This window comes from Salmo salar, chromosome ssa01, assembly GCF_905237065.1.
Source record: "Salmo salar chromosome ssa01, Ssal_v3.1, whole genome shotgun sequence".
NCBI lineage: Eukaryota > Metazoa > Chordata > Actinopteri > Salmoniformes > Salmonidae > Salmo > Salmo salar.
The window spans coordinates 131,315,944-131,384,099 of NC_059442.1; the positions used below are offsets into that span (position 1 = coordinate 131,315,944).

The window sequence follows — 68,156 nt, forward strand, 5'->3', positions numbered from 1 at the left end:
ATGGACAGCTTTGCAACGTTTTTCAGAGACTTTATGAGGAGATCATCATCAATCACTTTTCTTTTTACCTGTACAGTTTTACTTAAATAATGCGGTGGTAATTCTTCATATTAATGGGATTTGGAAATTGAAATAATATAATTTACCTCTTATTGCCAACTCCATCCACACATCTTTCATATTTGGTTTTAGAATTGTTTGTTTGTTTTCCTCTAACTTCCTCTGGTATGTCCCTATTAAGTCCAGATGCAGGGTCTAGAGAAAAGGGATTGATTAGTATGACTTCATTTGACTGCAGTTGAGTTTCTGATGACAGCTTCGCTTAAAGAATGTGGTTGTCAAAAAAGGGAACTGTAATTTGCCCAATATTGTGCGTGATCATACTGTTGGTAAGTTCATACTGCCATCTACATGAGGCTGAGAGAATTGCTATGGAAATGTTTCCACATTTCCAAAGAGGTGTGTGAATAGCATACGGTCTATGGTAAATAGTAAACTTCTTCACTGGTGAAGTAAAGAAATATAGTCAATGAAAGCATTAGCATAGTGCATGTGAATCATAATTCCTGAACTTTGTCAAACTAATTTGAGTTGGACCTCACAATATTGCATTGGCTTCAATGCAATGGCTGGCATAGTGCCTGCATGAAACTGCCTGACTTGTCTAAATATGGGACTGTGGTTGTCCCCAGTCCTAGAAGTTTCCACAAGTTTCATCATTGCATCTCCTAGCAGGAATTGAGCCATTAACCCATTCTAACCAGGAAAAAATATAGAATTTAAAGGTTATAAAGATCTGTTGGCGTGAGTCATGAGAAGTGAACTAGTTTGTTGGCTCTAGGAGAGTCAGTATGTGGCAGAGGTTTATAGTGGTGGCTCTCTGTTCTCTGCCCTAGGGGAATGACAGTGGGCCAGGGGAGGAAACTCTAAAGGGTCGTGCCACCGGGAAGAGGAAAATAAAGTGGATAAATTACCCCGAAATTCAGCTGGCAGGACATCTGAGGCCACGGCACAGCAAGGAAAGTCTGTTGACGTGTGTGTGTCGGGTGCATACCAAAAGGAGCTGTCAGTGTCCTGAGGTCAGTGCAGGCCTGCGGGGAAGTAAAGTGCCCTCTAACCTAGGCCTAGATTCAATCAGATCAAGCGTTAACCGGCGATAGCCCCAACACCCACATACAGTGGGGGAAAAAAGTATTTGATCCCCTGCTGATTTTGTACGTTTGCCCACTAACAAAGAAAGGATCAGTCTATAATTTTAATGGTAGGTTTATTTGAACAGTGAGAGACAGAATAACAACAACAAAATCCAGAAAAACGCATGTCAAAAATGTTATAAATTGATTTGCATTTTAAATGAGGGAAATAAGTATTTGACCCCCTCTCAATCAGAAAGATTTCTGGCTCCCAAGTGTCTTTTATACAGGTAACGAGCTGAGATTAGGAGCACACTCTTAAAGGGAGTGCTCCTAACCGCAGCTTGTTACCTGTAAAAAAGACACCTGTCCACAGAAGCAATCAATCAATCAGATTCCAAACTCTCCACCATGGCCAAGACCAAAGAGCTCTCCAAGGATGTCAGGGACAAGATTGTAGACCTACACAAGGCTGGAATGGGCTACAAGACCATCGCCAAGCAGCTTGGTGAGAATGTGACAACGATTATTCATTTGCGATTATTCGCAAATGGAAGAAACACAAAAGAACTGTCAATATCTCTTGGCCTGGGGCTCCATGCAAGATCTCACCTCGTGGAGTTGCACTGATCATGAGAATGGTGAGGAATCAGCCCAGAACTACACGGGAGGATCTTGTCAATGATGTCAAGGCAGCTGGGACCATAGTCACCAAGAAAACAATTGGTAACACACTACGCCGTGAAGGACTGAAATCCTGCAGCGCCCGCAAGGTCCCCCTGCTCAAGAATACATATACTTGCCCGTCTGAAGTTTGCCAATGAACATCTGAATGACTCAGAGGAAAACTGGTGAAACTGTTGTGGTCAGATGAGACCAAAATGGAGCTCTTTGACATCAACTCAACTCGCCGTGTTTGGAGGAGGAGGAATGCTGCCTATGACCCCAAGAACACCATCTCCACCCTCAAACATGGAGGTGGAAACATTATGCTTTGGGGGGGGGGGTTTCTGCTAAGGGGACACGACAACTTCACCGCATCAAAGGGACGATGGACGGGGCCATGTACCATCAAATCTTGGGTGAGAACCTCCTTCCCTCAGCCAGGGCATTGAAAATGAGTCGTGGATGGGTATTCCAGCATGACAATGACCCAAAACACACGGCCAAGGCAACAAAGGAGTGGCTCAAGAAGAAGCACATTAAGGTCCTGGAGTGGCCTAGCCAGTCTCTAGACCTTAATCCCATAGAAAATCTGTGGAGGGAGCTGAAGGTTCGAGTTGCCAAACATCAGCCTCGAAACCTTAATGACTTGGAGAAGATCTGCAAAGAGGAGTGGGACAAAATCCCTCCTGAGATGTGTGCAAACCTGGTGGCCAACTACAAGAAACGTCTGACCTCTGTGATTGCCAACACGGGTTTTGCCACCAAGTACCAAGTCATGTTTTGCAGAGGGGTCAAATACTTATTTCCCTCATTAAAATGCAAATCATTTTATAACATTTTTGACATGTGTTTTTCTGGACTTTTCAGTTGTTATTCTGTCTCTCACTGTTGAAATAAACCTACTATTAAAATTATAGACTGATAATTTCTTTGTAAGTGGGAAAATGTACAAAATCAGCAGGGGATCAAATACTTTTGCCCCCCACTGTAGCTGATGTTTTGGAGGTGCAACGTAGTCTGGCTGACACATAAAGATAGATAGAGGACATCTTTGTATCTGCACTATTGAGGCTATCTCCATTTTGAAGTAGTACATTTTCTTCTTCATGATTGGCTGATCCCTCCTGATGACCCGGTTGGACTTGACTCCAACAGGGTCACCAGGAGGGATCCACCAATGAAATTGGAAGTCCCACCCAGTTGACTACATTAAAATGTTGGAAGCCCTCAATGGTGCTGCCCATGCTAATATGGCATTTTGGCCACTAGAGGCCTCTATCATTCTCTATGGGCTAACACCAGCTCGCTGTGTACAGTCGTGGCCAAACGTTTTGAGAATGACACAAATATGAATTTTCACAAAGTCTGCTGCCTCAGTTTGTATGATGGCAATTTGCATACACTCTACAATGTTATGAAGAGTGATCAGATGAATTGCAAAGTCCCTCTTTGCCATGCAAATGAACTGAATCCCCAAAAAACATTTCCACTGCATTTCAGCCCTGCCACAAAAGGACCAGCTGACATCATGTCAGTGATTCTCTCGTTAACACAGGTGCGAGTGTTTATGATGACAAGGCTGGAGATCACTCTGTCATGCTGATTGAGTTCGAATAACAGACTGGAAGCCTCAAAAGTAGGGTGGTTCTTGGAATCATTGTTCTTCCTCTGTCAACCATGGTTACCTGCAAGGAAAACCGTGCCGTTATCATTGCTTTGCACAAAAAGGGCTTCACAGGCAAGGATATTACTGCCAGTAAGATTGCACCTAAATCAACCATTTATCGGATCATCAAGAACTTCAAGGAGAGCGGTTCCATTGTTATGAAGAAGGCTTCAGGGCACCCAAGAAAGTCCAGCAAACGCCAGGACCGTGTCCTAAAGTTGATTCAGCTGCGGGATCGGGGCACCACCAGTACAAAGCTTGCTCAGGAATGGCAGCAGGCAGGTGTGAGTGCATCCGCACGCACAGTGAGGCGAAGACTTTTGGAGGATGGCCTGGTGTCAAGAAGGGCAGCAAAGAAGCCACTTCTCTCCCAGAAAAACATCAAGGACAGACTGATATTCTGCAAAAGGAACAGGGATTGGACTTCTGAGGACTGGGGTAAAGTCATTTTCTCTGATGAATCCCCTTTCTGATTGTTTGGGGCATCCGGAAAAAAGCTTGTCCGGAGAAGACAAGGTGAGCGCTACCATCAGTCCTGTGTCATGCCAACAGTAAAGCATCCTGAGACCATTCATGTGTGGGGTTGCTTCTCAGTCAAGGGAGTGGGCTCACTCACAATTTTGCCTAAGAACACAGCATGAATAAAGAATGGTACCAACACATCCTCCGAGAGCAACTTCTCCCAACCATCCAGGAACAGTTTGGTGATAAACAATGCCTTTTCCAGCATGATGGAGCACCTTGCCATAAGACAAAAGTGATAACTAAGTGGCTCGGGGAACAAAACATTGATATTTTGGGTCCATGGCCAGGAAACTCCCCAGACCTTAATCCCATTGAGAACTTATGGTCAATCCTCAAGAGGCAGGTGGACAAACAAAACCCACAAATTGTGACAAACTCCAAGCATTGATTATGCAAGAATGGGCTGCCATCAGTCAGGATGTGGCCCAGAAGTTAATTGACAGCATGCCAGGGCCGATTGCACAGACAATGTAATTGTCAATAAAAGCCTTTGACACTTATGAAATCCTTATAATTATACTTCTGTATTCCATAGTAACATCTGACAAAAATATCTGAAGACACTTTAGCAGCAAACTTTGTGAAAATTAATATTTGTGTCGTTTGGCCACGACTGTAGTCACGTGGGTCGCGTGTCAGCTAGGCAAGGTGGAACTGTGTTGGAACTGCCAAATCAATGAGCAGCTGCTCGATCATTGTTAAGAAGCCATACCAGTCCCACTCCCGTTTAGGCTACAGTATATAGAAATAATTATAGTCAAATTGAAAATCATTAAACAAAATAATGAGCATTTCTATCAGCCTAATTAAGGTGTAGATTACATCTCACATTCCAATGTTTGAACTTATAAACAATGCTCCATGGGATTTCTCTTAATGCGACTCTGTGCAGCCAATGGCAATGTCCGCTTTAGGTATAATTCCAGGAGCCGCATTTGGATTTGACAGCTCTATCGCTGTTCCACCTCCGACACCTCAAAATAATAGCTATGCGGATTTCGCCTAAATCGGATTTGATTGAATAGAGACCCTAGTCCCAAAAAGGGTTGGGTAAGTTACTTTCTAAATGTAATCCGTTACAGTTACCGGTCCAAAATTGTAATCAGTAACATAACTTTTGGATTACCCAAACTCAGTAACTTAATCTGATTACATTCAGTTACTTTTAGATTACTTTCCCTTTAAGAGGCATTAAAAGAAGACAACAATCTCTGTTACCAATTGAACAACATCTATTGCTGGATAAATCAATGTTAAAGTTTACCTAGCTGGCCATACATGGATGTAGAATTTTACTTTATAGGTTGGTTATGTAGGCTTCTTGTAACATTCTTCTAAGTCCAAAATCTATCAAAAGTCTGAGTTTGCTATGGATGTATTTTTTTTATCAGCATGAATTAGACTGAGTAATAAAAGCCCCACTTTATTCCTTAGTCTGGGATCCTCACTATGCAGCTGTTGCAACAGTGCATTTTTCACTGGCTGTCCACTGGTTTCAAAAACAATGACTGATAGGCAGTTTAAACTTCTTGAATTCAATTGGGTTCAAATATACATTTAGATTTGTGAACAGCCATCCAGAACAACCACAATCCGTAAGGAGCAGATAGCTAAATGAGAGAGCAGCAGTGTGATTCACATCAATGCGCTATGTAGATATCAATAATAAGTGATATCCGTATCGCCGTAGACTACACCACTGCTGTCATCCTGACCTCCAAGCGTTTTTCAAGTTGGATAATCTTTGGATGCCGACAGCAGTCGCCCATTGGAAGACATAGTTTGGACTGTAGCCTAGAAAAGCCCATTCTTGCTCTTTTCCCGCGATCCATCAAACACATTTGGTGTGTCATCATTTGGTGGTCTCTGACTTGTGGTCAGACTTGCTCAGGTGGAACAATTACATGTAATTTAACAGATTACATGTAATGGATTACATGTAATCTGTTACTCCCCAACCCTGGTCCCAACCCTTTCTAACTTCACTGAGCCCTTTAACAGAATGCCTTTCCCTTTACTGGGGTATAGCAGTGATGTTAATATGAAGTTCAGGAAAAGTTTGAATGCTATTACTTTCAGGGTAGATTACAATCAAAGAACCACAGATCCCAGTCATGCTCGTCTGCAGGCACAATAATATGCACTTGTGATGGGTGTGTTTGGCAGCAGGAGAACGACAGTGCATACAGTACATGTCTGCAGGGCACAATCACCTTATTTCCACTTCTCTGAAGAAAATTATCAATTGAAATGATCAATAGAATGTCTTCAGGATAAATCTGATACTGATAATCTCAGACTCAATATCTTCCACATGACAACTGAGAATGACTTCCAATAAGTCAAAGCAAGGGCAAAACTGTAAAATATGTGTGCTGCTTGCCGTCAGTGAGGCTACAGCAGCAGTCAGTGTCCTCCTGTTTTTGAAAAGTTGAAGCTTATTAACTGCATTTCTGTACAAATAAAAAACCTTAATGCTATTTAGAGAACAGCAAAAACGAGCAAAAATTACCCCAGCCATTATCACCTTGGCTGCTGTACGTTCATTCACCTCAGTCAATCTACAAACACATAGCCTATTAGCTATTGCAATGTTATTCCCCTGAAAGGGTGGGAAATATGCTACATTTTTCACACTGACATGTAGCATAAGCGACAAAACGTTCCTAACTTGTTTGATAAGATTAGTACTGATTTTCGTAAGGGATCCCACATGGTCCCCAACCCCAAGTTTGGGAACCACTGTACTAACCTTTCTGCTCCTCTCTCTCTGCTTCCTCCTGCATGCATTGCAGCCTGCCTCACCACTAAGCGCCACATCACTGTCTGTCTCAGTAGCCTACTAAAGAAAAGTTATGAAAACTTAGTAGCATATTTTCCGCTCTTGCTGAGGTAGGCTCCGATTAACGTTAGCCAGCTATAAGGAAGTAAGAAGCTAAGTAATACTAGCCAGAGCATTACTGCAATATAAGTTTCTGTCGGAAGCTAGTCACCTGACTGACAGAGATCTATAAGCGACTATTTACAAGTTGTGCACTCTCTCTCAGAGAGTCAGTTTTTGTTTGTTTGGGGGATGTCTGTAGACACCGCAGGAGTTGCGGGATGGTTTTAAACAGTGGTGGAAAAAGTACCCAATTGTCATATTTGAGTAAAAGCATAGACCTTAATAAAAAGTTACTCAAGTAAAAGTGAAAGTCACCAAGTAAAATACTACTTGAGTAAAAGTCTAAAAGCATTTTGTTTTTAAGTATCAAAAGTAAGTAATTTCTAAAATATACTTACAGTTGAAGTCAGAAGTTTACAAACATCTTAGCCAATTACATTTAAACTCAGTTTCTCACAATTCCTGACATTTCATCCTAGTAAAAATTCCCTGTCTTAGGTCAGTTAGGATCACCACTTTATTTTAAGAATGTGAAATGTCATAATAATAGTAGAGAGAATGATTTCTTTCAGGTTTTATTTCTTTCATCACATTCCCAGTGGGTCAGAAGTTTACATACACTCAATTAGTAATTGGTAGCATTGCCTTTAAATTGTTTAACTTGGGTCAAACGTTTTGGGTAGCCTTCCACAAGCTTCCCACAATAAGTTGGGTGAATTTTGGCCCATTCCGCCTGACAGAGCTGGTGTAACTGAGTCAGGTTTGCAGGCCTTCTTGCTCGCACACGCTTTTTTAGTACTGCCCACACATTTTCTATAGGATTGAGGTCAGGGCTTTGTGATGGCCACTCCAATGCCTTGACTTTGTTGTCCTTAAGCCATTTTGCCACAACTTTGGAAGTAGGCTTGGGGTCATTGTCCATTTGGAAAACCCATTTGCGACCAAACATTAACTTCCTGACTGATGTCTTGAGATGTTGCTTCAATATATCCACATAATTTCCCTCCCTCATGATGCCATCTATTTTGTGAAGTGCACCAGTCCCTCCTGCAACAAATCATCCCCACAACATGATGCTGCCACCCCATGCTTCACAATTGGGATGGTGTTCTTTGACTTGCAAGCCTCCCCCTTTTTCCTCCAAACATAACGATGGTCATTATGGCTAAACAGTTCTATTTTTGTTTCATCAGACCAGAGAACATTTCTCCAAAAAGTACAATCTTTGTCCCCATGTGCAGTTGCAAACCGTAGTGTAGCTTTTTTATGGCGGTTTTGGAGCAGTGGCTTCTCCTTGCTGAGCGGCCTTTCAGGTTATGTCGATATCGGACTCATTTTACTGTGGATATAGATACTTTTGTACCGGTTTCCTCCAGCATCTTCACAGGGTCCTTTGCTGTTGTTCTGGGATTGGTTTGCACTTTTCGCACCAAAGTACATTAATCTCAAGGAGACAGAATGTGTCTCCTTCCTGAGCGGTATGACAGCTGCGTGTTTATACTTGCGTATTATTGTTTGTACAGATGAATGTGGTACCTTCAGGCGTTTGGAAATTGCTCCCAGGGATGAAACAGACTTGTGGAGGTCTCCCAAAAAAATTATTGGCTGATTTCCTTTGATTTTCCCATGATGTCAAGCAAAGAGGCACTGAGTTTGAAGGTAGGCCTTGAAATACATCTACAGGCACACCTCCAATTGACTCAAATGATGTCAATTAGCCTATCAGAAGCTTCTAAAGCCATGACATCATTTTCTGGAATTTTTCAAGCTGTTTAAAGGCACAGTCAACTTAGTGTATGTAAACTTCTGACCCAGTGGAATTGTGACACAGTGAATTATAAGTGAAATTATCTGTCTGTAAACAGTTGTTACTTGTGTCATGCACAAAGTAGATGTCCTAACCGATTTGCCAAAACTATAGTTTGTTAACCTCTCTGGGATATGTGGGACGCTAACAGCCAGTGAAATTGCAGGGTGCCAAATTCAAAACAACAACAATCTCATAATTCAAATTCCTCAAACATACAAGTATTATACACCATTTTAAAGCTTAACTTCTTGTTAATCCGGCCACAGTGTCTGATTTAAAAAAGGCTTTACGGCAAAAGGATACCATATGATTATGTTAGGTCAGCGCCTATACACAAAAAAACATACAGCCATTTTCCAGCCAAAGAGAGGAGTCACAAAAAGCAGAAATAGAGATAAAATGAATCACTAACCTTTGATGATCTTCATCAGATGGCACTCATAGGCCTTCATGTTACACAATACATGTATGTTTTGTTCGATAAAAATCATATTTATATCCAAAGATCTCAGTTTACATTGGTGCCTTATGTTCAGTAATGTTTGCCTCTAAAACATCCAGTGATTTTGTAGGGAGCCACATCAATTTACAGAAATACCTCATCATAAACGTTGATATAAGATACAAGTGTTTTACATAGAATTAAAGATACACTTCTCCTTAATGCAACCGCTGTGTCAGATTTCAAAAAAGCTTTACGGCAAAAGCACACCATGCGATAATCTGAGTATAGAGCTCAGACACCAAAACAAGCCATACAGATACCCGCCATGTTGTGGAGTCAACAAAAGTCATAAATAGCATTATAAATATTCAGTTACCTTTGATGATCTTCATCGGAATGCACTCCCAGGAATCACAGTTCCACAATAAATGTTTGTTTTGTTTCGATAAAGTCCATATTTATGTCCAAATAACTCCTTTTTGTCCAGGCGAAAAGTCAAAAAGGTTGCATTACAGTTTGTAGAAACATGTCAAACGATGTATAGAATCAATCTTTAGGATGTTTTTATCATAAATCTTCAATAATATTCCAACCAGACAATTCCTTTGTCTTCAGAAATGAAAAGGAAGTCAGCTTGCTCTCACGGCCCGAGGTCATGCCATTTTTCCAGACACCTGATTCCAATAGCTCTTATTCTCTCCCCATTCACAGTAGAACCTGAAACAATGTTCTAAAGACTGTTGACATCTAGTGGAAGCCTTAGGAAGTGAAATATGACCCCACAGACACTGTATATTGGATAGGCAATCACTTGAAAAACTACAAACCTCAGATTTCCCACTTCCTGGTTGGATTTTTCTCAGGTTTTTGCCTGCCATATGAGTTCTGTTATACTCACAGACATCATTCAAACAAACAGTTTTACAAAACTTCAGAGAGTTTTCAATACAAATCTACTAATAATATGCATATCCTAGCTTCTGGGCCGGAGTAGCAGGCAGTTTACTCTGGGCACCTTATTCATCCAAGCTACTCAATACTGCCCCCAGATCCCAAAGAAGTTAACAAGAAATTTGTGGAGTGGTTGAAAAAACGAGATTTAATGACTCCAACCTAAGTGTATGAAAACTTCCGACTACAACTGTAAGTATCAAAAGTAGAAGAACAAGTATAAAATTCCTTATATTAAGCAACGCTGACAGCACCATTTTCTTGTTTTAAAAATGTACGGATTGACAGGGGCACACTACAACACAGACATTATTTACAAAAGATGCAAGTGTGTTTAGTGAGTCTGCCAGACCATGGGCAGTAGGGACCGCTTGATACTGTAAGTGCATTTCACAATTTTCCTGTCCTGCTAAGCATTCAAAATGTAACCTGCCTCTTTGCGAATGAGTGGAATCATGAACAGTTGTTTGTTCATTATGTTCGCCTGCGTCCTCCGGATTTGCCTCCCGGATAAGCCGTTTTAGCAGCACATTCACCACTCTCTCAAACAGCCGAGGGCCTCAGACAATGGCGCCAACGGAGATGGTCGCCTCCCTTCAGGTCTTTAGAAAACTATTCAGTAATTTGTTTTTTTATGTATTATTTCTTACATTGTTAGCCCAGAAAATCTCAAGTGTTATTACATACAGCCAGGAAGAACTACTGGATATAAAAGTGACGTCAACTTACCAAATTTACGACCTGGAATACGACTTTCCCGAAGCGGTTCCTTTGTTCGGACATCCACCCTGGACATGGGATCTTATCCCAGAGGCCGACCCAAAACAACGCGGCCACCGCAGGAGAGGCAGACGGAGCAGCCTACTGGTCAGATTTAGAAGGCGAGCACACCATCCACCGCTTCCGAGCATATTACTCGCCAATGTCCAATCTCTAGAAAACCACGTGGATGAAATAAGGGCATGAGTTGCCTTCCAGAGAGATCAGAGATTGTAACATTCTGTTTCACAGAAACATGGTTCACTCGGGATACGTTGTCAGAGTCGGTACAGCCACCTGGTTTCTTCACGCATCGCAACGACAGAAACAAACATCTCTCTGGTAAGAAGAAGGGCGTGGGTGTATGCCTTATGATTAATGACTCATGGTGTAATCAACATACAGGAATGCAAGTCCTTTAGTTCACCTGACCTAGAATTCCTTACAATCAAATGCCGACCGCATTATCTACCAAGAGAATTCTCTTCGATTATAGTCACAGCCGTGTATATCCCCCCCCAAGCAGACACCTCGACGGCCCTGAAAGAACTTCACTGGACTCTATGTAAACTGGAAACCATATATCCTGAGGCTGCATTTATTGTAGCTGGGGATTTTAACAAAGCTAATCTGAGAACAAGGCTTCCTAAATTCTGTCAGCATATCGAATGCGCGACACAAGCTGGTAGCATTCTGGACCATCGCTACTCTAACTTACACGATGCATACAAAGCTCTCCCCCGCCCTCCCCTCGGCAAATCTGACCATGACTCCATTTTGTTGCTCCCTGCCTATAGACAGAAACTAAAACAGGAAACGCCCGTGCTCAGGTCTATCCAACGCTGGTCTGACCAATCGAATTCCATGCTTCAAGATTGCTTCGTTCACGTGGACTGGGATATGTTCTAGGTAGCCTCAGAGAACAACATTGACGTATACGCTGACTCGGTGAGCGAGTTTATTAGCAAGTGAATCGGTGATGTTGCACCCACTGACTATTAAACCTTCCCCAACCAGAAACCGTGGATTGATGGCATCATTCACGCAAAACTGAAAGCGCGAACCACCGCTTTTAATCGTGGCAAGGTGACTGGAAACATGATTGAATACAAACAGTGTAGCTATTCCCTCCGCAAGGCAATCAAACAAGCAAAGCATCAGTATAGAGAGTAGTCGCAATTCAACGGCTCAAACACGAGATGTATGTGGCAGGGTCTACAGTCAATCACGTATTACAAAAAGAAAACCAGCCCTGTCGCGGACATTGACGTCTTGCTCCCAGACAAATTAAACAACTTCTATGCACGCTTTGAGGACCATACAGTGGCACTGACACGGCCCGCTACCAAAGCCTGTGGGCTCTCCTTCACCGTGGCCAACGTGAGTAAAACATTTAAACGTGTTAACCCTCACAAGGCTGCCGGCCCAGACGGCATCCCTAGCTGCGTCCTCAGAGCATGCGCATACCAGCTGGCTGGTGTGTTTATGGACATATTTAATCAATCTCTATCCCAGTCTGCTGTCCCCACATGCTTCAAGAGGGCCACCATTGTTCCTGTTCCCAAGAAAGCGAAGGTAACTGAACTAAATGACTATCAGCCCATAGCACTCACTTCTGCCATCATGAAGTGCTTTGAGATTCTAGTTAAGGATCATATCACCTCCACCCTAACTGATACCCTAGACCCACTGCAATTTGCTTACCACCCCAATATGTCCACAAACGACGCAATCGCCATCCCACTGCACACTGCCCTAACCCATCTGGACAAGAGGAATACCTATGTAAGAATGCTATTCATTGACTACAGCTCAGCTTTTAACCATAGTACCTTACAAACTCGTCACTAAGCTCGAGACCCTGGGTCTCGACCCCGCCCTGTGCAACTGGGTCCTGGACTTTGACAGGCCGCCCCCAGGTGGTGAGGATAGGAAACAACATCTCCACCCCGCTGATCCTCAACACTGGGGCCCCACAAGGGTGTGTGCTCAGCCCCCTCCTGTACTCCCTGTTCACCCACGACTGCGTGGCCATGCACGTCTCCAACTCAATCATGAAGTTTGCAAACGACACTACAGTGGTAGGCTTGATTACCAACAACGACGAGACGGCCTGCAGGGAGGAGGTGAGGGCCCTCGGAGTGTGCTGTCAGGAAAATAACCTCGCACTCAACGTCAACAAAACAAAGGAGATAATCGTGGACTTCAGGAAACAGCAGAGGGAGCATCCCTTCATCCACATCGACGGGACAGTAGCGGAGAAGGTGGAAAGTTTTAAGTTCCTCGGCGTACACATCACGGACAAACTGAAATGGTCCACCCACACAGACAGTGTGAACCTCAGGAGGGTGAAGAAATTTGGCTTGTCACCTAAAACACTCAAACTTTTACAGATGCACATCGAGAGCATCCAGTAGGGCTGTATCACCGCCTGGTACGGCAACTGCTCTGCCCACAACCGCAAGGCTCTCCAGAGGTTAGTGCGGTCTGCACAACGCATCAAAGGGGCAAACTACCTGCCCTCCAGGACACCTACAGCACCCAATGTCACAGGAAGGCCAAAAAGATCATCAATGACAACAACCATCCGAGCCACTGCCTGTTCACCCCGTTATCATCCAGAAGGCGAGGTCAGTACAGGTGAATCAAAGCTGGGACCAAGAGACACAAAAACTGCTTCTATCTCAAGGCCATCAGACTGTTAAACAGCCATCACTAACACAGAGTGGCTGCTGCCAATATAGACTCAAATCTCTGGCCACTTTAATAAACGGATTTAAAGGTATCACTAGTCACTTTAAATAACGCCACTTTAATAATGTCTACATATCTCATCTCATATGTATATACTGTATTCTATACCATCTACTGCATTTTGCCTATGCCGCACAGCCATCGCTCATCCATATATTTGTATGTACATATTCTTACTCATCCCTTTACATTTGTGTGTATAAGGTAGTCGCTGTGAATTTGTTAGATTACTTGTTAGATATTACTGCACTGTCGTAACAAGAAGCACAAGCATTTCGCTACATTCGCATTAACATCTGCTAACCATGTGTATGTGACCAATAAAATCTGATTAGATTTGACATGAAACGAACTACCCCAGCTCGCGGTCGGCTCTGCTCATAGTATGTTTGCGAGATGCCAGACAAAAAGGCAATTTTAGACACCGTGGTGTAAAGTACTTAAGTAAAAATAGTTTAAAGTACTACTTAAGTCGTTTTTTGGGGTATCTGTATTTTACTATTTATATTTTTGACAACTTTTACTTCACTATATTCCTAACAAGAATATTGTACTTTTTACTCCATACATTTTCCATGACAACCTAAGTTCTCTAGGTTGTAAGGGGAAATGTATGAAGAAAAATGTAGTTAATTTCATGTCTCAGGCCCTCGGCTGTTTGAGAGCGTGGTGAAAGTGCTGCTAAAAAGGCTTACCCCGGAGGCAAATCCGGAGGACGGAGGAAAACATAATAAAACACAATATAAGTGTTCTGAGCTTTGATCAACACTGGGAGCAAAATTTTCGATGCTGACCCATAATTGATTTTCTTTGTGTACAAAATATATATTTTTATTATTCATTTATTTTTTCAAATTAGTTACGGCCATGGCAGCATTTACCTTGAAAGCGGTCTCCTCGAACATGGGAACATGCCTTTTAATTTCAAATCGCACTATAGTGCAGACCTTCTGCGCTACAGATTGAATCTAGGCCTGAGAGGAACAGACATGAATAATGACCAGAGATAGGGCAGGCAAAAGTCTTTGAAACAGGTCCCTGTATACAAAAGGAGAATGTCATCAGGGCTGTAAATGCAGTCTGCTGTCAGGCTAATAGAGATAAATCCTTATCTAATAGCCATTATACATATAACACAGACATCCATGCCTGGGGAAACCTGAGCCGCTTACCATTTCAACATCCATCTAATGCTCTACAACTTCTAAAAAGAAGTACGTTTTCCAGAGAACAAATTATGTCCACCTGCTTTACGTCACCAAAAGTGGTATGTGTTGAAATCAGAGCTAGTCATTCTTTATTGTTTGGCAGAATCCCCTCGGTCATCCTAATTGATTATTGATTAGGGCCCTTGGGCTCTCTGGCAGGGGTTGAAATAAAAAGCAATCATCCCGACAGCCAATTGGATCAATACACGCCATATTTATGGAAAAGGCAACAGGCGAGGTCTTCACAATTTATTGAATTGGGTGAAAAACAACTGGCAAACAAACATCAAAATCAGTTTCCATTACAAAAACTGTTGTAAAAACAACAGGAGACAAGGGGCATCTCATCCTTATCCCTTTCTAAATTCAAAACATTCAGGCAATGCTTATTAACCTCTGTCACAGAGAGGAGTCTTCTTTTTACCTTATTAACAGGAGTTGTTAGAGAAACTCATCAAGTGACCTGGGATATAAGGACAACTTCACTCCTGTCTTCATCATGTTCTATTATATTCTATTACTCCGCTGTAGTGGATCATCCTAAATAATTTAGGCTGTGTTTACACAGGCAGCCCAATACTGATATGTTGGTCTTTTGACCAATCAGATCAGATAGTTTGCCCATAATTGGGCAAAAGATCAGAAATGGGCTGCCTGTGTAAACACAGTGAGGAGCCCAAAGAGTAGAAATGTATGCTAAAACCACAGAGTACAGCACTGTGGTGGTATGTATAGGTTCGGGTTATGTATATCATCCATAACTGGGGTCATCCTGCATATCACGTCTGATGTAATTGCACATCACTGCGATCACTAAGGGAGTACACTGTGTACGAGACCACTAAGCTAGAAGAACTAGAGAAAGTGTCTAAAATGTCCGACAGTTATTTTAAACGTAATCTACTCACGTTTGCATACGCCGATTCATGGACCATCTATATTTGGGTTGCATCCGGGTTTACTCAGCACAACTCACTAGCACTCAGTGCACACAGGGAGCAGAGCGATTAGCGATGACATCATCATGTCATCCAAAAACATGAGACATTGGATGAATAGAACATTTTTATATGTTCGGCTATGGAAAAATAAATAAAACGAATCTGCCCCAGCGACAATTATTTAAATAATTCAATGGATGTGTGTGCACAAAGGTGATGACTTAAGTGTCTTTTTTTGGACTTTTTAAATGTAATTTCTCTATGGTATCGTCTATGTGAATTGTCTTTCTGGGCCGGGCATCATTTAAGCTGCAGTACCGAAGAAAGACTGTAGGTGCAGTCGAAATCGTGCTTCTAGACCGGAACCCTGGCCTCTTGAACAAGACTAGCTAAGTCTCCACCCAAACAGAAAAAAAAATCAGCCAGTATTGGGCAAGTCTATGGGCTGAATGTCCCCTTCCGAAAAATGAGAGCGCTCAAAATCGTGATTTGTCCAAATGATGAAGAATCTGTTTACCAGAACAAAGTTCCTCGTTAGTAATGCATCCCAGTCTGTCGACAGATGCTATATGTTACATGCATCTGTCCACCAGAGATTATAGCCCTACTTATGAGTAATGAACTTCGTGTTTTATGGTGTTTACTTTTTACTATACTATTCCTACTCTACTGCTCATGTACAGTATGTGGATGAAGTGGATTGAATGAGGCTGAGCAACTTGCTCAACAGTCCAACAGACTCAAATGCCGCCATACCAAGATACAGTATAGCAACACTGAAATAGTTGGTTGTTTCACCCCCCCCCTTCAAAAAAACACAAAATATGAATACCTGCTACAGTTCTTACACTATAATGATATTATAAAACGAGGGAAGAAGATCAAGAATCAAGACAAGTCTGTCAGGCTTCAACACAGAAAGAGCAGGCACATGGGACACAAACTAAGATTTCCCGGATGGGACAGGTAATCTGCTGAGGCATTATAGAGTTTGAATGGGAGTACAGCATGATGAAAGTGCATTAGTCACATGGGTATTTTCTGTCCTCAGAGAGACACTCCCCAGAGATCTGATACCACCTCACCCTTCAAGTACTGGATAATTGCTCAATAAATATCATTGTTGAAGCAATGGGGGGTTACATTACTCAAAAGGTCGATTCTGTTCATTAAGTCATATTGATTTAAAAAGCCTCCAAGGGAATATGGTGTAAATGAGGACAAAACCCCCCAAATTGGGTAAAATTGGCATTCACAGATCACAGACACTGAAAAGGGCCTAGGTTATCACACAAAATACTGAATTCATACAAAACCCCCAAATAGGGTTGTTCAAAAATACAACTACCAAACTTCTTTGTTTTCATTTCATAAATGTATCTAGAAAAATCTTCCATACATTTGAAACTATTCGTTTTCATAAAAGTTTTATGCTATTAGGAAAATATTGACAAAAGTGCCGAAAAAGCATTTTGCATGTGGTTGATTTAGGAAAAATTGCATGCAGAGGTCCCAAAAATTGGATTATATCATTATGTCATGAAAACCAGTGCTACAATTAAAAACTAAGTGACAACAATACAAAACTAACACTGCTAGTTCAAAGATAGGATGCCATTCAAATCTATTGACAAGGAGTCTTCATATTGTAGCTCCCCTCTGAAATAGTTTGTAGACAAATAAAGAATCATTATCTTTGATTTTGACGGACGTGTGTGTTTGATGGACGGATGCGGCACACGTGTGACAGGCCATGTAGGTTAGGAGACCAGCGTGTAAGGATGTTGTTTCCTTGTCTCCTCTCCAGCACTGGCAGTAGATAGATAGGCTGCTCCATCTCAGACACTTCATTTGGCTTCTGTTGGCATCTTGCACATCCTCAGAATCTGCTTCAAGGCTTTCTGAACGTCCTCATCCATCTGACCCTATGAGAAATAAAGCAATGACGTAACACCATTAAAACCACACCTGCGCCATTTAATATGAAATCACAGAGTACCCAGTATGCATAAAAACGTACCTGGACGGCATATAGGAGATGCATCCTGTAGACGGACACTATCTCATGGTGCTGCCTCTTTGACTCCTATAGTAAAGAGATGCAGAAACAGGCTAGCGCGTTAACCAATTAGCTAGTGGAATATCATACATCAGCTATAAAAACCATGATGAAACTGCTCAGAATTATGAAAGATAAGCAATAAACCAAAGACTGCATATTTTAGGCAAGCACTCAGCCGTGACAGAAACAGAAAACATAAACTACAGGAGACGTCCTTCAAAGATCAGCATCTACATGTCAAATGTCCTTCCTCAGAGCCATCTGATTTGCACAGTACATCCAGAGGAACAGGTTGGTCAATGACTAACGCCTTGATCACACCGACAGCGTTAATGCGCAAAAATAGTACGCAGCATCATCTGGATATGTGCGCAACAAAAGTTCAACATTCGCCCTCTGCTACCATTTCTGTCGAGCCGTCTACACATACAGTTTGAGGCATATGTTCGATAAAGCCAACGTATACACCACCCAGAACGCACTGCAACTGCCTCTGCAACTGCCTCTGCAACTGCCTCTGCAACTGCCTCTGCAACTGCCTCTGCAACTGCCTCTGCAACTGCCTCTGCAACGCCATGCTGCAAGGCAAACTCAGCGTTCCATTGGAAAGGAATGGACTTCTGGTGTACCAAAATGCAACGACGCCGTCGTTGTGATCGAGGCGTAAGAAGCCGTGTGCAGCCTGTGATAAGCAGCAGCAGATGGTGAGATACAGGAGGATCCCGTTTGGCCTCCCAGCCCCACACATTCCTGCGTCTCATTATGTCCTGGACCAGAGGAGGATGCCCTGGATCAGTCCATTACATCTCTTGGCTCTAACACGGAGGCTAATCATGACAGTACAGAGATCTTCATTTTAACATTTCAGCACATCATTCATCGCAACTCCGCTTCCAACTGTCTGGCAGTTGTTCCAGGAAAGTCCTTAGCCGAAGGGATTTGTGTAAACAGTGTATCCTGTCTTCTCTGATGCTATCGGAGTGAGGGTGAATGTAGTATACTGATTCATGGTTGAATGAGCCATATTAGCTACAGTGTGAAGGTGTATGACTCACCCCTAGCTGGTACTGCAGCTGCTTAACTTGCTGCTGTAGGCTGTCCAACTGCTGCTGCTGCAGGGTCTGCTGTCTCTTAGCAGAGCCTGCGCTGTAGGACAGCTGGGATAGGCTGTTTAAGGCATCCTTTAACTTCCCCACCTCTCTCGTCAGGTCATCAATCTGAGACACAAACAACGCGGGGGATCGATACAAGGGTTTAGACGAAACTGATTGTCTATCATGGCCATAACAAAACAAAACGTAATGAGGAAGCAAAATAGAGGGATAGCTTTCTAAACTCAAAGTATATCCTTTGCCAAACCAGGGAAATTTGCTATATCATTACTGGAGAACATTGTACTAAACACTCTACCAACAGAAAGCTGTAACTTACAAACCTTCTTATTCTTCTCTCTCTCTGAGCTGACGTGTCCCTCCACCAGCTTCTTCAGCTGAGCTATGGCATCCTGGGCCCCTCTGAGCTTGGTGCTCAGAGTGTGGTTCTCCTTCTCCCTGCTGACTGCCAGCTCCTGCAGGGCCTCCCTCTTGCTCCTCCCCTCCTTCAGCTCCTGCCACGCTGCAGCCGCCTCCAGAGCCACCTCATCCTGCTTCCTCAGGGCCCCCTGGAGGAGCTGCGTCAGGTGGCCCACCTCAGTCTCCAGACCCCCTCTCATCTGCTCGTGCTCCAGCCGTGATATAGAGTCGTCCGGTGTGTGGTCCTTCTCCACGGTCAGTCTGTTCTGTAGGGCGTCCACCTGCAGGGCCCTCTGGGACAGCTGCTGTCTCAGAGCGTCTGCCTGGTCCTCCAGGTCCTTGATGGCGCTGCCCAGAGAGGACACCACCTGGGTGTGGTCAGCTAACGCCACTGACCCCTGGGCCAGAGCATCAGCCTCCTGCTTCAGGAGGGCGATCTCCTCCAGAGAGGCCGAGTACTTGCTCTGTGTGTCGGCTAACGATGCCTGCAGCTCCTCCACTCTGCTCCTCAGCATGTCCTGCTCTTTGACTGGGGAGAATACAGGGCTGCCAGGCTTAGGCTTGACAGCCCGGGTCTCCTCCAGCTGGTTCCTGGTGGAGCTCAGTTCACTCTTGGCCTCGCTGTAGGACTTGGAGAGCTCCAGCAGGCGGCGCTGCAGCCCATCAATCACACTCCCCAGTTCACCCTTCATCTCCTCAAAGTCATTAGCTGCAGCCTCCACAGGGACCGTCCCCCTCAGGGCCTCCTGCAGCATCCTGATTTCCTCCTGTGCCTCCTTGTACCGGTCCACCAGCAAGCTCTTATCGTGATCAGAGCTGTGGTCTGCTGCCTTCAGCCTGGCCTCCAGCTCCCTGATCCGGCCTACATCCCTCTCCCTCTGCTGCCCTGACTGGGCCAGCTGGGACCTCAGGTCTTTCACTTCCTGCTCCAGAGAGCTTCTCAGTCTCTGGAGCTCCTGCTCTGCCAATTCCCTTCCTCCACCACCTCCTCTTTCAATCTGTGCCCTGAGGGCCAGCACCTCCTCTCTGGCCTGCTGGTGTTTCTCCTGTGTCTCCGTCAGCTTGGCCTGGAGCTCTGCTAGACTCTCAAGCAGCACCTTTCCCTTCCTTCCTGTCTCCTCATCCTGCTCAGGTATGAACCTGGCATGGAGCGTGCGGTTCTCCTTCTGCGTCTCCTGTAGTTTGGACTGGATGCTCCCTAGGGTCTCCCTCAGCAGCCTGATCTCCTCCTCGCCTCCCTCCTTCCCCCCCTCCTCACCCTCTTCTTCCTCCTGTCTCAGGGAGGTGCTGCTGAGCTCCAGGGCGGATCCTTCAGACATGTCCTCCTCGGTCCCCTGAGGCTGGAGCAGGGCCTCGCTGGGGGACTCGTGGGTGGTGTGGTAGGAGGCGTTAGAGTTCATACTATCTGGACGGGACGAGTCCTCATGGCCCCCCTCACCTCCCTGGGGAGACGGACGCTTCTAGAGGGAGATGGAGAGATGAGATTGAGGAAAAATAAGTAAACACGGTTTAGTCAATTATTAGGATCTTAATGGATATTTCTTATGTAGAGTGACGAATTATAGTAAACAAAACACTGGTATTACTATTGACAGAGCATTACTATTGACGCTCTTGGAATGACGAGTTGTTTCGTTTGACAGCTTACCTTGAGTATCTGGGCTAACTGCTGGTTCTCCAGAGACAGAGCAGTAATCTTTGCTTGTAGGGCCACTACTAGAGCTGAGTCTACCTTCCCACAGTCCTCTGCCTGTATCAACACAATTATACAGTTAATCTTTGGACTACCAGGGAATATGTTAAGTTCTTGGGGCATCTCATGAGACATCCATAACCTTCCATTAGTACATGTAGTAATATAGTCAACAGTGTGAGGTTTTGAGCTACAGCAGGACAGTGCCCTGGAGCAGACTGGATTCTCTACCTGAACATCCCCAGCCATTAAAAACACAGCTGTATAAATGGGTTCCAGAGAGATAGAAAGGGGACAGAGAATGCTAGAGGCCTGGGATCAAAGCAGCGCAGGCAAGTGATATTAAAGGCCTGCGCTGTAGCTGTAACTCGCCTTGGGCCCCAGCCCTGGCTCCGTCTGGCTCATAGTCACAGTCTGGTCCACAATCTGCTTCAGATCCTCAATGGTCTCCAGCAGCATGCACTTCTCCCCCTGTAGCTTCTCCACCTCCTCCCTCAGAGACACGCTCTGCAACTCCTCCTCCTGGGCGGGGGGGGGGGACGAGAGAGAGCGAGCAGCGAGCAAGACCAACATAAACAAAAATATCGACACAGAACAAAAACATGACGGGCAACAACCAAGATGATACTTTAGAGAAAAGAGCTGTTCTTTTAAATGAGAGCCCTGTAATGACTTCTAAGAAATTCTTGAGTGTAAGTGCATGTACCTTATAATTAAATACTTTCGATCCAAAACTTTTACTGGAGACCGGAGTTTCATTTGGGGTCATGTACGCGGGAGAGTTGGGGCTAGACATCTAGAAAGTTTGGAAACATAAAACATGAATTACATTTCTCAGTGTTTACTCCTGCGTCCGGAACTAGACATTTCAGTTACAGTACTTCAGCAATAGTCAATACATACAATTACACTGAGACAGACAGAATAACAATCCCAATGCACTGAATACAAAGAGGCCTTGAATGAAAGCAGTAGACAAGCAGGGTGAGGGTCCAAAACATTTAAGGACAACACTGGGTATCCAAACAGATACAAAGGTAAACACATATTAGAACTTTTACTGAAGACTGGAGTTTCAATTGGGGTCATGTATGCAAGAGAGTAAGGACTAGGCATCTAGAAAGTTTGAAAACATAAAATATGAATTACATTTCTTAAGTGTTTTGCTCTATAGACACAGTAATTACTACTGGGAATTCAAACAGACACATACGAGGTAAACACATATTATAACATTCAAGAACTTCATTCAGAGTAAAAGTAAAGCGTTACCTGACACAAACAGGGCTAAGGATCAATCAAAAGGGAAGCAGACACATAAATAGCCACACAGGCGGGAAATGAACAGACCGAAAACAGACAGGCAGACTGACTGACAGGCAGACTGACTGATAGAGAGAGACATGCCTTTACCTGCACAGGACTTATGGGAGGTGGAGGTGCTTTTCGTTTTTTGGGAGTTGTGCTTGGATCGCCACATAACCTAGCCACTTGATCATGCTGAGGTGTGAGTGAAGGAGTGGGAAGAAAGAAGAACAAAAACAGAAGAACGATCCCGCAGTGTTTAGTAAGGTTAGCTAGTGAAAAAGAAGAATCAAACATTTGGAGAACTTGTAATCAAAGAGAAGGTATTTATCCAGGAGTAGCAAGGGCTTGGAGATTGCTCCGTTTAGCTAAGGTGTTAGATTCATGCTCATACATGGTCCTGTTTTGGGGCGGCAGGTAGCCTAGTGGTTAGAGCGTTGGGCCAGTAACCGAAAGGTTGCTGGATCGAATCCCCGAGCTGACGAGGTAAAAATCTGTTGTTCTACCCCTGAACAAGGCAGTTAACCCACTGGTCCCCTGGTAGGCCGTCATTGTAAATAAGAATTTGTTCTTAACCGACTTGCCTAGTTAAATAAAGGTTAAATGAAATACAAAAAAATAAAATACATGCTGCTTGAAGTGCATTTCAAAACGAGTTTCATTATGTAAAAAAAACGTAAGGTTTAAAAAGAAAGCCATCAATCTCATTCAAGATTAGATTAGGTTGTTTAATGATGATACTGTGGCAAGAGGTTGGTTTTGACTGTTTAATGTGTATTATTCCTTCTGATTAGACTAATAAGTGTGATTTATCACGTTCATATCAAGTGAATGTGTGTAGGGTCAATGAGCAGGACAACTGGTTGCAGTTGTGAAGTTCGGAAGAAGATAGAAAGATTGCAGAAGCTGAAGTACCGGTAACTTACCTGAGGAGTTTTGGGGGACTTTGGGGATTTCGGGGTGTCTGTGAATGAGGACAGAAGGGGGAAGAAAAATAAAACATTCAAGGGACAGCCTGAAGATGGCGGTATTGGGTCAATTCTGCATAACAGGCAAACTGAAAAGTTGCATTTCAAAGCTTGACCACAAAGAGGTCAGTGATGTATCTGGGTAGATTATGGAGAAAAGGAAAGAAAAGCCCAATGTTCGTCTAGTCAAAACATATTTCTTTCTATAAATTTACGCAATGCTTCACGTTACAACCAACAGCTATTAACATCTGAAATCTTGAATTTAATAACTTCCATACACCTCAAAACAATTAAGCCTTTAGGAGTTTGCTAGAGCAGTGACTCCCAACTCCAGTCCTCCAGTACCCCCAACAGCACACATTTGTGATGTAGCCCCGGACAAAAACATATGATTCAACTCACTGAGGGCTTGATGACTAGTTGGCACGGTGTCCGGGGCTACAACAAAAATGTGTATTGTTGAGGGCATTGGAGGACTGGAGTTGGGAAACGCTCTGCTTGAATTTCATAACTTCCACACACCTCAAATAGATTTGAAGGGAAATTAAGCCTGAAGAAGTCTGCTAGAGTCTCTGGTCAACTGCCTCACACTAGGCACGATCCAGTAATGAAAACAGTATCTATCTCACCTGAGTCGGAGTGGGCCTTGTGCAGCGCCGCAGTGAGGACGGCCTTGACTTCACTGCTGCCAGACATTTTGGCGTAGTGCAGGATGTCGTGACCCAAAGAGTCCACAGCCTGGAGGTCAGCTCCTCTCTGGACCAGAACCTCCAATACAGACACACTGCTGCTCTCACTGGCCAGCATCACCGCTGTCCTGTATCACACAGTCAGAAATACTATCGTCATTGTCGTCCTCGTCATCACAATACTCATCATTAACGTCATCATCCTCCTTCTCACCATCAGCCTCACCAGCATCATCACCCTCACCATCATTCTCACCATCCGTACCATCATCCTCACCATCATCATCTTCACCATCATCATCATCATCCTCACCATCAAGGCATTATAATGTAACGTGCTTGTAGACAACCCTGTAATGATGAGATGAAGTTATGAAGTGGAAGGCACGTGTGATCTGCCAGGTGAGTCCTCCCTACCTGCCGTTCTTATCACACGCGTTGACGTCGGCTCCCCAGTCCAGGAGGCTGCCGCACACCTCCGCCTGGGCGTGTCTGGCGGACAGCAGCAGGGGGCTTAGGCCATCCTGCAGGACCCACACATCATAGTTCACTCACAGTAACAGTATCCTGTGTAGACGGTCTGTTCAGATGCCTTGATCATAGCGAGTGAACACAGAAGCACACCTACTGTACCAAATTGACATACCGACGTTCACATACTGTACTGTTAAAGGATCCACAACCTTGTTTCTCGGGAAAGGAAGAAGTGGGAGAAGTGATTGGAATGTAAGCGCTACAGTACATATTCGGCTGCTGTACACTAGAAGCATTGTTTGGTCTGCTGCAATGAAAACATACCAGACGCATAGCACAGAGAAAAAACAGCTGTTTCGCTCATGTAGTCTATTACCACAATGCAATTCCTAAGACGACAATTGGCGCTTTGATGAGTGGTAACAGGCTGGGCTACATCCTTCAGCATCCCGCTAAAATAAAAGCACGACTTTATAGCTCCAACCTCCACTCAAACAAACCAGAGCATAGGCCTTTTATTATATTATTTTGGCATGCGGAGTTAGCCATTCTCCCCCACAGCTCAGAGAGGGAAAAAGAGAAACTTTACTCTACCCCCTCTCTCTCTCTCTCACATACACACGCACACACAGACCCCTTCGTACACCCCTCCACACACAGCGTTCTCCGTCCCATGCACAGCCAGTCCTCCTTATCAAATAATGTACACAACACAGCCAGCCACCCACATATGTTCCACATATTTTCTAGATTCCTTTCCTTATATCCTTTCTTTCCCAGGGTTTGGCTTGTCTTAATAATAAGGTTTAGGAAACTGACACCTCGTCAAAAGCGGAGGCAGGCAATATCTACATGCGCAGCCTGTCTGCTTCACAGGACATTACACACACTGCACTGGGCGTCGACTCTTAACACAATCAGGAGGATTTACACACTTTCTGTCTCACTGGTAGATGGAACATTTCTCAAAAATCACATATTATCCCTGCAAGCTCTCGGAAAACACATACTGGACCAACCATAAAAAGTGAAATACTGATGGCTGACTCTAAACTTCATACAGATGTGGGACCTTAGATTGAGCCAGTCTCCTACAGCAGGTAAATAATCCTGCAACAAAAGGAAATATGAATTATTATGTGGTTTATAATTCATGGACATTTTTGTAGCGGTTGATACATTTTTCACAAGGGACAATCAAGTCAGAAATTTCCAAGTGGAAATTACAAACTTTAGAAGCCCTTTAAAACCTCGAATTCACAACAAATGTTTTATTTCCTGTGTTGCAGGAAATTCTCCTGCAAATTTCTGACTATGATTTTCCCTTGTGAAAAATGTATCAGCAGGAAATTCTCCTGCAACGCGGTGATCAAATTAAGATACTTTGAAGTTGATTTTGAAGGTACAGATGTAGTAACTTAATTACTTCTAACTTGTACCATACACTAAAACCAGGAGCCAGTTTAAAAAGCATTTCACCATTAGCAACATACAATACACTGTCCCCAGAGATACACGTCACATACAATAACAAGTAGGTTGAGTGATTTCTCTGGTGATATTTACATTTCCAAGACCTTGTCTAGACGCTGACTACTAGCTCTGTCAAGGTGGTGAGGCTCCTGACAGCCAGGTGTGAGAAAACTGACAGTGACAGCTCTTATTCACCAAGAATGAACTTGGATAATTCTCTTGTGTATAAAATGGAACCTTCCGAGCTGTTTAACATTCGAACGTTCAGCCCACACTCTGGACAGTTAGACCATATTATTTGTCACTGGGGTGATTTCTGGTAAATAACATGGGAATCTTTTCAGACCATACTGGACAGTTTTAGTTAGTGTGTGTATGTCTATACAGGTGTAGGATCTTAATTTGATAATCCTGTTGCAGGAGAACTTTCCAGCAATGCATGAAATGTAAAACGTGTAGGCTATTTGAGGTTTAAAAAGGCTTCTGACTTGATTTTGTCTTACAAAAATGTATCAACCGCTACAGAAATGTCAATTTATTATAATCCACATAATAATTCACATTTCCTGTTGCTACAGGATTATTTTCCTGGTGTAGCAAACTGGCTCAAATTAAGAGAGAACAGATCAACCTTGGTAGGAAAGAGGAATGAACACTAGCCATTGAGTGTAGGTGTGACAAATACACCATTTGACACGAGGAATGTAAATGGGGTTCAGAGATGTGTCAGAGTTGACTGGGAATGTGTCAGACTTGCTTAGTGTAAAACGAACACACACCACAAAGGGCAAAGCTATTATGTGGGTTTCTAAGGGCCTTATTTCATGTATTTACCAGCTAAAAGGCCTAACTTTGGTCTTGAAAACAGAACAAGACAAAAGTCCTGCTTTCCTCATCTCTGGCAGACAAAGCCCTGGCAGGCGCAGAGTGTGAATGTTTTCCAGAGTGTGAATGTTTTCATACCACTCACAGTCTGGGGGGAAACAAGGGGATGAGAAATACGTGGACTGATCCTCATGCCTAAATAAAGCTACAGTATGGCATCTGTGGGTTAGGCCAGCAGAGCAGAGGCTGGCTGCCAGGGCCCAGGAGGCTAATGTAACAATCTAACATTAAAACCATGTGTAATCTCAGCACTCAGCACGGTGCACCACAGAAAGCTGTGGCTAAGGCTAGTCTGGCCCGACACAGAGATGGGGAGGGTTAACCATGAAGGAGTGCCCAGGGTCCTAGCAAAGCCACATTGTTACAGCAATAATGTGTCCCACTGGCTACAGTTTCCCTTATTTCTACTCCATTCGCTCCTGCATTTGAGAGGCCTGCGTGACTACAATAAGTACCTCATCACCATCCTGTAATGGTATTGACATAGTTCTGTCTCTGTGTGTTTTATCGGTGTGTTGACATGAACATGGATTACAGCCAACCACACGGTAAACATTCACCCCTCCGCGACTGTGAATGTTCAAAAACCGCCAATCCCAGGAATTCTCTCTTTGTTACATCATTTTGGCAGTATTTACAGTATTTAAAGAAGATATATAGGCATGTGGCACGTCAAGTATTAACAAGTTGGCATGTTTTTCCCAGCCCTTTCTGTTAGAAGAGAAGATGAATTAGATCCAGATGTGAGAGAGACCAGGATCCAGGTTCACCCTTCACTGTGAACCTAGGCGATAGTGGTGTTGACCTACAGTAACACAGAGTAAGAGCAGGCGTTAGCAACAGCTCATCCCACTGAATGTGAAATGCAGCCAAATGAGGTACTTTGGCTTGACGTGTGCGCTGCTGATGACTGTCTCCATCACCTCCTAGTGAGGTCATACTCCGTGAACTTAACAAAACCTCTCAACAAGGATGCATACCGCAGCTGACTGCCTCCCGCGCCCGACTGTTTCTGAACAGCAGGCTCTGCCCACACACAGCTAAAGTACCGCCGTTCAGATGGCATCAAAGCCCATTTGGATCGGATGGATAGCACTCCACCATTACCCGCGATTGTGTCTAAGAGAGACTTTGATTGCCGCAATAGCTCTCTAACAGAAACACAACATAGTTATCTTGTGTGTTTATTATCTGGAGGATACAGACAGGATGACAGGCTCACAGTAATGAAGACGTGTCAACCAGGGTTTGAGTGGGGTGAGAAAGCGACTCCCTCCCTGGCCCTCCAAGGCGCCCAGTTCCTTGGAGTGTATCAGCGTGCTATTTCAGGATGACGGAGGGTTGAGGAGAAGCCACAGCTGGATTGGAGAGGGTTGATATCTAACACTGCAGCACAGCTCTTTTTTCTAATACTTCCCCCATCAAAAGCGAACGTCTTTGATTGTGCCAAATTGATTCATTTGTTAACAAAAAGAGTATCGTAATTCCTATCTTGTTTTATGTATCACTTTCTCTCATGCGGGCCAGCTGATGACAAATGCTCTATGTCAGCATTATAGACTTGGCAAAAGTACAAGGAAATGCAGGATTTGAGAAACGTTTCAAACAATTAAGTGTGAGGACAGCGGATGTAACTCAAACCCTCACTAAAGGAAGAGTATGCTTCTCTACGGCAGAGTTGAATCAGAGGTTCATAGGGATTTCTATATGAGGGTGAGTGTGTGCTGGGAGTGGGTTTGTCAGTGAATCTGGCGGGAGGGAGACATCTTGTACAGCAGGGATGTGGCATCACGCCTCCCAAAGAGGAGGAGGAAAAACAACACTGAGCTGAAAGAAACCACAGACATGTAAAATGTCTCCATTGGAGACCACAAGCCCAGCTACCATGACACAAATACACAATGTATGCCTCTCACACACAGCGAACCCCCAACACACACACACACACACACACACACACACAGTCAGGGGATGTTAATTTGCTTGTCATTGTTTGAGGCTCAGCAGAGCCAGTACAGTGGGACTACTCCATGCAGCATTTATGCAGAACAGCCTTCTCTCAACACACAGGGTAGTAATAATACTTCAGGCCTGGATATTTCTTTAGTTGAAGACGATACAAACAACAACTTGAATGAGAAAACTGCACTGTATCTGATCGAATGGCATACGTACCGTGTCTTTGATGTTTACCGGACACTTGTGCTCACATAAGGTTTGGACAATCCCAACGCTTCCACTGGCAGCTGAGGGAGAAAAATAAGATACATGGATTGATAAGCCCAAAATGCCCTGCCTACCATTGAGTTATAAACGGCACGAATACAAAAACGCCACGGCAGGTTATTGACTAACTTTGAGAGCCGTGTCAAAGCTCTCCCACAGGCCCCCGGCATGACTCCTCCTATAGCAGCTTGCTCCCTGAATAGAACCCTACTGTGTCCAACATGGTGCAATTATCTTGCAGTCACCCATAGATGGACGTTGGAACCCTGGAGAAAAAAAACCTGTCAGTAGAGTCTCTTACTATGCAATTGACATGACTCTTTTTACTGTAGTCTTTGATCCAAGACCCCGGCCCCCAGATAAAAGCATCCTCTGCTGGCCGAAGCCTCTCTAAATGTATATGTTCTTTAGTAAAGTATGGTTCACCCCAGGCACTGAAACATTCCTGTCATATACTGCATAAGAAAACACCCGAGGTATTGTCTGGTCTTATAGCCGCGGCCGCTTCTGTAATCATCAGCAGGACTTTGAGCTGAGGTACAGCATTGAGATGGACGGTGTCATGGATGAGTACAGGACCGTGACTGAAAGAGGGGAATTGAGATCAGGTGCTTAGAGGATAGGCTATCTGCTGCTCTGCACCTAAGAAGAGGAATCATCAAGCCATTTTATCCTCCTAGGTTTGATGGTCTCAAGTAATACAAATAGATCTCAATCAATTTCTGATGAACACCATCATTTCAGTGTGAATCTTCAATGCCTAAGTTACAATTTTCCCAGAGCTGATGCCTAGGGATGTCCTATAGACATAAAGTGTCATACGTTCATGTAGGCATTATAGAGGCCTTCTGCATACAAGTTATTTCCAACCAAGTCTTACCTGCGTGATGAAGGGCTGTCTTCCCTGAGCTGTCCAGAGCATCCAACACACATTTACTCTGTTGGGAAAACACAGGCTTAGGTCAACATCTATATTACTATATTATTTTTCCATCACTGTTATGTTTGTCTTGAAAAATTGGTCTTAGCCTTAAAAAGGGGAACCACGGCAAATTTCAGAAATTTGTCCAAGCGCCTAAAGCTCTCCGGCTTAGTGTTGGACTGTCTGTCAAAGTGTGCACCTCTTTCACTCAGGTAGAGCGAGGTAGAGCTAGAGCGAGAGCTACGTCACAAGGTTATGCGCCCCTCACTGAGCGCTAGGTAGAACTTTATGGAATACAGAAAATATATGGGGATAGAAAATGTACGTTCCGTCACAGCAAACATACTAAATCTGGGAAGACCAATCGATTGTGCGATGCAACATAAACATTGTATATGATACATCTGGGTCACGGGTTCACAATTTGACCTTTTCTGAGATCTCTGCCAAGCAAGCAGCAGCCCATGAGGGCTTACTGCACGTGCAACAACACACGCATGAGAGAACTCCTCATAAAACACAACACTGTCACCGTCAGTTTTCAAAATACATCCGTCTTTACCACATCACCCAACACGCCTTTTATTATAGTCCTATAGTCACAAGCCATTTCTTTCTTTCAATGGCTTTCTCTTTAGCCTAAACCAAGCAGAGTCCCATGAGCAACACAACACACATAAACTTAAGCACTCGAGAAATATATACTGAAGCAAATTTCACCCACGTTTTAGATAAGAAAATATCCGCATACCTTATGGGGTAGCTAATTCTAGCCTAGTTTGGAGACAGAGATACTGAACGTTTATGAAGACAAAAGCCAAGCGGACACGTGGAATGATTTTATTTGAATGGATGGTTGACATGACAAAAAGGTATGAGGATATGTTCTTGTCGAAAAGGTGGGTAAAATGTTGGCTTCAGTATACATTTCTTGCACACTAAAGTTGAGTGTGTTGTTTTGTCGCACACGCATTTTCTGCTTGGTTTAGGCTACAGAGAAAGGGATTGAAAGAGAAATGGTCTGAAAATAGGACTATAATAAAAGGTGTGTTATAAGGAAATCAGTCAATTCAAATACATTCATTAGACCCTAATCTATGGATTTCACATGACTGGGCAGGAGCTCAGCCACTGGGGAGCCAGGCCCAGCCAATCAGAATGAGTTTCCCCCCACAAAAAAGGGGTTTTATTAAAGACAGAAATACTCAGTTTCATCAGCTGTTCTCAGTCAATCCCACTTGTGAAGAAGCCGGATGTGGAGATCCTGGACTGGCGTGGTTACACGTGGTCTGCAGTTCTGAGGCCAGTTGGAGGTACTGCCAAATTTTCTAAAATAAAGTTGGAGGCGGCTTACGGTAGAGAAATTAACATTCAATTCTCTGGCAACAGCTCTGGTGGACATTCCTGCAGTCAGCATGCCAATTGCACACTCCTTCAAAACTTGAGACATCTGTGGTATTGTGTTGTGTGGCAAACATGCACATTTTAGATTGGCCTTTTATTATCCCCAGCAAAAGGTGCACCTGTGTAATGATCATGCTGTTTAATTTAGCTTCTTGATATGCCACACCTGTCAGGTGGATGGATTATCTTGGCAAAGGAGAAATGCTCAGTAACAAATTTGTGCACAAAATTTGAGAGAAATATACTTTTTGTGCGTTTAAACATTTTCTGGGATCTTTTATTTCAGCTCGTGAAACATGGGACCAACACTTTACATGTTGTGTTTATATTTTTGTTCAGTATATTTTGAAAACGGTCAGTGACAGTGTTGTGTTTATGAGAAGTTCCCTCGTGCGTGTGTTGTTGCACGTGCAGTAAGCCCACTGTTGGCTGCTGTTTCCTTCTTGCTTGGCTGAGATCGCCGAAAAAGGTCAAATTGTGAACCTGTGACCACAAAGTTCTACCGAGCGCTCAGTGAGGGGCACATAACCTTGTGACGGAGCTCTCGCTCTAGCTCTACCTCACTCTCCCTGAGTGAAAGAGGTGCACACTTTGACAGACAGTCCCACACTAAACCGGAGAGCATTAGGCACCGTTGTAAGCCATTTTTTAGACACATTTTCATTTGGAATTAATGGGAGTGCCCTTTGCATCAGGTTTCCGACAGTGTGTCAAGACAATCTGTATGGGCAAGTGGCTTAGCTGGCCATTCAAGTGACAGGCATTACCAGAGAGCGGGAAGGATATGTATTAAATCTGACTTCACCTACCCAACTGTTTAGAAAATGGTCTCAATCTCACAGAGACACTTAAAATGAACCCACTGAAAATAGTTCCCTCAGTTGTTGATAGGCTGCGTATCGATCACAAAAACAGCTTTAGTACAGAATTGCTGCACTGAAGCCTTGAATTCAGCTGGTTACAAAACAAATATATAAGAAGGACTGATATTAGCATTAAGTAGATGATGTACATACAGACATATTCACAGCAGAGTTCATTTTGGCAGCTATTTTAGATTTAGTTTTAGTCTTCGTCACATTTTAGTCATTTCATCCATTGTTAGTTTCAGTTATGAGTCGACTAAAACTCTTTTAGTCTAGTTGTAGTCATAGCCATTTTAGTCACATAATAGTCAGTGTATGTTTTTCTTCTATTAAATAATTAATATTTAGGCTACCTCCAACTTCCATCATGTGCACATTCAGATAGTAAGTGTAGTTGGACAAGGCTATCTCCTCATATATCTTAGCTGGCAACATTGATATTGTGGCAGAGTGTAACCAAAGGCAGCCATAATTAATCATACAGTGCATTCGGAAAGTATTCAGACCCCTTGACTCCCCCCCTCCCCCCATTTTGTTACGCTACAGCCTTATTTTAAAATGGATAAAATACAAAATAAATCCCCAATCTACACACAATAAAACAGCTTTTTAGAATTTTTTGCAAATTTATAATAAATTAAAAAAACAGAAATACCTTATTTACATAAGTATTCAGACGCTTTGCTATGAGACTCGAAATTGAGGTCAGGTGCATCCTGTTTCCAAATTGATTGGAGTCGACCTGTGTTAATTTCAATTGCTTGGACATGGTTTGGAAAGGCACACATACCTGTCTATATAAGGTCCCAAAGTTGACAGTGCATGTCAGAGCAGAAACCAAGCCATAAGGTTAAAGGAATTGTATCGAGGAACAGATGTGGGGAAGGGTACCAAAAAGTTCCTGCAGCATTGAAGGTCCCCAAGAACACAGTGGCCTCCATCATTCTTAAATTGAACAAGTTTGGAACCACCAAGACTCTTCCTAGAGCTGGATGCCTGGCCAAAACAGAGCAATCAGGGGAGAAGGGCCTTGGTCAGGGTGGTGACCAAGAACCCAGTGGTCACTCTGACAGAGCTCCGGAGTTCCTCTGTGGAGATGGAAGAACCTTCCAGAAGGACAAGCATCTCTGCAGCACTCCACCAATCAGGCCTTTATGGTAGAGTGGCCAGGCGAAAGCCACTCCTCAGTAAAAGGCACATGACAGCCCGCTTGGAGTTTGCCAAAAGGCAACTAAAGGACTAAGACCCTGAGAAACAAGATTCTCTGGTCTGATGAAACCAAGATTGAACTCTTTGGCCTGAATGCCAAGCTTCACGTCTGGAGGAAACCTGGCACCATCCCCATGGTGAAGCATGGTGGTGGCAGCATCATGCTGTGGGGATGTTTTTCAGCGGCAGGGACTGGGAGACTAGTCAGGATCGAGGGAAAGATGAACGGAGCAAAGTACAGAGAGATCCTTGATGAAAACTTACTCCAGAGCGCTCAGGACCTCAGACTGGGGCGAAGGTTCCCCTTCCAACAGGCCAACGACCCTAAGCACACAGCCAAGGCAACGCAGGAGTGGCTTCATCACAAGTCTCTGAATATCCTTGAGTGCCCCAGCCAGAGCCCGGACTTGAACCCGATCAAACATCCCTAGAGAGACCTGAAAAAAGCTATGCAGTGACGCTCCCCATCCAACCTGACAGAGCTTGAGAGAATCTGCAGAGAAGAATGGGAAAAACTCCACAAATGCAGGTGTGCCAAGCTTGTAGCATCATATCCAAGAAGATTTGAAGCTGTAATCGCTGACGAAGGTGCTTCAACAAAGGGTTGAGTAAAGGGTCTGAATACTTGTGTAAATTTGCAAACATTTCTAAAAACGCTTTGTCATTATGGGGTATTGTATGTAGATTGATGAGGGGAAAAAACGATTTAATCCATTTTAGAATAAGGCTGTAACGTAACAAAATGTTGAAAAAGTCAAGGGGTCTGAATACTTTCCGAATGCCTTGGCTACAGGTTAAACAATTTCCAGCTCAGATTTTCTCCCCATCATGGGCTCCTGAGTGGCGCAGCGGTCTATGGTTTTCCTTGAAAATGGGAGAATTTGAGCTTTACAAAAATGCCAGAAGTATTACTGCACTCCTAATATTCAACAAATATAATTTGTTTTTCACTATAGGAAAAAAGCTAACTCAAATAGCATTTGCGGACCATGGTGTAAGAGCGGCAACACAGATTAGAGAAAAACAGAGCACATGGGAAAATAGAGCTTCTGATGTAATCAAGGCAAAAATAGCCTACATTAAAGTAAGAGAGAGAGAGTAAACATTGTTTCTAGTTGAGGTTAGTTACAAGTCAAGTGTGCTGGCTTTGCATCAGTTCAATAGTGTGACTGAATTGACCGCTTGGGAGCTGTGTGGGAGAGCGGGGCAGACCAGTTCAATCAGACCGCCCAACTGAAAGATGTCAACTCTGCCAATGAGAGGATTGCATGAAATATTCTGCTGCATGCTTAGAATTGGACAAAACAGATGAAAAGTATCTTCATGTCAAATTAAAAATGTCCATTAGTCTGACATGGAATTCTCATCACATTTTTGAAGACTAAAATGAAAAGTAATTTGTAATAGTTATAGCTTCTTCCCAGGGCATCAAGTCTCGTTATTGTCATAGTTTTAGTCAGGAAAAATAGGTTGTTTTGCAGAGTATTTTTCATCATAGTTATTGTTGACGAAATGAACACTGACTCGCAGATCATATTACAGTAAGTCAGCCATTCTGATTAATGGCCAAGTATTATCTTGTATGCACACTGTGGTGTAGGCTTGAGTCGGACAGCTTCATAAAATCACATTTTACATACACAATTATGACATGTTTAAAGATACTGACTAACAACAGTTCATGCACGCAGAAAACCCTGAACTACAACAGGACTTAAACAAGCTATCCACTGTTACTTGTTGATTTCCACAAGCTCCCGCAGATGCATTAACAGACGTTTATTGTGTGGACGTATGCACGGCTGAACTGAGGTCATATCAAAGTTGTGTGAAGGATAGAGAGGTCGTGGGTTAGGTCAGCAGATGCACTAGGACAGACCGAGGAACCTCCAGACAGAACACAACCAGATATGACACACCTCTCACCACAAGACATTACAGTCAGTCAGTGAACCCATCTTCACAATGGTCAGAGAGACCCTTTTTTTAAAATTGGGATTCAACGAAAAGCACAACTGTTTTAGCTCGCTTGCATACAAATGACCCATACATAAGGGTGATAATAACATATCAATGTGTCACGACTTCCACCGATGGTGGTTCCTCTCCTTGTTCGGCGGTGCTCGGCGTCGCCGGCCTACTAGCCATCACCGATCCATTTTTCTTTTTTTCCGTTGGTTTTGTCTTTGGTTCATGCACACCTGGTTTTCATTTGCTTTAATTTCTGTGTGTATATTTACCCGTTTCCCCGCTTAGGTTTGTGCGGGATTATCTTCATGTTGCTCGTGGAGGCTTTCCTCAGTTTATTCACGTGTGTTTGTTATAGTAAGGAGCATTGGTTTATTCTCCTTCTCCTTCCGTGAGTAACTGTTAGTTCTCATTGTCTTGGGCGTTGTTTTTTGGGGTGATTGTGATTGTACCGTTTTTTTGGACTTGCCTGTTAAAAGAAACGCTACATTGACATCTCTGCTCTCCTGCGCTTGACTCCTTACCTACCTTCAGAACGAAGCTATAACACAATGGCTTCATCCGATACAGCCAGTGAGAGAGTTATCGGTCAGCATTTACATTTGCAGTTTCATTCATTCAGTAGCTCCATCTTACCTGTATAAGCTTTTTGGCACACTCCTGATGGTTGTTTTTGGCAGCGAGGTGTAAAGCACTAAAACCTGAGGGGGGGGGGGAAAAATACATCCAGGTGAGATATCTTCCGTTGCAGCTTCAGTTGAATTCAACTCCCTGCTGGTCTCAAGTCTATATCTGTAACCACTAGCAGTAGAATCATACTTGAGAAAAGTTTCTGGGCAGATTAGGTCTATAGGTGAATGTTCACCTACACTATGTTCTGGAGATATTCACATGTTATGTAAGTAGCTCTGCCTTGAATTATTAATCTGGATCTTTGGGCAGGCACAGTACAAAAAGGTATGTCAGGGGTCCCAATTCAGCCGTGTGGGGGGGGGCAAAACATAGTTATAAATAATTTGTAGACTACAAATTGACTGCAAGAATCCAAAACAGATTTAGTATTTAACAAGTAAAGAATCATTTCAAACCTTGATTACGTTGGGATACGATCACATATACCTTTCTATTTATGCGTGGGAATACTTGGGAACATATTTTAAATCACTTTAAAATGATTTCCTGGTGATTTGACAGTCTTATGTCCAACACCGGAAATGATTTACAAAAAAAAACATTGCTCAGAAAACTCATGGTGCCAAATAACAATCACCTATTGGGGAACCCTGAGGAATGCAGTCCACTAACCTGAGGTGTCTATGACTGATGTGTCCACTCCATGGGCCAGGATGACTGCCAGACAATCAGTTTGACCACGGGTGGCAGCCACATGGAGACTGTACGAGGAGAGACAGGACATCGAGATGATCAGTCTAACACAGTGGAATGGTACAGTGGAGATTAAACATGTCATTGGAGGAATAAACAGAAAATACAGCAATCAAATTGTGAAGAAAATAAATACTACAATTCCCTACACAAAAAGCAAACAAAAGGTCAACAACACTACAATTCAATCTTCACCAATGTGATCTGTCAATATGATTATCACTGGCCAGATCTGCTTCTTGAAGTTGGAAACATCAAAAGAAGGTTAAGTGGCAAGGTGACTTTTGAATTCGGTGCTACGGAATGTGGTGTTAGAACAGGGTGAGTGCATTGCTGTGGATCAATGAGCTCTGCTCTAGGCAATCAAGCCGACTCAGAGCTAACACACACACACACACACACACACACACACACACACACACACACACACACACACACGGCCTCTAGCACCATTTAACTCAAGAACATGACAACAGAACAATTACCACTGCTATAGAGGATGTCTTCCTCAAAACGATGAAAACAAAATGTTGAAGAAGGAAAGCGCAGAGCAGGTTCCAGATTCCAAGCATTCTGGTGCACTTCTTCCGAATTACTTTGACTGATCCAAGGATGTGTGAAAGAAATATTGAAGTAGTCAGACTGAGTAATTAATCCAAGTGTGTTTGCACCTGTTTATAAATCAGTTCTGCTGTGAAACGTTGTGATTTTAATTGGAAGAGATAACGAGACCATTTCTTTCACATAGTTTTTTGGAAGAACACAGATTTTTTGTAATGAACATGGATGATCTAATACTGGAACATTTAGATAAGCAAGTGTTTAGATAAGTTAAGTGTCCAGACTATTTAATAGAGCTTACGCAGTGTATCTGCTGAAATGAATTACCCTCAGAATGGAAAGGCATTAATCAAACACACTTGCCTGACTAACATGTTTGATATGCCTGGCACAGCCTGATATGTCTGTTCCATTTCTAATGAATGTTTAATTAAGCATTCTCCAACAGCTTCCACAGTGAGCCCACATTTCAACACCAATTACACTTCCTCGGGACATCAATTGCAAGGTCAATAAATTATTATTCATTTCTGATAACAAGCACAAGTGGAAGGGCACAATTTAACTCCTAGAAAACGATATTATCAATATTAATTTAAGACAATGACTTGCAATTACTCGTCATGTAATGAACTGAATTAGTTGCATTTTCCTAATGAATCAGACTACATAGGACACACACACATAAACAGAGTTATCACGTGATTATCTGTGTGTGTGTTTTGCAATAATAATAATAATAATAATAATAATAATAATAATAATGAGAGATGTCGTGCTTTCAGACACCAGCAGTTTCCACCCATTCCAGTCATTATGCACAAATTAGAAGTCTCCAGTATCTCCATGGCGACACTGGCTGTTTGGGTATGCCATGCCAGTCAGTGTGTGTCCTTCTGGGAAACCTTGGAAGGTCAGATATGTAAACAATGGTGTCTTTGTATGAGTGACATTAAAAACACATATGTAGCCTGATAGTTACATATCGCAATATGATACTATATATATATATATATATATATATATAGTATTATATATATATGGTTTTTGTTTCTGTAGTCGGCTGTACCTGCGCCAAAACTCTGGTAGTTTTCATCCTATAGCTTGTTCTCCATCTTCCTTTTAAATAGTGAGCCAACATGTTTTCAGCCCTTTTATTTCCCGGACTGATCAAAACTCATTCTTTCTCTTGTCTCTCTGCAGCAGATATACAGTGAGCAATATTTTTGGAACATCAAATCGCAATAAAATCACAGTTTCCGATTCGTAATACATATAGAATCGTGAGAATCGCAATACATATCGTATCGGCAACTAAGTATGGTGATAATATCGTATCGTGAGGTCCCTGGCAATTCCCAGCCCTAATTGTGTGGCTGGCTGGTGTGTGCAAATCTCCCTCAAAGTAAATTACTAAATATATTTAGGTCAGTGGTGTCATCTTTCACTGGTCTCTGGAGGTGGTGCTCTGTCTACAACTGTCAGAAAGAGGTCAAACATTAACACTGTCCCTCCGCATTATCTGGTCCAGCTAGGAAGTGGGAGCATGGCTGTCAAGTCCATTCAGAGCCTATAGAAATCAGGACAATATCAGGACACAATCACGCTTTGTGGTATTTGGGAGATTGTTAAACACAAAAGGAGACCATGCCCTACTCTATACAATTGGAATTATATTATGTTCAATAGGCTATCAATGAAAGGCCATAGATTCTCACAGGTTTGTACACATGGAAAGAGAGAAGGGCACAGGAATGGCTTTCCCAAAACAGTGCGTGGGGTGCATTTTATGAATCATTAGCTCACCAATTTAATCATTTCCCCATCATGAGTAACAAAAGATGGCATTTAGACTTTAGCACATATTCATTATGGAATAGGAGGAAGGGCAAAGCTAAACAGGAGGAAGAAAGGAGATATATGATGACAGTGATGCTGGTACAGATATAATTACATCTCTATGGTGCTATAGTTAGCAATTCATTGTCAGGGTGCAGTTCATTCAGAACCAGTGATTTGCATTACTTTCTTTAACTTTCTCTAACCATGATAATACCTCAACCTTATCTGGCTCCACATGACTTATTCCCTCCTTCAACAGGGTATCTAGGGCAGTTCAGTTCAGTAGCATCTCCATTAGTGACAGGGGCTATGGCTTATTGAGTCAAACAGTTGCCTGGGGCCGATTCCATCGTTATCAACTATTGTAGGATGTGTCATCATAGAACTGTGGGGGAATAGCCACGTACTGCAACTTCTATTCTGCACTGAAACAGTATCAGTATTGGAGTTTTAGATGGTCTGGGGAAGATGAGCAAATATGTAATTGATTCAAACAATAAACAGACTATATTCATATTCCAAATTGTCCTTTAATTCAGTTTGCAAAACCCACCTCCTAAATCTCCAAGCTGTCCCAATTCCCTCAACCCTCGATACTCACGCTGACTTTCCCTCATTGTCCAGTTTGACCGCGCTGGCTCCTTTCTTGGTGAGGAGAGAGGCCACCTTCTCCACCTCGCCGTGTTCCACAGCTACCAGGAGGCGCTCATCATTTTTGCTCCATTCGTGGGCCTGAGGAGGGAGAGAACGAAACAACGTCACAGAGGCTAATGCTTCTCATTCACAGAGTAGAATGTACCTACTACCCTCCCACTACTCTTCCAAATCCTGTGTGGCAAAAACCACAGTTCCTTACCCATTGTAGACAATTAGCATAAAAGATAAGAGAAGTCATAGCGGTTGGTTGGTTTTACTCCACAGTGAACCTAGCTAAACACAATTCCGCCTGTGAACGCGGCCAGCCGTGTCTCTCTGGTAACCTCAAATCTAGGTGATAATCCCATTTAGACTTAATCCTTAAATAGGGAACTCCCCATTACATAACCTGATGAACACAGTTCCATTATAGCTTAAAGGCATTAGGGTAGCTTATGGGCATTAGACAAGCTGCACCAGGAGGTTGTTTCAACACCATTAACAGAAGATTGTTTCACTTTTAACACGTTGTTTTGGCCACGATAACGTGATGACCGTGGCTGTATTGCGTGACACTCATTCTGTTCGAAAACCTTAGGCCTATCCCATGTTTTCTTGCCTGAGACCACGTGATCATATTACTGTGAAAACACAATGCCTAGGGGAGCCAGCTTCCCTCTGCTCCTAAACCATGAAATCAATTGCTCAAATAAATGCTTGTCTGCAGAGATTTACAAGGGCATTCATTTTACCAGAGCCCAGGGGCCTCATTTATCAACCGTGCACACGTTCCTAACACAATTCTGGCGTACATGGAGATTCTAGATTTGCGTGCGCAACAAATAATTGAAATTTACCAAACTGTCGCTTTCAACATATACGCATGTTTTCATTGATAAATCAGAGGCATATTATATTTCTGCGTTCGCGTTACAAACCCCGCCTGGGAAAACGCCCTCCATTCGCCTTTTATGGTAACATAAATCCCCTCATTGGCTGTATGATTTGAAAATGTTAGAACTGGGTCATGACAGTTTCTGAAGCGCTTTGTCAAATTTGATCTTTTTTCAAGAAATTAGCGAGTAACATTGATTAGCAGCGACTGCCAAACACTGGCCGTGAATTTTGCGAAATGAACTGTCTATTGAACACTTTAAAAGTAAATGCTACAGTGCACACGTTAAACAAAATATTGAACAACAATTCGCATATCTAAATTTACTAAATAAAATAAAAAACTAAATAAAAAGCCCCCTCAAAAACTATTCAGCAATAAATGATTGTGTTTCTATGTCCTGACTTGGTATAGGTTCTGAGATTAAACAGGATATTATGTTGCGCAGACTCGAGCTCCTATCGCACAGCAATACTGTACCCTAGCCATACTGTCATAGACTCACGGTCTTTACTTTCGAGCATGGTTGACTATTGAATGAGCGATTGATAAATGGTAGCCTACTAATTGTTGTGTATAAACCAGTCATATGAGAAAAGGATACATGCCCTGCAATATGATTATGATTTAGGCCTATATAATAAAAGCAACATAAATAGACTATATTATGCGACATTGCTATGCGATCTTCTTACCAACAGAAAATGCACCCGTTTTATCATTAGGCCTACTCTAATGTTTTATTAGCCTACCATTATTATAATTCCCGTGCATGAAAAACCTCTATTTCCAACTAAATACAAATATTTGCTTGCAATACAATTGATAAACCACTAGAAGTCGTGCGTAAGCATGGTTTGAGAAGTGCGTGGAAATACGCACACTTTCCCGTCAAGTTCAACATTGATAAATACGAATCTTTGCGGGAAAACCAGCGCACGAAAGGTTTAGGGTATGTTTTTGTGCGCATGCACCATTGATAAATGAGGCCACAGGAATGGTTGAAATGTCCCGAAAGTGACTAATGTCCCAAAACAGGGAGGATTGTTTTTCTAACTCAGCCGCAGTCCATTTTCACAACGAATTGCCCTCATTTGTAATCCTGACTGACTGTCAAGACGTACAGGGCTCCAGTCTGACCTCATAGTAGGTCACTGGCTGGCCAGGCCACACTGACTCTGCCCTACCCTGCCTGGCATGCTCATATGCTCGATGATAGCAACTATCCACCCATTCATTTCCATCTTTTTGGAGGGTTAAGGCACTGGCTTAACTGTTAGGATGATGGGAGGCTCAGTCTGGAACGAGTATCCATTCTCTCCGCACTTGTGTGCACACACGCAGAGACAGAGAGAGAAGGAAAAGTAAGGTGACGTGAGTAGAGTGGGAACTCAAAGTTAACTCTACATGCAAGAGGAGGACTATCCATCAGTCTGACAGTCCGCCTCTGTAACAGGGAGAAAAATAACACAGAGAACCCCCCCCAGTCAAGATTCTTTACCACTCCCTCCCACACCAAAAACAAACCGGACCAATGCTTTGTGACTGACTCATGTACTCAGCTTTACGTGCTGCTCTGAAGGAAACTGTCTGGCCTGGTAGGTAGTATTAATTCTGTTTTTATTTGAGGGCCATCCGACAATAGAAGTGTCATCAAAAGTCAAGATGTCTATCAGACATCAGTATGTGGACGGTAGGAGATGATGCTTATTCCATGGTGTCCTTTCCGAAGCCATTTCAAAGCCAGGTTTACGTTGAAGCTATGTTATTAGTTCTTATGGGTTCTACCTGACACCGCCACGTGAGCAGAGGAAGGGGACCTGTTGAAGAGACCTGCGACCTCAGGTATGCATAGATGAGCTGCAGAAAGAGCAGAGGGGTCAGACACTCCTCTACTCCATCACTATTTTGGGAATGTTGTAACAGAAGCCAGCTCACAGACAGTCCGGGAATACCAAACCTTACCCTACCCAACACCGGCAAGATGCACTGTTCTGATCTGGTACACACAGCAGGGTATGACATATTCATCATCTATGAACTCAGCTCACACACACAACTTTCCACATAAAAAAATACTATATATAATTATAAATACTGTAGTGTTTTTGCGGACTTTACTGTAGTATTCACTGTAAACTCTTTGCAGAATCTAAAGTCTACACTTAACTTTAGTCTAAATATGGCATTAAAAGAAAACTGTAGTATATACACTATAGTAATTAATGTAGTGCTTTTGTGGACTGTAGTATACTGTAGTGTTTTTGCAGACATTTCTGTAGTCTTGACTGAAGTGATTTTGTTTTATTATCTTTTACATAGAAGTGGAAGCTTTCTCCTTGAAGAAACCTACTGGAGAACTACTAAAAGAGCAAATGTTCCATAACCTGTAGGTAGGACTGGGGTCTGAACGGATAGTTCAGAGCTTCAGCTCTTCTCTATAACCTGTAGGTAGGACTGGGGTCTGAACGGATAGTTCAGAGCTTCAGCTCTTCTCTATAACCTGTAGGTAGGACTGGGGTCTGGACGGATAGTTCAGAGCTTCAGCTCTTCTCTATAACCTGTAGGTAGGACTGGGGTCTGGACGGATAGTTCAGAGCTTCAGCTCTTCTCTATAACCTGTAGGTAGGACTGGGGTCTGGACGGATAGTTCAGAGCTTCAGCTCTTCTCTATAACCTGTAGGTAGGACTGGGGTCTGAACGGATAGTTCAGAGCTTCAGCTCTTCTCTATAACCTGTAGGTAGGACTGGGGTCTGAACGGATAGTTCAGAGCTTCAGCTCTTCTCTATAACCTGTAGGTAGGACTGGGGTCTGGACGGATAGTTCAGAGCTTCAGCTCTTCTCTATAACCTGTAGGTAGGACTGGGGTCTGGACGGATAGTTCAGAGCTTCAGCTCTTCTCTATAACCTGTAGGTAGGACTGGGGTCTGGACGGATAGTTCAGAGCTTCAGCTCTTCTCTATAACCTGTAGGTAGGACTGGGGTCTGGACGGATAGTTCAGAGCTTCAGCTCTTCTCTATAACCTGTAGGTAGGACTGGGGTCTGGACGGATAGTTCAGAGCTTCAGCTCTTCTCTATAACCTGTAGGTAGGACTGGGGTCTGGACGGATAGTTCAGAGCTTCAGCTCTTCTCTATAACCTGTAGGTAGGACTGGGGTCTGGACGGATAGTTCAGAGCTTCAGCTCTTCTCTATAACCTGTAGGTAGGACTGGGGTCTGAACGGATAGTTCAGAGCTTCAGCTCTTCTCTATAACCTGTAGGTAGGACTGGGGTCTGGACGGATAGTTCAGAGCTTCAGCTCTTCTCTATAACCTGTAGGTAGGACTGGGGTCTGGACGGATAGTTCAGAGCTTCAGCTCTTCTCTATAACCTGTAGGTAGGACTGGGGTCTGGACGGATAGTTCAGAGCTTCAGCTCTTCTCTATAACCTGTAGGTAGGACTGGGGTCTGGACGGATAGTTCAGAGCTTCAGCTCTTCTCTATAACCTGTAGGTAGGACTGGGGTCTGGACGGATAGTTCAGAGCTTCAGCTCTTCTCTATAACCTGTAGGTAGGACTGGGGTCTGAACGGATAGTTCAGAGCTTCAGCTCTTCTCTATAACCTGTAGGTAGGACTGGGGTCTGGACGGATAGTTCAGAGCTTCAGCTCTTCTCTATAACCTGTAGGTAGGACTGGGGTCTGGACGGATAGTTCAGAGCTTCAGCTCTTCTCTATAACCTGTAGGTAGGACTGGGGTCTGGACGGATAGTTCAGAGCTTCAGCTCTTCTCTATAACCTGTAGGTAGGACTGGGGTCTGGACGGATAGTTCAGAGCTTCAGCTCTTCTCTATAACCTGTAGGTAGGACTGGGGTCTGGACGGATAGTTCAGAGCTTCAGCTCTTCTCTATAACCTGTAGGTAGGACTGGGGTCTGGACGGATAGTTCAGAGCTTCAGCTCTTCTCTATAACCTGTAGGTAGGACTGGGGTCTGGACGGATAGTTCAGAGCTTCAGCTCTTCTCTATAACCTGTAGGTAGGACTGGGGTCTGAACGGATAGTTCAGAGCTTCAGCTCTTCTCTATAACCTGTAGGTAGGACTGGGGTCTGGACGGATAGTTCAGAGCTTCAGCTCTTCTCTATAACCTGTAGGTAGGACTGGGGTCTGGACGGATAGTTCAGAGCTTCAGCTCTTCTCTATAACCTGTAGGTAGGACTGGGGTCTGGACGGATAGTTCAGAGCTTCAGCTCTTCTCTATAACCTGTAGGTAGGACTGGGGTCTGGACGGATAGTTCAGAGCTTCAGCTCTTCTCTATAACCTGTAGGTAGGACTGGGGTCTGGACGGATAGTTCAGAGCTTCAGCTCTTCTCTATAACCTGTAGGTAGGACTGGGGTCTGAACGGATAGTTCAGAGCTTCAGCTCTTCTCTATAACCTGTAGGGAACATAATATATGGTCTATACTTGTCATGTACTGTAGGTTTCCCACTTATTGGGTGGCACAAATTGCGATATTGGGGGAGGGGAATGGGAAGGTTATACGCAAATTAATACTGTAGTATTTATTATAGTTTACAAAAGTGTAGTGTTTTTGCGGACTATACTGTTTTTGTGGACATTACTGTACTATTTACTGCAGCGATTTTTTTTTTCTTCGGATAATACTGTAGTATTTACTATAGTATTTTACAACATTCTATATATAGTAAGTACTACACATGATCGAGGGATACTACAGTGTGTAGTATAGTATTCTATAGTCTACAACAGTTTAGTATAGAATTATGTAGTAAGTACTGTAGTATTTTTTCACGTGGGTAAGTGGACAAATATGTAAAACAAATCTGAAAACCTCCATGTAATTGGTTTCCAACTTTCCATACATGGTAATAGAGGGCATTTGGATTCAGCCAACTGGTTTTCTATGAGCAATTCAAACTGAAAGCATATCTTACAGTATTAGATAACACAAGCCTAGTGGTAGCAATTAGTGAACACATGTTTCTTCCCTGTAGAACTCTAGCACCTAAATAGTGAAGGGGTTATACTGTTAGGATGATCTGACGTTAGTGTTGTATGGTAGATTATTCCTCTTATAAACATCAAGCTCAGGACCTGTGCTGGCAGACTACAGTCATCTCATTGGAAGGCCATTGCTGTGATCTATAGATAATGAACTGAAACGTGACATACTGTATACACTCAGTGGCCAGTTTGTTAGGTACACCCATCTACACTAGTACCGGGCCAGACCCCCTTTTCTTCCATAACAGCCAAAATTTTTCGTGCCATGGAAACGTTGCTCAATTGGTATCAAGGGACCTAATGTGTGCCGGGAAAACATTCTCCACACTATTAGACCACTGCCACTAGCCTGTACAGGTGACACCAGGCAGGATGGGTCCATGGACTCATGCTGTTTACGCCAAATCCTGACTCTGCCATCAGCATGACGCAACAGGAAATGGGATTCGTCGAACCAGGCAATGTTTTCCCACTCCTCAATTGTCCAGTGTTGGTGATCGCGTGCCCACTGAAGCCGCTTCTTCTTGTTTTTAGCTGATAGGAGTGGATCCTGGCGTGGTCGTCTGCTGCAATAGCCCATCCGTGACAGGGATCGCCGAGTTGTGCGTACCGAGATGCCGTTCTGCACATCACTGATGTACTGTGCCGTTATTTGGCCCGCCTGTTCGCTTGCACGATTCTTGCCATTCTCCTTCGGGCCTCTCTCCTCAATGAGCTATTTTCGTCCACAGGACTGCCACTGTTTGGATGTTTTGTGTTTGTCGCATCATTCTCGGTAAACCCTAGACTATGACCTGTGTGAAAAGCCCAGGAGGCCAGTCGTCTGAGGTACTGGAACCGGCGCGCCTGGCACAGACGATAATACCCCACTCAAAGTCGCTTAGGTCACTAGTTTTGTCCATTCGAACGTTCAACTGAACAGTAACTGAAAACCTTGATGCCCGTCTGCCTGCTTTATATAACAAGCCACGTGACTGTGTGTATAACGTCTGGGGGAAAAAAATACCCTTTGAAGGCTCCTACAGATGTCAAATATTACATATTGTGCACTGTAGGAATAGAAAAAAGGTACATTGTCAAAACAACATTTCTAGTATTATGTCCTCATGAAAATGACTGTATACTGCATGAATTTGTCCATGGGATATGATTGAACAGTGGTGCTTACTGCTTACAGTGCTTTGTTTATAAATTGATTCATCCCTTTCTGTTGTAGCGCTACCTGAGCCGTGCTGGTGGAGGACTTGGTGACCTGCAGTTTCTACACAGCAGGGGCCAGGGGAAAGTAGAGCAGTGAAGTCAGCCCTGATATATACTGTAGAGGGCCCGGTGTGGCTGCTGGCTGCTAAAGTCTCTGTCACTATTTTTGGTATGCAGCGTAATGAGACACGGCTCTGCAAGAGATTTGGGAATAGCCAGTGTTATTCCAGTCGGCTAGGCTATCTACAGGCAGCTAGCTGAGGGGAAGGAAAAAGTCAAGCTGTAAAATGCAGCAGCTCATCACATGCAATCTCCTGGTCATTGAATCTCTAAAACAGTCAGGGGTGAAAGCAAGGCGCTACAGTCCAGTACGGCGTGCCGGCAAAATAAATAGTGGGGGTACGCCGTACCGGTAAAACCTGGGCCGATCACAATAACTAAAACAAAATATCAAGAAAACTGTAGGCTATTACACGACTTTTTATCATAACCGCATGTCAGAAAAATGTGCGAATGGACTTGAAAATGGGCAGTGGTGGAAAAAGTACTCAATTGTCATACTTGAGTAAAAGTATAGATACCTTAATAAAAAGTTACTCAAGTAAAAGTGAAAGTCACCCAGTAAAATACTACTTGAGTAAAAGTCAAAGTATTTGGTTTTAAATATACTTAAGTATCAAAAGTAAAAGTATGAATCATTTCAAATTCTTTATATTAAGCAAAGCGGACAGCACCATGTTCTTATTTCTTTTTTAAATGTACGGATAGCCAGGGGCACACTCCAACACTCAGACATTATTTACAAAAGATGCATTTCTGTTTACGGAGTCTGCCAGAACATAGGCAGTAGGGATGACCATGTGTTCTCTTGATAAGTGCATGTTCTGCTAAGCATTCAAAATGTAAGGAGTACTTTGGGTTGTCAGGGAAAATGTATGGAGTAAAAAGTACAATATGTTCATTAGTAATGTAGTGAAGTAAAAATAAGAGTTGTCAAAAATATAAATAGTAAAGTAAAGTACAGACACCCAAAAAACGACTTAAGTAAAGTAGTACTTTAAAGTATTTTTACACCACTGAAAATGGGTGGTACAGCCTACGCTCTAAAATGCGATGTGGTTCCACGAGAACTGACATTTTGCCAAGGCAGGGATGAGTGGCCGACACTGAGCCATGTGCAGACAACAGTGGACGCATTAATTCTGGCCTAATGACAATCGCCAAATGTCATGACACTTTTTGGTGTTGTGTGTAACGGGTTGTGTTCAAGACACAATAAAAAGTAATACATTTTAAAGTTAAAATTACAAATCTTTACGACTAGGCCCACAGAGATCCTCGTGAATTAATAGGGATTCTATATGTAATTCTATAATTAGGCTTATAAATTGTTTCTGGTGCAAGCATTGCACACCTGTATTTGGGAAGTTTCTCCCATTCTTCTCTGCAGATCCTCTCAATCTCTGTCAGGTTGGATGGGGAGCGTCGCTGCACAGCTATTTTCAGGTCTCTCCAGAGATGTTTGATCGAGTTCATGTCCGGGCTCTGGCCGGGCCACTCAAGGACATTCAGAGACTTGTCCCGAAGTCACTCCTGCGTTGTATTTCACTGTGTGCTAAAGGTCGTTGTCCTATTGGAAGGTGAACCTTCGCCCCAGTCTGAGGTCCTGAGCGCTCTGGAGCAGGTTTTCATCAAGGATTTCTCTGTACTTTGCTCCATTCATCTTTGCCTTGATCCTGACCCGATTGCTCAGTTTGGCCGGGCGGCCAGCTCTAGGAAGAGTCTTGGTGGTTCCAAACTTCTTCCATTTAAGAATGATGGAGGCCACTGTGTTCTTGGGGACCTTCAAAGCTCCAGACATGTTTTTTGGTACCCTTCCCCAGATCTGTGCCTCAACACAATCTTGTCTCGGAGCTCTATGGACAATTCCTTCGACCTCATGGTTTGGTTTTTGCTCTGACATGCACTGTCAATTGTGGGACCTTATAGACAGGTGTGTGCCTTTCCAAATCATGTCCAATCAATTGAATTTACCACAGGTGGACTCCAATAAAGTGATAGAAACATCTCAAGGATGGTCAGTGGAAACAGGATACACCTGAGCTTTATTCCAAGTCTCATAGCAAAGGGTCTGAATACTTATGTAAATAAGGTATCCGTTTTTATTTTTAATATATTTGCACAAAAAAAATCAAAATACCTGGTTTAGCTTTGTCATTGTGGAGTATTGTGTGTAGATTGCTGAGGATTATAATTTTTTTTAAATCCATTTTAGAATAAGGCTGTAACGTAACAGAATGTGGAAAAAGTCAAGGGGTCAGAATACTTTCCAATGGCACTGTATTTGTTTTATTTTTTTTAATTTTTTTTACGAGGTTAGAATTTTTCTTCCACTTTGACATTCGAATATTTTGTGTAGATCTTTGAAAGAAATATACAATTAAATCAATTTTAATCCCACTTTGTAACAACAAAATGTGGAAAAGGTCAAGGGGTGTGAATACTAGCTTCATTTTTTATTAATTTCCAAACATTTAAAAAAAACATAATTCCACCTTGACACTATGGGGTATTGTATGTAGGCCAGTGACAAAACATCTCAATTTAATCCATTTTAAATTCAGGCTGTAACACAACAAAACGTGGAAAAAGTCAAGTGGTGTGAATACTTTCTGAAGGCACTGTACATATATATTTATATTCTGGACTCTGACATTGCTCATTCTGATATTTCTTAATTTTTATTTTTTGGATTTGTGTATTGTTTTGTATTGTCAGGTATTACTGCACTGTTGAAGCAAGAAATATCAGCATTTCGCTGCACCTGCGGTAACATCTGCGAAATATGTGTACGCGACCAAAAAAAAAGTGATTTGAAGTTACAGACAGTCAGTAACAAACACCTTGGTAGTGCAGTAAGGGAGTGAGCCAGACAAAGATAGTCAGTAAAAGTCAGTCAGTGTATAGTACAGTAAGGGAGTGAGCCAGCCAGCCAGATAGAGAGACCATAGCGGCTACAGCAAGAATGTGCAGGAGGGTAAACAGGGATTACAGATTAATACAGAGACATAGTGCAGCTACTTTAAAATGGTGGCAGTCCTGCTCTGGTCTGTTCTGTTCTCCAACACCATTAAAAACCACTCACTCTGCACTTCTGACAGACTGGGGTCAAAGTCCACATTACTTTCCTGACTATTAGGCCTACACTCCAGCTGGATTTCACATGTCGACTAGCCTTATTCACATTTAGTAAATAAGTCTATCATAAAGTTGTTGATTGGAGCCTGCAAAAACATTTCACGGTTTCAAAGAGAAGTTTCACTGCAGTTCCAAACCACATCCACAGTTCCCAGTTCTCTTTCATTTGAACCCAGATGATGTCTGTGGAACTGTGGTTGCACCAGCATTACTTCAACTGCAGTAGAACGGAGAAGATAACAAAACATGGAAATACTGCCGTGCTCTAGAAGAACTAACCAAACAGAACACTGAACAATATCGCGTGACTGTACGGTGTAGTGCGATAGATGAAACAGACACACAGGAGGCGGGATATTGCTGCAGTGGACTGTGAATGCCTTACCATTGCATTTGACAGATCTACAGTAGTGGACTAAGTGGAGCGGAATGCAATGCTCAAATTTCAAAGGGAGTGACATTCCATGGAATGGATCAAATTCAAAACCACTGTAATATGGGCGTGGCTGGATGCTGTGCCTCTGATAAAACTGCCATAAAACACACAACAGTAATCCCCCCCCCCCCTCCCCATCAAGGAAATGTGATAATAGTGCTTGCAAATGCTAGATAATAGTAATACACGCTTACTTATATAATACACCCACTCACCACACTAAAATGTGTATGTATCAGCCCTTGCACATAAGTCATGCGAGGCACGAGACTCCTCCCTGCTGCAGATTTTCACTCAAAAACTAAATGTAGAGCAATAGCTAAGTCGGCATACTGTATCCGGGCTGAATCAGCCCCCTCCCAAAGCATGGAAACACTAGCTACAGATTAGGCCACTGTCCATCAGTAGAAGTACATGGATCACATTAGTGAAGACATGGACCGGCTTGGGCTGGAATATGCTCTTTTGTCAAACGTGGAGACAGATGATCAGATTGAGTGAGGGGTTGGAGGAAGTTGCGATGTACTCAAACTAATGCAAAAGTGAAAGAGTAAACAATTGAACAGATTTCCACTTGGATTTGGATGCGTATAAAACTAAACCATGACTTGCTACATCCCTTCATAAACCCAGAGCTGAAAGAAATATTGTGTAAAATAGCCCAGTGGCTACCGGCTGGTCTGGGGTCTCTCGAGTCAGGGCCAGGCCCTGTAAAAACAGGAAACACTTAAAATGACCTGGAGGGGCTTGTGCAGCTAAATGACCATCAGGGTAAAGAAAGACATGGGACAAACATAACCACCCTCTTCGAAGAGTAAACATTCAGCCCTTATCTCTAACAGGTCTTCCTCAGGGGAACGAGAGGGGCGGGAACAGTTGTCCTCTGAGTAGTGTTCCGAAAATCTGAGTAATGTTCCAAAATCAACTAATGAAACCTTTTCACAAAACTGTATCAATATTGTTCGGTTTGATCTAATGCAGGATAGGTGGGCCTCATTTGGAAGTTTGTACTGTATCAAGCTACACACCTGCAATATTTCTAATTTGGGATTTTCAACAAATTTGATTGTTTCATCTGCCTATGAAACTAGCACCATGATAGTCTCCCAAGCTAAACCCCAGGGTACAGACAGCGTGTAACAGTATGGTGTCAGCCCATAGGCAGGTTAAACATGTACCATCTCCTATACAATAGGCCAGTCAAACCTGTGAAAAGCATGAACTCTGCTCCCTAAATCGCTACACAATGGTCTCTGTTCATAGCCTGGCAGCAGGATAGCACACTGATAGAGAAACTACTCCCTTATGGGCACATTACATGCAAAATAGACCGTCTTTGCCATGAATTACCTTGACAGTATTTTTTTTTTAAAGGTTATTATTGTAATGTTCCTGAGCAAGTTTTCCTCCGAACACCCCTATCCCCGATGAGTCCGGTTACAGTATGGTGTACAGGGGGACTACTTTATGTAAGGGCTGTGAACCTCACCAGACCTGCCGGTCAAAAAACCCAACAGGTGAACCCCCTGTCAATACTCTCTCTGAGACATATCTCAACAAAGAAGGCTTGTTGTCAAACCGGATAGTATCACTTTAAATACTAATCCCCATGGCGAATATCAAAACGAGTTTTGAATGGAACAGATATGGACAATTGCATCATAACTGAGCAAAAGCATTTTTCTAACCAGCATGGAGAATTCAAAGAAAATAGACATGAATTAGGTGAAAATAAAATGTTCACATCAAATGTTATTCCAAAATCTGTTCTAGACTCGAGTCCACTTCCTGTTCTCTGAGGCCCCATGTCTCCAATAGAAAAAATAAACCCAGACTGCAAAGTTGTAATTCCTTCAGCTACACTCAACGTATTTGTTTAATTTTAGCCACTTTCTATTAGGAAGAAGGAAATGTCTACATCAGAAGACTGCCCCCTCAGCCGGATAGTCAGGTCACTGCTTAAAACAAACTGTTGATCCTCTTACCAATGTTGCCATAATAACAATTACGCTTAAAGCTGAATTTGCTAATTCATTCCAAAAGATTGAGTGGTGCCTGTCAACTAAATCTGTAGTGCAGAACTTATTTAGCCACAGGTCATGCAAGCACCTTGGTCCCCTAACTGTACCAACGATCCTAACTGTGCCACTCCCATTACAGTAGGCAACTGGGCCAACATCATAAACACACAGCAAATGAAGCTCACTGGGTCACACCAGCTTAGCAGCACAGCGGTCCCTGGTGATAGCAGGGCTCTTTACTGGATAGCAGATATGAAGCATGCATAGGAGGACTTACTGCAGAAACAAACTACATAAGACCTACTGAGAATTGCAGATGCAGCATTTCTGGAATCTGCTTGAGTGTCCCACTCAACAAAGAGGAGGCCATCTTGCAAAGCTCTATCCCGGAAGCAATTTCCTGAGGGCAAAAGTACACTTAGACCATAATCTGCAGCCCAAATCGTATAAATAGATTTGACCTGGGGGGGTTATGGAGATTGTGAGAGGGAAAATCTAGGTAAAAGACACCAAGACCCCAGTAAACCATGTGATTACGAGTGTATGTTAAGCTCAACATGAAAATGTAAATACTGTGAAACAAGGCATGTACTTTCTACACAATAGTCAAGTATATGGGGTGTTCTGTTCTGGATTGCCTTCCGAATACACTTTTCCATATGTAGACTTGTTCTCATTCCAATGCTCACAGTTGTGTCACTCAGCCAGCTTCTGGTATTCTCTCTATACTGTTACCGTGCCAACTATTCAAGGATTACTTCTCCACACAATAAGAGCAATGTACTGTAAAAGTATACCTGCTTCCTCTGGTATTCTCACTATCGTGCACTGTACTACCATACCGGGTCTGGTCTGAAGGACTTCCACTACGGCCTGCTGGTGAAATCATCAGCCTAGATTTACATGGAGACCACTTAGTGCAGACAGACAGCAACTGTAAAAGTCACTCTCTCTTTCTCTTCTCTGGACCCCCAAGGACAGCCAAAACCCACGAGCCATGATTTCAATGTTTGGTTTATGGAGCAAGTTTTACACCGGAGCGCAAACTTGCTACAGGCAATACGGTTTGTTTCTCAGGCTCAGCAAAGACAACTGCACAAAACAAATGGTCTGAGGAGCAGCCGATGACCCGAGTTCTGACACCACTTCAAGTGCGTCCCTTTGGGTATTGTCTGTCTACCACCACACAGATGCATGTCTGTGTAGAAAGGGTGGTAAGTATCTACAGCATTTCGATAAACAATGGAAATGTTCACTTCAAGCACTTCCTAACGCAAAGCACATGCACAATGTCCCCAAAACAATGCATCCTTTCTACTAAATAACAGCTGAAATTGCTTAAGCAATCTCAAATAGGCTCGAGCAGTATACATGACTTTGAAACTCCAAACAAAATAAGGGATTGGAGACCACAGAAAAATCTGAGTTAAACAAATAACATATGGTAGGTTTCAGACAGACTTCCACTCTCAGACATAGCAGTAGTCTCATGTTGTTTTCATGCAAAATAGTACATCTTCTCATGTACAGTATTACCTCATGGTATTAAACCTCTAAACGTGTGTTGAATGCACACCCTCACATTTAGTCAAATTAACTTTATAGCCTATTTAGACTTGCAATTGTAGCTAGGAATCCATTGTGTAGACATCATGCAAAAAAATACTCTACTGTATATTCCCATGGCATCAATTACTGCTAAATAAAGAGGGAAGAAATGATAATTTCCACATTTCCTTTTGCTTCAAGTCTCTCAGTCCATCCTCTGGCTTCCCCATCCCCGCAGTGCAGACTGAGCTTGGCCAAATTACCTTCACTGTTTTTCATCTTGTAAAGGTGACGAGTAGCCAAGGCTGGGGTACAGACAAGGGACTGTTGTTGGAAAGCATATGTATCCTGCTATGGGTTTCAGAGTAAGAACATGATGTTTTCCCTCGCATGTGATCTTGGCAAAGATGCTGGTTTTCTGAACCATTGCAGTCGGTGGGGTGAGCACAAGGTTTATTATTGTGCAGGAGTTCCCTTTCAGTTACGTCCCACAAGCCGAGGCCTAAATGTCGCTTTTGATGCATACAGTAAAAATAATCGCAGTACGAACACAAATAGCCTTTCCTGTTCAATAAATAAGCAACATTCGACTTGGAAAGCTCCCCATTTCCGGAAACACTGAATGCCTGTTGAGAAATTGTGAAAAAAAAACAGCTCTCCCTCACAGAAACACATTCATTACTTAGTTTCCTCTTCTCACTCTATGCATTATGGAGGCGCAACTACCAAAATACCAGCTGAATCAGATGGACCAGAGGAGGAATGTTCTGCGAACAACAAATTAACACAAGGTTGCCAAATCGTGACAAATAGCAGTATGACCTTGTCAGTGATCTCACTACAAGCTTTTCACCTGGACTCCTTCAGGTCACATGTCATGCCTGCAGTAATGCAAGAGGTGCTAAATCCAATAACTCCTACTCTCCTCTACTTAAGTTTCACTCTCTCCCACTACTCTACTGGCATTCCCTTTATCAGTGATCAGTGGACTGTATCATTACCTCATTCCTGGCGATAATGTAACCGCCAGCCCGAACCCAGGAACATTTGATTTATTACCACATTTTTTATTTTTTTTTCCATTGTCGCGTTCAAACAGACAGAATTAGCACCGCGCTCTAAACATCCACAGAGCCATTCTATACCATGCTCCGGGTCACAGTCAGCTCAACCCAGAATTACTGGGAGTCAAGCCTTCTGTTATTGACCAGGTTCCACTACTTTGTCTCTGCTTCTGTAAACAACTGATAACGAAACCACGTGGTGATAGTTTTAATAAACTGTCTCTGAGACCCCCCTCAGACAAGCCTCCAGGGTCTATCCCCCCACACACCCCACCAGGCAGCCCAGATTAAAGCCCTCCTACACCGGTTTACTGTCACTGTCCCCCATTAAGAGGCCTTTCAGTGAGACGACAGAGACAAGAGACAGTGTGCGTGTAGCCTGCTCTGTGCTGAGATCATTCAGACAGCCGTGTTTGGTGACTCGAGGATGCATAATCCAGCACACGCATGAATTAGACACAGTCTGGAGGCTAGAGGGGATTGGAGGGGGCGGTATGTTGAGACAAGCCTTTGTTAATCCCTCTGGACAGCCAGGGCAGGGTAATACATCAACTCCAGTGCAGAAGTATGGTAGTAGGCTAGAGTCTGTCTGGGAGGGAGAAGGGTAATGCAGGGACACGGAGTATGTTGACATGACAACAAGATGAGCATGGTCACACATGGTTGTAATAGCTTCCAGTGTTGTTTACAATTTCTCTTCTCGTGACCAGCCAGACCGGGGGTATTTTCAATAGATATACCACAATAATGACTGGATCAACCTCGAGTACACATCCCAATATCTATATTTCAAATGAGGAATATTGTGAAATGTGTAGGCGTGTGTGTGCAAAACTGTTCATGGTAACTCGGCCAGATCAGAAGGTAGCTACTGTAAACCACAGAGACCTTGGGAATAGGGATCTACAAAGACTCTAATAGCATAGTACTTCAGAGGCTTGGACTCCTCCCTGTCCCGCTGCGCCCAGCCAGTCTCATTCCCCTATGCTGCGCCGCTGCCAGATTCTATGATTGGTCACCTGCAGTTTGGCCAGGTCTCAAGCTCTCTCCTGATTGGATCTGTGGTCTAGATACTGCAGCTGTGGATTTCTGATTGGTGACTGGGAGGGAGCAGACTGGATATAACCTGGTTTCTGGGAATGTGCTTGGCCATTAGCCACAGAGACTTACTGAGACAGAGAAAAAAACAAGGCTCTCACTTTTGTTGCTATCGCCAAATGGGCTTAGACTAAAACGCTAATATTATTCAGACACATACAACAACAACAAAAAATAAAAATAATCAGCTCTTATCTTTTACTATGACCTTGTATAGCTAGACACTGTAAGACACCTGCTGCTGATAGTTTACAATGGCTGCTTCTTTTTTTTACCAGTGAAACTTGTTTTTAGACATGGCTCACTTGATATAACATTTTCCTTCATGCAACGTTAAATCTGTTTAATACCAAGCTGGGAAAGCACATTTACACCACCTGGCCCTGTCAATACAGGCCTGCTAGATGATCCAGTTCCAATTTGGGTTGTGAAGGCGCTTGCATTCCGTAAAACAGCATCAGGTCAACGGAACAGTGTCTAACCTATATGAGCCAATTGCAACACTAACCAGTAAGATACAGCTGCAGCAACAGAGGCTAACCTGTAACAGAGAGTTGCATACATACTAGATGACTAGACTCAATGAAGGTGTCAGGTAAGGATAGGTCTATAGGGGATTACTGTCTAGTCTGAAAAATATGCACTTGGGCTACAAGAAACAGGGGGGGGGGGAGGTGCAGAGGGAAGGATAGCTGAGACTAGGATGTATGAACTATAATGACATAGCTGGGAGTGCTGGGCAAGACATTTCACTAATAATCACTGTAGACACAACTCCACTCCATTCCTGAACATTCTCAGCGGAGTTCCCTGTTGTAAGAGTGATTGACTTGAATGCCTATTGCAAATAGATCATTGCAGATTAAGAAAATCCTGAGAGACACATTTAGCATTGATTTGACAGTTAACATTACCGTAGTCCTTGGATAAAATAGCCTATTACATTAAAAGGACTATTTGGCAAATGGCTGACTACATAAAACGATTTATATACTGGCATTCCAGGTCTCCTTGTTTTGTAAAAGAATGAAGGTCTGGCTCTGGAATGAATTCCACCGCAATCTCAGGCTACCACACAGCCCTAAAATAGAATCAGGAGGATATTTTCTTTCTATTGCCCTTGATTAGCTTGGTATGGCTGAGGGAAGAATGATCGTGGTCTGCGGCGCTAGCTGATCCACAGTAATCCCACTACTCTGACATATGAGGAGGGTTTTCTCAGATTGTATGAGAGGGAAAGTCTAGCCTCATAATGGCACATGGTTCTGGTATTGACATCTAAACGCCACATGGAATATGTACGGGCCGATAGCAGCATGTTAAATTCATAAGACGGGATCAATTGGATGCTAAACCAGAATTCAACTAAAATATAATATATCCGTTAATAAAGAAGGCAAGTCTACGGCTGGTTCTGATGGGTTTTTTTTCTTCCTGAGTGAGCAGTTTTGAACGTTTGTTTTGAATGTATTCAGTCCAAGACTCTACCATGACCACCAATGAGCGATGTGTTTCTTGTGAGGATGAGAGTAGAGAACTGGGTCACAGTTTAGGTCATTTACAATCTACTAACACTAAGGCAACCAGTGGAAAGAGTGAACTGTAGCCAATCTTGAGGACAGAAGAGGAATTTTTAATAGCAAAAAAAGAGTGAGAAGTGATTATGTGGGTGTGAAGTAGATGGTTACAGAGATACAGACAGACTGTTCCTAAGCAACCTAATGTGAAAAACACCCACGGGTTGCAACTCCCACTGTTAAACTACATTCATCAGCAATGGTTATGTTTCACCACAAAAGCATCAGATCCACGACTCCATTATCTGTGGCATTAATATTTGCATTTAGCCTCACACTTTTATAATTACAAGCTAATAGAGGTATCTAGGTTAATACATCTCCCATCAGATTTGCATTATGCAAGAAAATATACCTTCCATGTATGTCCTATGATTTAAGGCGCACGACTAGTGCTAAACAGAGTACTTTTCCCACAGATAATCCCACCCTGAAACACTTTTTGGGCCTCTTGGCAACTCTTAGTATTCCAATGACACAGGAGGAATCATCAACTCCTACATATTTCAGTGAAGGTATTCTGCATCTAAATTCTCTGCCTGTCAATAACATAGGAACGGTTCTGAAATGTAAATTGATTTATGAAAACCCAAACTTGAGTGTTCTACTCCCTGACTTTTGGACTTCTCCCCAGCTTCCTGATTAGGTACGTACTCCTCCGAGATGACGGATGTAGCCAATTTAAAGTGTCTAAATCGCCCCCCTTCATGGCCACACTCTGGCACTAATGCTGTCTGATACAGGTCACCGTGACGACCGATGAGTCATACTCAGTGGAAGCTACTCACTTCCTGTAGGATCTTTAGAATACTCCCTGCCTGGAAAACTCACACCCAAATGATTCAGTCACAGCTATGGAGAAACTACCTATGGAGGCTGTTATTGAAATAGCTTTACGGCTGAGGGCTTCATTGCTATGACAGTCACAGAGCCATACGGATGAATGGATGAATGAAAACATTCTGTCAGGCAATAACATACCACCACCCCCCAACCCCACTGACAAGTGATACATGTTCTTACGTCGCTCTTCCTAAACTTTGCTTTAAGGCTCTTCATGTTAAGCCTGGTCCATACAGTCTTCCCACTTATCCAGGAGAGCCTCTGAAACAACAACAACAAAATGCATAGTTACACATCTTAAACTTTTAATAAGCCTAACTGCTGAAAAAAATAACTCTAAATAGTATATAAAGTGCAACAGGGCGAGGCATTAATAAAATGTGAAAACGTAATGTAATTTACATGATAACTTATTTGAGAGTTAGCCCTTACTAGCATTAATATTATGTAACTGTGTAATATTAACAATTTGCAATAGAAACGTGTCTTGCCCTCTGCTCATTATTCTAAAGGCGCCATAGCCTATCCAGCACTAATGAATGAAAACAAACTCATGGGACTGAAGCTTTTGGCTGCTACAAAGTATCAAGCGAGCGCTCGAGTCCCACCGCACGTTGGACGTGATTTTGGGCTGTCTACAGTAGCCTGGAGCAATAGATTACTGAATATAATGGCTACATTAGTGCACAATGTTCCACAGCAAGGTTTTAGATTTTTTATTTTTTTTTATCCGATACATTTGTATCATTCAACCAAACTTGCTCGTTAGCGAAAGATACGAACAGAGCTAGCGAGCTAACAATTCAGTCAAGCATCAACTTTGTAAATATGAACACTGGACACTTACCCTATAAAAGTTGGACTCACAGAGGAATAGCCTGCTCTTGATAGACTACAAAACCTGTTCAATGCAGAGTTGACTAAATTGTCAGTCGGTAGGAATCTATTCAAATAGCATCGACACATAGAAAAGGAGTGGCTAATATGAACAAATAGACCACCAAGATAGGCTGTGCTGGCTAGGTTCAGGCAGAATACATTAAAAGTTGGGCTATTCAAGTCCCTGTCGCTTGACCGGGAGCTCTCTGATTGTTCAACGGGTTGAAAAGGTGACGTCATTCTTCCCTCGTGACCAAACTCTTCTGCATATTCCCATTCATGAATAAACATTTCGTACAATGAATGTGCAATTCAATTATAGTCTTGCTTTTATTGCAATTACAGGAGTAAAAACTGTTTACAACACCGACATCGGGGCGATCACACGTCTCTACTACTGTAGACAAGAAAAGCGTCTACACAAAATCACACTACATTTCTGCAGATTAGTGATGGGCATTCCGGCTCTTTTCAGTGAGCCGGCTCGTTCGGCTCAGCTCACCAAAAAGAGCCGGCTCTTTTGGCTCCCAAACGGCTCTTTAAAAAAATATGTTTTGTATTTTTTCAAGTCAAACAGTTTGCGATAGTTTGACTATGATTGGTGTTAAAACAATTCTAATGAAAGTATTAAATGAAATCATACTCTACCTTAACCACAATTTATTTAAAAATGCATTGGTTTGTTATGAAAAAGAATGCTATTAAACATTTGCATTTAAAGTATAACTTTTTAATGTATTTAAACAAAGTGCATACAAATCTAACCATTCAAAACGAATACAATCTGAACAGCATAATATAATATTGCACCATATCAAAGATAAATAAATAACAATTTGCAAAACTGCAGCATCCCACAAATTGAAATAAATGTAAAAAAGAAGGACGCTATTACACAATTTGTTTATATACATTAAAAAAAGTTATACTTTAAATGCACATAAACAAATTGCATATAAATGTAACAATTCAAAACTAATACAATCTGAACAACATAATAATAGAATATTGCTCCATATCAAAGAAAAATAAATAACAATGTGCAAAACTGCAGCATCCCACTTAAAACATTAAACTGGTCCCTCTTTTCTCTCTCTTCTTTATTGCCATGTTATAACCATCAGCACACAGCAATGCTGACCATATTTTGCATTCAGATTTGCATTCAGAAATGCAAGCCGCCTCACTTTCGAGGGGCTGATGCGGTTTCTTCTCTCAGTAATTATTTGTCCCGTTATTGAGAAGACCCTCTCAGAGGGAACGGATGTGGCCACTATGCAGAGTCTCCCTCTCATGACTTTAGTAAGCCGTGGGTAGACAGAGGCCTTGTTCTTCCACCAGCTCAGAGGATCTGCAGATCTTTGGAGGCGGGGCTCCTGCAAATAGGATCTGACCTCCATTATGGCATCTGCTGAGGGATTCCTTCGTGCTGCATTCCCAGTTGCTCTCTCGTCAAACAGCATCCAAACAGCAGATGTTTGTGGCACTACTGCTGGTGCTTCTGCTCCATCTGCTCCCTCTTCTTCCTGTTGCCCTGGTGCCTGAGCCAGATGACTGCTGGAGCTGTCCCCCCCTGCTGCTGAGGTTGTTCTTCGAAGAGCCTCATCAATTGCTCTGGCATCACTGAAGGCTAACTTCTTAAACCTGGGGTCAAGTGCAGAAGTTTCTGATAGCACGTGATTATATTCCATTCTGTGGAACCTTCTGTCCATTGATGAACATAGGGTGTCCATCAACTCTGTCACATGTCCTTAGGTTACATTTGCTTCTCTCTGTTGGCTGGCTGTGATTAGCTGCAGACCCTTACGCAGGAGTATCATTTTTGAGGCTGTCACATAGCTGAAAAGAGAGAACAGTAACATATTAGTTCAGGTTCATGTTTTGTCTACTGATACTACATTCTCATCTACTGCTCAAATACATATATAATACTGGATTAAATAATGATGTAGTAATAACTTCTTACTGTACCTCTCTCCACTGATCTCCACAGTGACCTGCTCAAAGGATTCCAGGACTCTGCACACCTCCTCCACCACCTCCCATTCCTCTTGGGTCAGAGCATCAACAGGTGCATTGACAATGGCCAGGGTAGAGATGATGGCATCCTTTGACTCAAGAAACCGCTTCAACATATAAAATGTTGAATTCCACCTTGTAGTGCAGTATTGTTTAGGCCTCAGCTCAGGCATCCCCATCTGGCGTTGTGTAGACTTTAGTTTTTCAGCACCTACTGTGCTCCTGTGGAAGTATCCCACAGCTGCTTTCACTTTGTCCACAGTGGGCTTCATCACCTTCAGAGCATCTCTTACAATCAGGTTGATTGTGTGGTTACCCTTGATGTCCAGCAGTCAGTGGTAAGGAAAACTGCAGTAGCTTTTTGGACTCTTTCCCGCACTGAAGCCTGTGTGCTCTCGTACAGTTGTGGAATAAGTGATTTTGAAAGGGTTTTCCTGCTTGGAATTGTGTACATTGGATTTAGACTATTGCTATAATTTCTAAAAACCTCTGTCCTCCACGATCGAAAATGTCTGGAAATCGGTGGCAATAATTTTTGCCAATGCAATATCAATTTGGCCTTGTTTTGCTACAGACATAGACTTTGGCATAAACTGGTTCATAGAAGACTGCGTTGCTGTGGGTCGCGGAGTAGAGCTACTTGATTGAGTGGATACACCTCCACGTGTGGAGGTGCTGGCTCCACCACTATCACTAGCAGGCCCGCTAGTTTCTCGAAGCTCCGCTACAGCTAGCTTCACAGTTGGGTGCACAGTTCACATATGCCGGTGTAGGTTGTGCGTAGAACCGGCTTTATATGAGATTTTGATTTGGCAAATTCTACACTGTGCTCTAACAGTGTCTACATTATTAAAGTGCATCCAAATGCTACTGTGCTTCCGACTCATTTTACAGCTGTTGTTTTCACAGCTGTCCTTCCTCTCTGTCCTCGGCTGCTAAGTGTGTGACTGTGAGTGAGTTGGCTCGGCCCTCCCTCACGCATCTTTGGTTCATTGGCTGACACCGCGTGACTGATTGACAGGAACAACAGGTGAGGCTGTTAGTCTGAGCAGACAGTCAGAATGAATGTGTGTGTGCTTGAGCATTTAGGCCTATATTATTTTATTTCTTTTTTCGTTCTTTGAATTCATTCTATTCATTTAAATCTTTCAATTATTCATATCTTAATTTTTTTATATATTTTTTTTTTAGTTTCGGCTCTTCTGATATGCAAGCCGGCTTCCGATGTTCACCTACAAGAGCCGGCTCTTAGATCCGACTCGTTCGCGAACGACCCATCACTACTGCAGATTACATTTCTGCACTCTCTTGAAGGCTGCGCCCCCATGATAGAGCGCAAAAATAGCAACACTCCTGTCTGTATAAACTCCAAATAGACTTTGTAGTATAGTTGGCCGGGCAGTCAGTGTTGTGCAGTTCTGTCTATTTTTCTGCTTTCCCCACCAAATGCACATCTTTTTTACTTCTGATATGGTTCGCTATGTCTGCTTTGATGCTCTGTCTATCCCACGTAAACAACTGTGATATGAGAAGTCTCTTCTCCTCAGCAGAATGGTTTATTATAATCACAAACATTTAGAAACCATACTTCAGTGCATTTGAATCATCCATGAATCCATGTTACAAAGACATTTGGCTGGATTAATGAAACAACAAAAGCTGCCTTAAGCAGTGCTAGCCTACATCTGTCCAAATACTAATCCACGTTGCCATAGGCTTTCACCGGCCTGGTTATGTTGTATATTTACAGTAGGCCTATGTCAACGGTAATGTTAATACTGTGTTGGGAACACTTCCTATGGGTCCCCACGACCAGGACCGAAGAACAGCCTATCCCAGTCCCTACCTAACCCCAATTTAGTTTCAGCATGTTGGAAATTGAGCCAACTCGACCGTGAAGACTACCGGAGGAGTATCATTGTACCACTCAATCATGATGTAACGGTAGTGAAATGTCCTCCACTGAGGGTTTTGTGGAAAAACTGTAGGGATTAATGAGGTCATGAGCAAAAAAGGGATTGATGTGTATAGATCTACTTATTTTATCCTATTTCTTTAACTGAAACTGTTAACAGAGATGGGACATTTCTGCAACAAAGCTTTTCTTCTATGCACCTTTTTCTTGTCAGGTCTGGCATCCCTCACTCAAAATCGTCCATGAAATATGCCATTAATTTCAACTAATACTCACCCAGAGATTGCATCAATACTACAGTTGTGTGATGTTACACTGTGTGAGGCACTTTCTTAAATACTTTTGTCCAGTAGATGGTGGTAATGCTCTGTAATTTCCTCTCTACTCTCGTTCATCAGTATGGCCTGTGAGTCGTAAAGTGCAAGATGCTCTGCTCTGGAGATATATAACCATTGTGAACATAGCAGGAGGGCCTGGCTATTAGATTGCCACTCTCTGGTCTCCCTTGGCTCAGAGATGAGACTGCTTGGCTCAGTCATAGTGGGCTGAAGTATGAACCCACAAGTAGGCTTCTACTCTCCGATTGAATCAACTGTCAGACATGTTATGTTTCTCGCACTTACATTGATTGAAGCGTTTTACTTTGACATGACACATCCACAGAAAACGATCTCATGACAGCACAGCAGTGAGCTCTAAAAAGGGTATTGAATTCCCTATATTTTTATCTTGATATTTTTCCCAATTTCCCCAGGTTTTTGGGGCATAAGGTTGGTACTGAAAGTTGCAATCCTCCAGCAAAGATACTTCTGCTCCCATGAGTCTCTCCTCTCATAACATTGTAGTCCTCTTCATCCATCATTCGTCTGATGTCAGTGTTATAGTATTTTAAAATCCACAACATCTACAGTAGTTTTAGAAATAATGGTAGCCAATGAGAAGTGTTGTTATTGAAAAAAAGTTGTCCCTCAAGCTATCCGCTTGAACTCAGCAGGGTGGCTTTGCTTGTTTTTTTGATTTTGTAAATTACTAAGTGACATGATCTGTTTTACTGCATAATGAAATATATTTTCCAGACAACACAAAAGTGAATAGTTGTTATTGTGCTTGTCTATGCTGTGGTCTTTGCAGTTCATTCTTGCCCTGTGACTCTTTAAATATTTGTATAATGTAAATGTGTGCTGTGCTGCACTTACCAAAGCATTTACATGGTTTCAACAGAGGGCATCCAACGCTTAATGTTTAGCTCAGCTTGAGAATGCATTGAAAAGCCCCACACAATTTTTCAGAGACACATGCATCCTCTTGAACAGTGGCGATTTTAGCATGTAAATCTTGTTGGGGCAAACACATTTTTTGGGGGGGATGAATACCAGCAAAGCCACTACACAACACAACACAACACAACACTAAACAATACATGAATTGCACTATAACGGTAACAACCTGTGCCCACAAACTTTTAGGGCCTACATAAAGCTGTCCCAACAGCAGAGTCCCAACACTTTACCACTGCAACACCTGGCTATTAGCGGAGCCTTGTCTGGCAGTGAAACACTTCATTCAGCCTCATTTACTGCCTTTTAAAAAACATAGCTGATATGGCTAACTTGCTTAAACAAATATGTTTTGTACTGACAATTGAGATGTACAAACTATGGCATAAGAGGACGACAAGCGGATAAGAGGTAATCCGTAATTTCGATTAAGACATTAATGAGCGAGCTAGGACAAGTGTAGTCAATACAACTATTTGTTCAGCACTTTTTGAAATGTACAGCAACAGAATTCAGAACATGGGCCGTTCTTACAGCATTCTCCCTGTACATCAAGTCAGAACCATAAGATAAATAAAGGGGGCATATAAGCAGACAATGAAAGCTCTTCATTACAATGATTCTTTAAAACAGGTTATAGGCTACATGTGCTCCACCAAGTCAGAACAGTAGGCGAAATTAAGAGGGGAAAATAGAACAAATTATTAGGGTGAGGTACATAGACTACTAACAGCTTACAACACAACACACACTTAGTATTACTTTCTTAGCTACAGTATACATATCTCCCTGGCATATTGCACATTTTACACATGCTCACTTGAACAGAAAGGTGACGTGGCAGTCCTTCGGGGGCAGATTTTGTCATCAAACTTCGTCATCAAAGTCTGGCATTCTCTGGATTTATGGTGCGTTCAAGACAACTTGGAACTCGGGAAAAAAACAAGGTCAAATCATGATGACATCAGTGATCTTCAGGTTGTAGCTCTAGAAAGAACCCAGAGTTTCCGAGTTGGATGACCGTTCAAAACGTATTTTCCCAGTCGGAGCTCGTTTTTTCCCAGAGTTCCCAGTTGTCTTGAACTCACTGAAATCAGATTTCCCAGTTCTAAGTTTCCAGTTGTTTTTAGCACAGCAGAAATTATGCTAGATTTGACAGCATGGCCAGTGTTGAATGTTTACCATTTTAAGCTTGGAAAGAGACCCTTAAACCCAGAATTCGGACCACACACCCACTCCACTGAATAGCAGGCTAGTGATTGCTTTGCAATGCTTGCAGTTAACCACTGATTCCCTCCAAACCACTCATTGTTGAATTTGCGATTTCTAACTTGTTGTGTAATGTTTATGTCCAATGGCCGATGAGGCCCGAAATGTTTTATCTATATTTTCTCTTCATTATTTCTCTTCACATGACAAGGATAAAAAAGGATTTGCCAGTAGATTATCGACTTGATTCATGATGATGACTGCTAGCTAAAATTTTCAAAGTAAGTCCAATCAGTCCAATCAAAGCTACTGTAGATATAACGTGATTTGACGTCATTTTATCTGTGGCCAATGACTTTGAGCCTTCTTGGATGGGCACTTCTAATGTAACTCAATGGCAGCACCCAAGGGGATTGAATTGTCGAGCTCTACCCTTAGATTTGGCAGTGACGTAGTGTCCCCATGAGTGACAGAACACTGAGCCAATCACGGCACAACTAGAGAACATTAGCAACCCCTACGCTCCATATTTTCCAGTGGCTACCCCACCACCACAGAAACAACTGCATTTTGGAGCTGTCTTACTCAAGAAAGCAAAAAAGAGACCATGGTTGTATGCAGCTTTATTAACTAAATTATTTATTTTATTTTTTACATGTTTGCAAACTGATATGTGACAAATATTAATGCCAAAATAACAATCAAAACAAGCAACCCCCCCCAAAAAAAATATGTTGTTGTTATTATGCTAAAAATGTGGGGCTCAAATTGTTACTTTTTTTGTTATAGTTTTTTTGCTAAAATTGTGGGGCTCACATTGTTAAGCATAGAAATGTAACCAAACTGTGTGAACCACACAAGCAGATATACAGTTGTAACCTGACGCCCATGGACTGTTCAAGCTATACAAAACAGAGATGCCGGCGAGGTAATGTATATAGCTAAAGCTGATGTCCCACAGAGATGTCCAACAGAGAAATCTTGTTTGACACATAGAGATCCAGCAAAGACAACCGGTCTCCCTAAAGGAAATACATAAATGACGGGTTGCCACTGCTCTAGAAGGAAAAACAAAACTGTCAGGAAAAGTGAACACCACAATAGTTGCAGTTACTCTTTATTTTAAACAGAGAGGCAAACGGGTGATGACATAAACACATGTATTCTATGAGCCTTAGGGACCTAGGAGCTGGACTGTAATTGATTCTAGTTCAAACAATCTATGGTCTGACCCATTACATCCTTACAGTATGCCAACGTTGGTGGTGTTTGATTGATGTTTGATGATCTTGTGGATCCAATCCAGGTGTCTTTTGGAGAACCGGGTGTACACTCCAGGCTTCTTGGGGTTGCCACAGCCCAGTCCTCCAGACACCAAGCCTACAAAGGCTTTCTTACACTCCAACGGACCACCAGAATCCCCCTGGAAAAGGTCAACAAACATTTGACCTTTCATGCAGGTTAACATGGATGTCGGTTGGACCAGGTAACTAGAGTTCATGGCATTTGACTGGATCAAAGGTTAATGCAACAAATTCCCATGAAAAAACACCCACACAGTATGTTGCAACAAAATGGAAATCAATGTAGTTAGATCTATCAGTTCCCCCACAAACCGTACCTTGCAAGCGTCTGCCTGTCTTTTGTTGTTGCTAGCACAGAGCATGTCCTGGGTGATCACAGGGTTTCGGTTGTAGAAGCAGTCACAGAGCTTCCTGTCCAGTATGTCCACCTCTGCCCCCTGCAGTGTGTCTGACGGCATGCTACCCGTAGCACTTACCACCCCCCATCCTGTCACCTGGCACTGTGTGCCAACCTGGAGGTCTTTGCCAGACTTTGAAACCTCTTTCACTTTCACTGCCTTGCTGTTTATCTTGACTTTCATCTTCAGCTGTAAGAACAAAACTGTTAAGCATCAGGTAATCAGCTTGTGAAGATGACATGCAGACTTGGCGTATCTTGCGCTGCATGATGCAAACGTCCTCATTGCATCTTCAATAAACAAATACAGTTGAAGTCGGAAGTTTACATACACTTAGGTTGGAGTCATTGAAACTCATTTTTCCACCACTCCACAAATTTCTTGTTAACAAACTATAGTTTTGGCAAATCGGTTAGGACATCTGCTTTGTGCATGATGCAAGT

At 42.8% G+C, this 68,156-nt stretch overlaps 2 protein-coding genes across 4 annotated transcripts in view; both read right to left on the reverse strand.

Moving 5' to 3' along the window:
- Nucleotides 1–15,036: 15,036 nt before the first annotated feature.
- rai14 (retinoic acid induced 14) lies at nucleotides 15,037–59,837 on the reverse strand. Of its 3 annotated transcripts, XM_014129288.2 has the most exons (18): nucleotides 59,560–59,837; nucleotides 58,893–58,973; nucleotides 39,791–39,921; nucleotides 36,706–36,794; nucleotides 36,037–36,101; nucleotides 29,912–29,969; nucleotides 28,981–29,051; nucleotides 24,391–24,497; nucleotides 23,914–24,101; nucleotides 23,240–23,277; nucleotides 22,422–22,508; nucleotides 21,715–21,804; nucleotides 21,381–21,530; nucleotides 20,964–21,065; nucleotides 19,240–20,775; nucleotides 18,860–19,021; nucleotides 17,763–17,828; nucleotides 15,037–17,667 (listed from the first exon to the last, which is right to left on the reverse strand). In XM_014129288.2, the coding sequence occupies exons 2-18, from the start codon at nucleotides 58,926–58,928 to the stop codon at nucleotides 17,590–17,592; spliced, it is 3,054 nt and encodes a 1,017-aa protein (XP_013984763.1). In that variant the 5' UTR covers nucleotides 58,929–58,973; nucleotides 59,560–59,837; the 3' UTR covers nucleotides 15,037–17,589. The 3 variants fall into 3 exon arrangements, with proteins under 3 accessions (XP_013984763.1, XP_045545160.1, XP_045545177.1); XM_045689204.1 differs by lacking the exons at nucleotides 58,893–58,973; nucleotides 59,560–59,837 and adding an exon at nucleotides 52,887–52,967; XM_045689221.1 differs by lacking the exons at nucleotides 22,422–22,508; nucleotides 58,893–58,973; nucleotides 59,560–59,837 and adding an exon at nucleotides 52,887–52,967.
- Nucleotides 59,838–66,808: 6,971 nt separating this feature from the next.
- The window catches only part of gzma (granzyme A), a 3,964-nt gene continuing 2,616 nt past the window's right edge, over nucleotides 66,809–68,156 (reverse strand). The window contains exons 4-5 of the mRNA XM_014133293.2: nucleotides 67,633–67,902; nucleotides 66,809–67,434 (exon numbers count right to left, since the gene is read on the reverse strand). Coding sequence (XP_013988768.2) covers nucleotides 67,255–67,434; nucleotides 67,633–67,902 — 450 coding nt within the window. The 3' untranslated portion in view covers nucleotides 66,809–67,254. The remainder of the gene's footprint in view (nucleotides 67,435–67,632; nucleotides 67,903–68,156) is intronic.

Coding starts and splice junctions, on each gene's coding strand:
- rai14 (XM_045689204.1), bottom strand. CDS start 52,952: ATGGCCTCCTCTTTGTTGAGTGGGACACTCAAGCAGATTCCAGAAATG. Junction 20,776..20,963: donor AGTTAGCCCAGATACTCAAG/GTAAGCTGTCAA, acceptor ATCTCCCTCTAG/AAGCGTCCGTCTCCCCAGGG. Junction 17,829..18,859: donor AGCTGCAGTACCAGCTAGGG/GTGAGTCATACA, acceptor TCTTTACTATAG/GAGTCAAAGAGGCAGCACCA.